This window comes from Stegastes partitus, unplaced genomic scaffold (assembly GCF_000690725.1).
Source record: "Stegastes partitus isolate 25-593 unplaced genomic scaffold, Stegastes_partitus-1.0.2 Scaffold425, whole genome shotgun sequence".
In the NCBI taxonomy this organism is placed as follows: Eukaryota; Metazoa; Chordata; class Actinopteri; family Pomacentridae; genus Stegastes; species Stegastes partitus.
This window is the reverse complement of record NW_007578156.1, coordinates 1-51,646: the sequence shown is the minus strand read 5'-3', so window position 1 is coordinate 51,646 and position 51,646 is coordinate 1. Positions and strand designations below refer to the sequence as shown.

At 41.7% G+C, this 51,646-nt stretch overlaps 3 protein-coding genes across 3 annotated transcripts; 2 read left to right on the top strand and 1 right to left on the bottom strand.

Moving 5' to 3' along the window:
• Positions 1-7,922: 7,922 nt before the first annotated feature.
• On the bottom strand, positions 7,923-16,555 carry xirp1 (xin actin binding repeat containing 1). Its single transcript, XM_008285978.1, has 5 exons — positions 16,461-16,555; positions 14,325-14,476; positions 14,071-14,112; positions 8,445-12,893; positions 7,923-8,011 (listed from the first exon to the last, which is right to left on the bottom strand). Exons 4-5 carry the CDS (start codon positions 12,891-12,893, stop codon positions 8,009-8,011), a joined length of 4,452 nt encoding a protein of 1,483 aa, XP_008284200.1. The 5' UTR covers positions 14,071-14,112; positions 14,325-14,476; positions 16,461-16,555; the 3' UTR covers positions 7,923-8,008.
• Positions 16,556-30,813: 14,258 nt separating this feature from the next.
• LOC103360282 (cysteine/serine-rich nuclear protein 2-like) lies at positions 30,814-41,347 on the top strand. Its single transcript, XM_008285977.1, has 5 exons — positions 30,814-31,151; positions 34,910-35,127; positions 37,919-38,181; positions 38,263-38,565; positions 39,777-41,347. Exons 2-5 carry the CDS (start codon positions 34,911-34,913, stop codon positions 40,746-40,748), a joined length of 1,755 nt encoding a protein of 584 aa, XP_008284199.1. The 5' UTR covers positions 30,814-31,151; position 34,910; the 3' UTR covers positions 40,749-41,347.
• Positions 41,348-42,896: 1,549 nt separating this feature from the next.
• gorasp1a (golgi reassembly stacking protein 1a) lies at positions 42,897-50,867 on the top strand. The gene is made up of 9 exons (XM_008285976.1): positions 42,897-43,035; positions 43,826-43,906; positions 44,062-44,265; positions 44,352-44,438; positions 44,789-44,919; positions 45,635-45,767; positions 46,950-47,058; positions 47,165-47,308; positions 48,098-50,867. Exons 1-9 carry the CDS (start codon positions 42,973-42,975, stop codon positions 48,559-48,561), a joined length of 1,416 nt encoding a protein of 471 aa, XP_008284198.1. The 5' UTR covers positions 42,897-42,972; the 3' UTR covers positions 48,562-50,867.
• Positions 50,868-51,646: the final 779 nt, after the last annotated feature.

Below are 51,646 nucleotides of genomic sequence, written 5' to 3'. Positions count from 1 at the left end.
CCAATTCAGGGACAATAAGATGATCTGTCACTCCAAGAATCACTTCATGCTCAGCTGATGTTGGCTGAGAGTCAACGAGGCTGAAAATGTCAGTATCAGCAGCTGTAGGCAAAGCTGTGTCACTGAGAGAAGATGAAAGTTCATCACTAGGGGTGTCAGACAGATCCAAACCAATAGAGGAATCCTGTGGACGTTCATGGTGGAGGTCAAAAAAGGCCTCGCTGTCCAGTTGTCTTCCTCCTTCGTCTGGTGCATTGAGCAGCTTCTGGGTAGAGTCATCTGTATTCATCTGAACTGGTAATGGGTCAACAAGGGCGGAACTAACACTTTCTCCAAAAATATCATTATTAAACGGATCACTTAAAATCTCATTGCTGCTTTTCTCAGGTGTCTGCTCACTGATTGATTCCTCGTGCACTGTGTCCACTGCCTGCACAGCAGAGGAAGGCTCTTCTCCCTGCTGTTCCAGGATCATGGTTCCAGGATCATGGAGAGACACATCTGTCGCTTCACTGCTCTGCAAATCTGATGCTTTACCATCAGTTGGGTTTATATCATTTTGTGCTGGAGCTGTGGGGTCATCATCTGGTTTACTAGCAGGTATCTGGGACAGGGTGGATGATTCTGTAGATCTGCAGTTACTCTCTAGTGTGCTAGGCTCAGAAGGCTGTGACTTCTCCTCTGTATTTGTCTGAACATCTGGAGATGAGATTTTAGACACGTCTTTATCTTTTTGCATCGCTTTAGTGTCTTTTTCCTTCCCTGTGTTCTTGTCATCAGCGGGTGTTTTGTTGCTTCTTTCATCTTGCGCAGCTGATTTCGTGACGTCCTCAACTTTCTCTGAAGAAGTCTGAAACAGTCTCCCTAAGAGTCCACTGCTAGTTTTAGCCTCAGGTTTCTTGACATCCTTCGGTTCAGCCTTGTTTGTTTTGTCCTTTCCACTGGATGTGAAGAGCTTTGACAAAGGACTCTTTCCTTTGGACCAGGATCCCAGTTTGGCTTTAGTCTTGTCAGCCTGGTTAGCAGAACCTTTTAGAGAATTTGTTCTTGCAAGAGGCTTCTTCTGATGACCACTGTTTTCTTGGTCACTGGTTGTATCAGTTTTTTCAAGCTGGTTTTCATTCTTTTCGAGACTGACGCCCTCCTCAGCAGTCACATGTTCTGCAGGACTTGGATTTTCTGACTTGCATGTATTGACCGAGTTTCTTGAAGGGACATCCGGATTCTCAGCTGGCTCCTGCTGTGTCATAATGTCTTGAGTTGAACTAAAAGTTTGAGTGTCAAGTGATCCGCCAACCGTCCCTTCGTTCAGAGTTGTAATTTCGGTCTGTAGAATCTCTGGACTGCTCTCCACTTTAACATTCTCGTGGTTTGATTTATTGGTTGTGTCTTCTTGGTGTTTATATTCAGGGATTTCGAGGTAGATCTCACTTTCTCGATGTTCTCTGCTGATCTCAGATGTCAACTGATCAACGTTAGCGTTATCACAAATTTTTGTTATTTCGCTTTGCTCAGGTGGATCTGAGAGCATTTTATTTTTGGCTCCTGTACTCGGTTGAGAGGATGGCTCATTGTGAGTCACGTCAACATCTGGAGCGAACCTTACGGATTTTCGACCTTTATTCGGATCAAGCCTGTTGGATGTCAAACTGTTTGTTTTTGAGGTGGGTGCAACACCTGACTGAAGTGTTTTTTGACTCTTGACAGAAATACCCTTTTCTGAGCTGGTGACTTGGAAATGGCCTGCTTTGGTTGGTTCACTCGGAGGGTTTACTTTCTTTGTAGGCAACTTCTCGGCTGAGAGAAAACCTGCTGATTGGGATTGTTCCTTCACTCCCTTAACTCTGATCTCTCCTTTGTGGTTGAGCCTGTCAGTTTTCCCATACTCAGAAAAGCTCCTAGTAACTGCAGCTGTATTGCCGATCTCTGATATCTTACTTTTCAGAGCTGATGCACTTGTTCGCTCTGTCAGGTTAACCCCAGTGCTCTTCTTTTCCGGTGGCCAGCTCATTTTCAGTTTCCCTTTAACTTCAGCACCACTTTTATATCCCGGCTCTCCTGCAGTTGATTTCATAGCATCAGCAGGAGCCTCTCTGGAGCTGTCAGAAATGTTTAGTTTAGTATTTGTCATTTTAGGAATAGACTTGGCATCTGGTTCATCTGGTCCTTTATTCTCCTGAAGCCAGGTGCTTAGTTTGGTTTTTGTCACTTTCGGAGTAGACTTGGCATCTGGTTCATCTATTTCTTTATTCTTGTGAAGCCAGGTGCTTCGTTTGGTTTTTGTCTCTTTCGGAGTAGACTTGGCATCCGGTTCATCTGTTTCTTGATTCTTCTGAAGCCACCGGTTTTTATGTTGCGTGTGGCCAAATCCCTCATCATAATTTCCTTTTCTTTTGAAGAGCTGTTGGTAGTGAGAAATGCAGTAGAACTCTCCATAAAGAGATGAATAGTTGGTGAGGCTGCAATGAAATGATACAAAATCAAAATATTAAATCTGACATTGAGTCATTTGTTATATACGAATTGTTTTCTGTGCTAAAAAAAAAATGCTGTGAATGATTTCAGTGCATTAGAAAGTGGAAATAATCACATTTACTTAATCCACCTGAAGATGATTTTACATATGAACGCGACTGTTCGATCTTTCAATCCTGGTACGTTGAAGTTAGTACATTTGTATTATATTAAAAAAATATCTCACCTGAGCTTCTTCCTACAGTGTTTGCAGCAGAAACAGTTGGAGTGCAGGATTAGCTTGTTGGCCACCATTTTTTCCATCGGATAGACGGGTGTCAAACAGGCAGAACACATCTCCTTGGCAGGCAGCAGGAACTGTGGCGATGAAAACAAATTCACTTTAAGGTAACATGATATTGTATGTTTGACATTACAAGAGCTTTCTGTTGGGTTTTTAATTTCTTAGACACCAAAGCATCAACATTGTGATAACCACTCTGAATCTGATGCTATGGCCACTGAGAACTTTTTATTCTTTTCAATTTAGTTCAATTCAGTCACTTATATACACTAAATAACAATACAGTCTTGACTTGATAATCTGACCCTTAACAATCCGAAAACCTTGCTATCCGACAGGTTTTTAGAAAACACTAATGAAATCCATAAAAAAAAGCCTTAACATAGCGACAGCCTTGGATTCTGACTCCGACATGACATTTTATGTCACAAATAATGATAACGGCGTATTATCTGACTGAACAATCCCACAGATTGGCTGCGTTCAGACTACAGGACTTAGTGCTCAAGTCAGATTTTTTTGTGAAGTCTGATTTTTTTTTGGCGAGTTCGTTCACATTTCCAATTAAATGCGACTTGTATGTGATGTTGTCCGACATAAAAGAAGGTTTTACATTCAGTGTCGGATTATCGAGTCACGACTGTATATGTTATCTCATAGCACTTAATATAGTGATTTTAAACAGAGAACCCAACAATCTGAAGTTTACTTTGGATTCCCTATGAGCCAGCAGTCAGCGGTCAGGTTCGTACCCAAACACTTGTGACAGTGCTGAACCCTCCAGTAAGGACAGCATCAGTGAAGCATAACTAAAGAGCCATTGAAGCCAGTGTTGGAGACACACATGATTTTAATTTCAAATCTATTTGATATTTGCATGTTCAAGGTGCTGAGCACAGTGGGAGGAGGGAAAGGAGAACTTTTGAAATAGCCATCAAGTTAGTGACGTGTAGGTCGAGGAGAAGGTGTGTGGTCGGTCTCAGTGAGGCCCGTGGTCAAGGCAAGGTCAGAGGGTACAGATGACATCCACTCCTGACTGTGGGTGACCCTTCAACTGGATCATGTACAACGAGTGGATGAGGGCTCCGGTTTGGAAAGTTTTGCCTCCCTGTCTGTAAAGCCTTATGGCTGCCTGGTCTCAGGTAAGAGTGTGATTTCTTTACAGACATTTATTACAATTGTGTAGCATATAACTTTATTTATTATCCTTCACGTGTCGTGAGAAATGCTCCCCGAGTGCAGGTGAATCTCGTATGTGTGGCTTTAATGAACGCGGATCCACTTCTGATGTGGTTGATTTATTCACCTGGGCCAGACTTTACCTGCAGGCCTCTGTTCATTGTTTTTTTTTTTTTTTATGGCCAGGCTGTTGGTTTGTTCTTACACAGCTGGAGTTAAATGCTGCTCTTTGTCTTGATGTGTTGGCTGACCCTGCTCACCATTACAACTGAGCCTGTGTTAAAGTCCCACAACAGACGTGATTCACGTGCTGCCGTTTTACCACCACTATTTAGTCCATTGTGTTGACTTTATAGGTAAGTGGTGATTCCTTCGTTGCTCAACTAACTGGGTGGCTTATTTGATGCTCTTCTTAGGAGGAATTTTATAAAAATTTCCTTGAGTAGGCTGCAATGTTGTACTGAGGCATCATTGAAGTGCATAAACAGGAACGTCCTGGATGCTGCTTTCTCTTGTTTAATCTTGGTTGTGTTGGATTCATTATTGTCAATATTCTAAAATATACTTGTGATTTTAGATGTTGTATTTAGTCATTTTAACTTCAGTAAAAAGAAAAAAAAACATTTTTTAGTTGAAATATTTGATTCATTGAGAACACGTCTACAGCCTATGTCAGTAACAAGTCGTATGTGCCTTGTTAGTAGTTTTTCTACACCATATTGAAGGTTCTTCAGGTAGTACTTCCTTGGGTGCCGTTCCCCAGGTGGCGCCATCGGTCGTAATGCCCATCTTCTTCCTTTTGCCCTTTTGCCACATATGTAGCCTTTAAAGAATAGTTTATTGTGATAATAATGTGAAGAACTGCATCAATTTGCTTGCAGGATAAGATGTAAATATTCATGTTGTCTCTGTGCATAATGTGCATGGAGCTGATTACAAAGGCAGAAAGTAGACGAAAACTTTGTGATTTATGGATACGTGAGTAAGCAGCTTGCTCACTAACACTATAAATGTGACTTGTAAATAAGACAGATGTGATTTTTTTTGTAGGGTAAGTTGATGGAGACTACTTCACATGCCTCCAGTGGTTTAGCTAAACAGTGCTAACCATGTCCTGAACAGACGAGTGACTGCTTGACAAATTGATGTGTTTATACTGAAGACACTGACATGACAGGATGTTATTTCAGTCTTGTGTTCAGAATTTTGCTTGCATGATGCAAACGGGGTTATTTCATTTCAAATCATCAAAGTCCGTCTTCTACTCAACCATTTCTGATTTGCTTGAAACTTTAGCATTAACTATGGTATCAGTGAAAATGTAGATTTATATAAGAAGTACTTTCTAAGATACATTTTCTTAAAACTTGCTTTCAGCACATTCTTTTTCCACATAGAAATCGAGGCTACGTTTGGACGACAATATATCAAGAAGTGTTACAGATAAAAACCTGAAGTTATTTTTCTTCAGGTTTTTTTCTATTTTGAGAACCATTTCGAAACTCCAGAACTCTTTTTAACTATCAGGTATTTAAGTAATTGGATTCTTGTTTCTGCTACCATCTGTCCCTTTATAGAAAACGGAACATAAGGTTTGCTAGAATAATTTTCAAAATAAGTGTATAAAGGTGACATTTTAGTAAATTCTGTGACTATGAGTTAAGCAGCCTGTAGCACACTTACAGGTTACCACAGCGGTTGTTGGTAAAGTTGCTCCATGGTCATTTTCATTATTAAATTCACTTCAGGTTTGCTTAAATAGGGTGAGTGCAGAGAATGAAAATCCCTTTATACCAACACGTCTCTTAAAATTTACTTTATTCGACAATTTACACAACAGAACATACAGTGTTAACTATATGCTTAGCCTTCATAAAAGAACTTAACACTTTATCGCGTGGTTACAGTATAAAATCTATAAGACAAATGTTTTGCAATTTAAAGTTAACATTTTCATTATTTCGTAAGATCAGTTTTATAACTAACAAAACCCTTTCATTAAAACATAATGGGATAAATACACAAATGGAATAACTGCTTTCCTAAAAGTAAAGTACACTGATAAGTGGCTTGCTTAGTGCTTCTCCTTTGGTTGGCTGAATGTCACAAATACCGTCCCCTCCTCCTTGGCCTTGCTCGGCACTTTGTCTTCAAAAGGGCGGCCAGATCTTCGCATTAATGGGGATGTCATGACTTCGTATCTGGTTGGACTCCCAACCACTTCGAACAGAGCAGATGTTTTGCTGTCAGACTGTTTGGTGACGAATGTTGAAGTCATGGAAGAAACAAAAACGTTGCCAAAGCCGTCGGTCTCTTCGTATGTTTCGCTGACGGTCTTCTTGCCGATTATTCCTGCCGGTTGCTCTGGAACAGTTTTCACCTCAAGCACGCTGACTTTACGTTGTGGACCATTTTTTGAAGACTCTGACGCAGCAGACACCAGATCACCGTTTGCATCATCTGTCTTTGGTTTAAAGGTTGACATGGTTGCCTTTGGTTGCTCTATAGGCTTTCTGGCAGCTGAGTGAATGGAGATGAATGATGGGGAAGACGGGGAGGAAGTCTGTCTAATAAGTGGCTTATTGTGCCCTTGTCTAGGTCCTTCTTTTCTGGAAACACTTGAATCAAAATCTGTTTGGAGATTTGCATCATTTGTCTCTTTGGTTTTGCCTGATTTGGCCTTGCTGGACACAATACTGATCTTCCTGATGTTGTTGGCTGGTTGAAGGTTTTGCTCAGATTTCAAAGACTCATCGAACAGCCCCGACAACCCTACGATGTCCGCCTCAGATTTCAGATTGGAGACGGAGTACAAAGCCTTTTTAATTGTCTCTTCAATTTCAAGCAGTTTTGCTAAAGTCTGTTCCTTTAGATTTATTATTTCCTTGCTTGCCTTTTCCAGATCTTCAAATGCGGTCTCCACTGAGGAGATGCTCTCAAGATCGTCATCCTGTGTTTCTACCTCAACCTTCTTTTCCTCCGTTTTGCTTTGCTTAGCATTTCGACTCGGTGGAGCCATCCAAGCAGGGACATTCTCATACAGCGTCTTCAAGCAGCAGGCGTCTACGCTGCTGGTCTCGCCCTCGATTTCTTGCACCTGAGACAGGATTCCTTTGAGTTCCTCTCGCTTCCTTAAATTTTCAAAGATTTCCATTGCTGCCTTCACATTTCCTTTCATGATCTCGTCCTTGTGGACAGAAAGTCTTTGTCGTCTTTCATCCTCCGTCTCTCTTACTTTCTTCTCTCTTAAAACGACTTTATCCTCCGGTTTGGGTTTCTTTTCATTGACGTTTGCATCAGTTGAGGTGTTACTCTCTGACGTTTGCACTTCGGTCTTGCTGTGCTGCTTTTTGGGAGATTTGACATGTGTTTGTTTTGGGTCATTCATATTACCATTTGTGACTTTTACTTTCTTGGACAGCGAAGCTCTTTTGTCTGAAGTCTCACTGTCCTTTCTTTCAAAGTTCTGCAGAGCTGCCCGCAAGCTCATGTTCATTTCATGTTTACCCTCTTCTGCATAGCTCTTCATGCACATCTGTATCTCCTCAGCTGCATTTATTTTCTTTATCTCATTTCTCTCTATTTCCACTTCATTGCTGGTAATCAGTTGGCAGTCTGATTTGCTCCCTGTGAGTGGTGCAGTTGTCTTTATTTTTTCCTGAGCTACTGGTAGATGTTCGTGGCTTTGATGTGAGGCTTGCGCTGCTTCATCAACAGATGTTTGTTGGTATGTTTCATGGAAGGTCTCTTTACAGATTTTGCCATGTGTTGTAGTTTCTTGTTGCTTATCTATCGAGTGTGAAGGAAATACTTTTGGAGGAATCACTGCACCTTTTATACTGTCTTTAATAGGGTGAGCAGGACTTGGCAACGTTTTTGGTTCCTCCACAACTACTGATTTTGTCCACTGTGGCTTTGGTGGTAAAGCTGGCTTCTGCTCCTGTGGTTTCTCAGTCTTTTGACGGACTGGGGGTGGAGTTCCACTTTCAGAGCTGGGCGATTTAGAGTTTCCATTTGCTACAGGGTTGGGAGTTGGATTCTGTGTTGTAATGGTGGGCTGTCCTTCACAGGTTACTGAAATTGAAGGAGATAATTTTGTGTCAGATGGAGGCACAGACACCACAACACACTGCTTGTGAACAGTCTTGCTCCTCTCTGAACAAGCTCTGCCTGAATTCCTGTATATCATTGCAGCTTTATAGTCTCCTTTGGATACATTTACGCTAGACTTCTCAAGAGATTCCAGAGCCAACTGCACATTTCCTCTTACAATATTCTCTTTATCTAGGAACTTCTGCTCTGTGGCTGCACTCTGCAGAGACCTAATGGCTGCCTTCACATCACCTCTGATAGCTTCTTCTGCCTCATCTTCAGTTGTATGACCGTTAAACTCACATCCCACAAAAGGTGGATGTGATTCAGAGGCACAATTACTGACTATAACTGCACTTTGTTGACAAGCTTCAAAGGAAACATGGCTTTCCTCATTTTTCTTTGCATCACTGACCTTTGGAAAAGTCCTGATTTGCTGGCTTCTGGAGGAGGATGAGCATGTAGACTGTGTCACTGTTGAAGAGCTTTCCTCGTGCGCTGACACATTCAGGTTGTATATTTTTCCAGGAACAACAACCTCCCGATCCACATGCATGCTTTGCATCTTTGCCATTTCCAGAGACTTTTTAGCTGCTTTCACATCTCCGGATATAATGACCTCTTTTTGTGCTTGGTTTCCTTCAATGTCAGGACCTTCAGCTGATAAGTCCATATCGTAGATAGTTCCAGGTGTAATGATTTCTCGCTCCACACACATGCTCTGCTGCTTTGCACGTTCTAATGACTGCATCATTGCCTTGATGTCTCCAGCCACGATCTCCTCTTTTTCCACCAAGACAGGCTGCTTCACTGCAAGTTGTTGCTTTGCTGATGAGACATCTCCAGGGATTATTTCCTCCTTTGCCATACAGTTGTCAATGTTGACAGAGCATTCTGATGAAAAAACTTTCTTGGTGTTCTTCACATCCCCTGGCAGAACATCAGAAATGGTTCGTTCCGCCTGCTCCTTTTGCTGGCAGAGGCTTCTCTTTGCTTCCTTCACACCACCATGAACTGTTTCAATCTGCTCTTTGGCCAAATAGCTGTGATCAACTTCATCTTCTGCCTCAGCATGAAGACTCTTCAGGTAATGAAGGTCTCCTTTCTCAATGCAGCTTTTGTACAAATTAACATTTCCCTTCTCATTTTCATCCACTCTACACGATGCTGCAGTCCTCTGACTGTTGGCAGTAGCTAACAGATTTCCAATCGTAGACTTTACGTCTCCTCTCTCTGTGAGGTGGCTCTCAGTTTTCACCTCATGACTACAGATCAGCGAATAAACTGACATCTGTGCTTGTCCTTCTGCAGTCTCTTGCATTAAGATTCCCTTTTTGAAATTCTTATCTTGAACAAGCAGCTCATCGATCATCCGGGCAATGTTTTGTATTCTTTGATCTCTCTCGATGTTGATGGTAGTGGAGGACTGGAAGACTGGAAGCTCCACTACTGTGGTGTTGACTTTACCTTTTTCAGTTTCTCTCAGAAGAGTAACTTGCGGGTTGAGGGTTGGTTTGAGCAAGAGTTGCAGCATGATGTTCCTGATGTTACCCCCGACAACCTCCTCTTTCTGAATCTGCACACCTTCACTGCTTTCAAGCAGATATTTTGCCATGTTGACATTCCTGCTCTCATTTGCTTCTATAATGATGCCACTTGAGTGAATAAAAGTCATTTGATGCAAATAGGAAAGTGTGTCAGCAACACTCATGGCAGTGATTTTGTCCAGTGGTGTGGTTTCGAAGAGCCAGGTGGTGCACTTGACGTCAGCTTTTGGTATCTCTTCAGCGCCTTGCACGGCGGTATCTTCTGGCTCCTTGATCTTGTCCAATGGCTGTGATTCAAAGAGCCAGGTGCAGCGTTTCACATCTCCCTTCTGGCTATCTTCCCTGTGGACTGTTGTTACTGGACTCTGCTCCTGAGGTTCCCCTTTCAGACGGTCAATGCTCTGATTCTCAAAGAGCCATGTGGAGGTCCTAACATCACCACGCTGGACATCAGTGACGCTAACCATTCTCACAAACTTCTTGCTTGACTCCTCAGATTCAAATATCTGTTTATTGAGCTGCACATTGGCGTTTCCAAAGTCTTCAGTGACCGTAACAGAGGCCTCATCTCGGCTGGTGAGGGAGTCCAGAGGTTGCGTCTCAAACTTCCATCTGGCTGACTTGACATCTCCTTTCTTAACATCTTCTTGGGTGACAGCTCGGATCACATAAACTTCATTCTCTGCCTTGATGGCATCTAGTGGTTTTGTTTCAAACATCCATCTTGCTCCTCTTACATCGCCACTTTTCACCTCTTCCTTCTTTACAGTTGTCACCTCGTGAAACTGGCCCTCTTTGTCTCTGATGGCGTACAGTGGCAGCGACTCAAACATCATCGTGCTTGACTTCACATCGACATTGCTCACAGGCTGCTCCACACAGACTGACTGCTGCTCAAGCGGTTCATCGTGGATTTTGTCCAGTGAGGACGTTTCAAAAATAAACTTTTTGTTTTGTACATCACCACTCTCAAGACCTCCAACTCTTTGCTCATTTGTAGCTTCGCTGTCCTTATTGATCAAGTTCATGGGACAGTTCTCGAACATCCAAGTAAATTTATTTACAGAACCTTGTTCGATCTGTTCATCTCGGTTCTGCTCATCTGAGGTTGCCATCATTTCTAATCCTATTTCATCAAGGGATTGGGATTCAAAGAGTTCTTTGACCCGTGAGACATCCCCTGACTGAAAGTTGACCTGACTGATACATCTCAAATCTTGTTCTGAATTTACGTCTTTACTTATTTTATCCAAGGTTTCTGTTTCAAAAAGATGCTTGACTGTTTGAACACCAACCTCTGATTTGACAGAATCCTGTGTGGTGCTGCACAGTTTCAGATTGTACTCATCGCCATCTTTGATGCTGTCAAGAGGCTGTGATTCAAAAAGCCAAGTCATGGACTTGACACTGGTATTGTCAATCGCTTCTTTTTCTTTCATCTTTTCAGATTTGTCATACAAAATATCCATTGGTTGTGTCTCAAATAACCATTTACAGGTCTTGACGTCACCTTTGCGATGCTCCTCCTCCAATGACGAGCTTTGCTCAGTCTGATTGAACTTTGAATGGATCCCATCAATTGTCTGGGTTTCAAAAAGCCACTTTGCCATCTTGACATCGCCCGCAGTGTCCTCCTGTCTGGTGATGCCTTTGATTACTTCAACATTTCCTTTTTCTTCTGCCAGCTGGTCTAAAGGCTTGGTCTCAAACATCCACTTATAGTTTTTGACTTTCCCTTTGATGAATTCTTCTCGGCTGACTGTTGTGACCTTATGGAGGTTTCCAGAGCTGTCCTTTATTGCGTATAGAGGAGTTGTCTCAAACATTGCTTTGTTACCTTTTACATCTCCAGCTGTAATGGCATTTTCCTTTTCAATAATCTCCTCATCAGAGTGAGCAATTTTGCTCAAAGGAATTGTCTCAAAAAGTTGTTTGAATCCTTTAACATCACCTTTTTCAATTTCTTGCTCTTTCAATGAGGTGCTCTTTTGAATACTGCAACTCTCAAATATTTGTTTTTTGCCTTTTACTTCTCCTTGCTCTTCAGCTGAAAGGGTAATTTTCTGCAGGCGCCCAACTTCATAGCTGTCACTAAGAGCCTCCACTGGCTGAGTTTCAAACAGCCACAGAGAAGTTTTGACATCTCCTCCAATTATTTCCTCCTTTTCCAAAGACTGTTCTCCAGAGTCTCCTTTTAGTTTTGCCAGTGGTTGCGTCTCAAAGAGCTTCCTTTTGTTGTCGACATCAGCCTCCCCTGAAGTTCCCTCAAACTTGTTCACTCCCACGACCTCTTGTATCGTGTCAAACGACTGCGTTTCAAACATCCACCTCTTTCGGTCAACACCACCAGTGTGCCCCTCCTCCAGAGATATTCCCCGAATTATTTTCACCCCATCAGTTCCCTTATTAATCAGGTCCAGAGGCTTGGTTTCAAAAAGCCACCGGGCTGTGCTGATGCTGCTGCTGTTGATCTCCTCTCTGCAGATGGATTTAATCTCATGGATATTACCGCTTTTGTCTCTGATGGCACATCCAGGTTCTGTCTGGAAGAGTTTCACGGTCTTCTGGACATCTCCTTTCTGCTCCTGGAGCTCAGATCTCAGTTTCAGAAAGCTGTAGTCTTCGATGGAGTTGCAGCGTCCCAAGTCACTCAGTGTTTTAGACTCAAAAAGCAGCCGAGTCCCTCTTACATCTCCAGGGTGGATGGGTTCTTTCAGCACTGCCTCAACCAGTTCGCCTTCTTCTCTTTTTGATTTATTTAAGGAATCTAAAGGCAGGGTCTCAAACAACCACGTTGATGTTCTCACATCCCCTCTGACAGAAGTCTGTCTTTGAGCAGACATTTGTTGGGTGCTGTCGATGTGCTCAAACATCGAGGAGGTGCTTCGGACGTCACCACCTTGTAACGCCTCCTCATCCAGCAGCTTTTTAGTTGCATGAGGATCTCCAATATTGTCCAGAGTCCAGTTCTCAAAGATCCACCTCATGGACTGCACTTCCCCCTGATATGCTGCGTCTCCTGCTTGAGTGTTTTCTGACTGCACTGCTTTCAGTATCTCATCGTCCACTGCATCATCGAGATTCGCCCGGAGGTCTGGGTGGATGTGTTTGAAAAGCCTTTTCAGCTCACTCTTCTGCCGTTGCTGATAGAACATGGAGAAGGTTTCTTTAGGTGGAGGCAGAGGGAGGCTACTTTGAGCTAAGGGCCCTTCATAGTCAAGGGGTCTTGGTGGTACAGGAGGAGGTGGGGGGAGAGGCAGGTCATCTTCATCATGAGGTGACTGTGAAACTGTGATTTTTCTGGTGGCGTCAGCCATCTTGGGAAAAAAAAAGCAGACAGAAGTAACATTATCAGGATCTAGTCATCAATAACACATTAGTAAAAAAGATACATGCAAATATTAGAATGGCATGCATTTAACAAGAGAAGCTATACTTTACCTTCCTCTGTGAGCGCTTGATGTGTTTCACAGCAAACCATCTTCTGTCACACCAGAGTTAGCAAAACACTGCACAGCTGTTAGTAGGCAGACGTCACGCAGACACGTTCTCGGCACTGTGAGTACAGCTAGTCGCTGTTATGATTATATTTTGGCATATTTTCTTTCAACAGAAACGCCTGGAAATATGAATTGTTGAATACATAGAGTGCAGATCGAAGCACTTGATTGGGAAACGTGCTTTTGTTTTGGCTTTTATCTTGAAAAATGACACCAGTAGGACACAATGTTGATTTTTGACTATAATTCAAGCCCACATTGAAGCTTCAGTAGGCAGAAATCAGGCAGAAATCTTGAAAACGTAAAAGAAAAAGACCACAATTTCCTAAATACAACCCTCCTTCTGCAGCTCTTCGCCCTCCACTCTTTGTCCTCCACCTCTCAAACCAGCGATGAGTGAAGTATTTTTCAAACATGAATAAAACGTCTGGTTATCCCATTGTACCTTCACATTTTATCCCTATAACCCGAATACAGAGTCAGGATGAGGCTGCTCTCTCTCAGACTACTTAAATTACAACATGCTGAAAGGTTAATGTGAAATTTATGCCCAATGACACCATAAAAATATTGCCTATCTCAGCTTTAACTCATTTTCTGGCCACACAGGGGCAGTAAAAACAAAGGTTAACACAACGTTGACATATTATTACATTTGCTCATTAAATTCACGGACACTTTAAGGTTTTACAACAGTAACAACAGTAGTCTGAGAAACTGTCACAGCAACATCACTGCTCCTGTTCTCTTTATTACACTGTACCTCACTATTTATGAGAATGCTGCTGCCTGTCTATATAGGAATCTTGAACCTAAAATTAAAGACTGCTAACTGGATTGTTTGTGGCTGTACTGAGTTTCTTCTGTCTAAAGTTTCTTAACTTTTGAGGTTTTAGTGTGTCGTTGGTTATGCAAGCAAAGACTGAATTACACAGCACACAACAAGACGAAACCACATTCTGCTGTAAATGGAGCCAAATGGTCTTTACAGTACCTTACTGTTTTTCGCTCTTGTCACTGGTGTACCAACGAATTCCTGTTAAACAATAGAAAAGGGTTGATTTCAGTCAGTTTGGATCAGAGGCAACATTGCTTTCTGTAAATATTGGCATTGTGTTGCACGTATTTAAGGCATGCAAGAGATTTATTGTACATTTGCTGCTATTGTGAAAGAGCACAGTGGTGGTTCACTATTGAAGCGCTTGACCTCAGAGTGAGGGAGGAATGAGAAGCATTTCAGGAACTCACTGGCTGTGTTGAGCCTCCTGTGGAGTCGATAGCTGCTGCTCTGGACAGATAGAGAGCTGATCTGTCTCTGACTGAGGAGGACGTGGATGTCCTGTCTCTGGCTGGTCTCGTTGGGGAGCCCCCCTTGGTCAGTGATGGACTATATTTGTCATCTGCAACAGAAAATAAAAAAAAAATCAATCAAAATGGTTCCATATCTGTATAAAATCTGCAGACGAGGACGAACAGTGTTGGGATGGGTTCACTTTTACGAGTTAAAACCTGTTGGCACATTTAAAAGTAGGTCTGAGATAAGCACGGCAGAGTGTGTCTCGTGTCAGCAACGAGTTTAATGATAACACTGTGTCTGTATTTTTAGTTGTGCTTATAGTGTGTGTATTTATAGTGAAGATGGAATCTTTCTAATCACTGCTGCGGTTTCCTGTGGAACCCATTTCATTCACATCAAGGCGTGAAACTACATTTAATACATTTTACTGAGGAGAAACAAACAAACCGATAAATTTAGGCTTTGATCCGGATAAGACAGGACAAGACGAACAGGCCCGCACAGCCTGTCACCAAACCGCATGCCACGAACCGACCATGACGCCCAAGAAAAAAAAAAAAAAAAACAGCAACTGCTAGCTCAGCTGGAGTGTCACAGATTGTTTGCACATTGTTTGCATGAGCTGTCCACCATCAAACCATCAACACCTGACCAGAGGAATGCGACTGCCTGACCCTTTAAAAAACATGGAAATGATCTCCGCTGCGTTATTTCACCAGACGTTGTTTTTTTTTCCGGCAATATTACAGTTTGGGGTTTTTTTTTGGACCAATTTAAACAAATGCCCTCAGTTTGTCAGGTAATAATAGTTGTTAATGTAGGTAAAATTGCATATGATAAATTCAGGGAAATATTTCAACAACAACAGCAGGGTGGACAATATGTTCAGAGGTCAACAGCCCAGTTTGCTGCACAGGCCATCCAGCTGTAACTAATGGCCAGATTTAAACACACCTCCTCTTTTCACGCACTAAGCCCTCGCGGGACAAAAGGACGGACCAGCGAGCTGGCGCCTCTCACGAGTCTGGACTTAAAGCATTTTCATAGATGGGTGAGCAGACAGAATGAAGCAAGCCAGCGCCATGCGTGTCCCGCTGAAGTCCTCACCCACTGAACCCAGAGGTCACTTGTCATCACCTGTATGCTCACACTCGTATGACGAGCTGGTGAAATACTGATATATCTGTAAAAGGGACTTTTCATTGACTTCGGGTATCTCTTTCGGTGATTCCCACAGCGTCAAAGTAGCTTCTGCTGCCGTGTCTTTGATCTGGCTTCATTCTCCAGGAATGAAAAAGGAGCTATTAGCGGCACGGTAATGGGAGGGCGTTTTTGGCCGCTGGCAGCTGTACAAATGACGGTGAAATGCAGTTGGTATTTGTTCTTCACCACCACCACCACCACCACCTTCAGCACCTTCAGCTGTTGGTGATTGTAGCCACATTCACAGACTGTAATGAAAACCAGCATTCCAGCAGAGCGTTCATACTAGAGGGCCTCAGACCCCCCAAACAGCAATGAGCGTTACAGCAGATAAAAAAAAAGTTGATTTTCCTATTCGTTGTTATGACAGATGTACTGATTCTGATAGTTAATCGTCATAGCACTGATGACAGAAAGAAGGAAACCATCTGAGCATCTGATTGATGGCGATCTCTGACCTCCCATTCCAGACATTTCTAAGGATAAGGGGACTGAAAATCGATATCCGCTTAAGACTTAATGAAGATTCCAACAAAATAGTCACGACACTTCAGATTGTGACCTTTATAGCTCATAAAGAGATAGAAGCCAAATGGATCGACACACTTCAGGGGAAAGTCGGCAATCAAAAACTCAACAGCATACATTCATCTCTTTAAATAAAGGCGACAAACAGCATGATACAACATGTAAAACTTAATGTTTTGAATCCTGTTTGGATGATATAAAGTAAATCCATTTTGCTTTTTTTTTCACATATTAGAATCACATCAAGCCAGAAATTAAGTACTGTATTATAAAACAGCTTCATTACTACACAGCAGGATTGTAATTCCACATCGGCCACACATCCTCATCAGTGAATAAAGTTGACATCCACTTACTAAAGTAGCATCCAGCGTTGCTCTCCCTGCCACTTCCCTGTGTGTCTCTGCTGTGCTGGACTCTGGAGGCCTCTGTGATGTGAGCTGCAGCTCGTCTCCTCTCTTACTGTGACTCTCTAGTCCTGTGGCCTTGGTGACAGCTGATTTTTATCAGGGAGCCGCGGTCCCAGTGGAAGACTTTAGGCTATTTTGGGACGCTGACTGCCGCTACTCGACTGAGTCAAACACCTCTGTCAGTCACTGGAGGACTGGGGCTCCCCTCCACCTCCCATTCCCATAGCTACATTGTCACCCACTATAACGGGCGCTGGGTGGGACCAATAGTATGTGTGTCAATGGGAGTACTGTCGGCAGCATAATAAAAAAAACACACACGGGAAGGTCCTATTTTGGTAACGTTGTGCTCTAATAACACTCCTATAGATACTGCTTCATATTAGTATGTCACATCAATTCTTCTATTTGACCACAAATCGATTTTATAACTGAAAATTTTAAAATATTTTGGATACTATGCTCTCACATTTCTGTTCTTCTCTTACTCACACCAGAAAATAAAAACGTCACTCCGCTGAAGCAATATCAGTTCTTGGACTCGGAGACGGCTCACCTCACAGGGCCAAGGTCTGCGTCACGGTCAAAGCCGGCCTCACTCCTATCTTGAGCATGTGTGCCGAACACATAGTTATGCATTTACACCACTACATCCTTGTCTTTATTTAGCTTTTTTGCCTCCCACCACCAAACAGCACCATGAGTTACTGCTTCCCAAACTCTGTCAGGATCTACATGGCGACGCTTGAAGCACCAGAGGCCTTGATCCCGACATGTTTGCTCCGTGGAAACTTAATTTAGACTCATCTGATGTGCTGGATTTGTGGCATGTGCCTGTATTCAGATTTCATTAGTTCAATACTTCAAGTGAGGACAGCTCATTGTGAAATGCGCCTCTTGACTCTGAAGGAACCCTGGCACTGATCCCATCTGCCATCTTGGACGTCAGCGACTATAAACATGAAATTAAATGCGTCTGCTTACCGTGTGTGCGCCTGGACGCTCTGTCGTAACGCTCCGGGAGTCCATTCATTGGCTTTCCTCCATCCGTCTGGGTGGATCTCTGTGAATCAGCAACATATAGAGTCACTGAGGAGGGTTACAGCAACGTTTTTGATGATTCTAGTGTCGCAGTACACTGTGTCCCATTTCACTGAGTAAGTTAAACTAAAGAGAGCACGGACAAATAGTTTGACATTTTGGAAGATGCTTTGATTTATTTAAATGAGATGCATGAGATATTTGATACTACTTTCTTGTCTGTACCTGACAGAGAAAATAAGATCTATTAGTGAGTGTTTGATGTACTAGTAGGCAGATTTTTAACAACAACAACAATAATAATAATATCATTTGTGTAGAATCTTTCAAAAGCATAGTTACAAAGTGCAAATATGAAATAGAACAAAAAATGAGAACAAATTCAAGCAAATAAGCCGTATAAGAATGTAAAATAGTTCAGTCAAGTTGTGTGTGTGTGTGTGTGTGTGTGTGTGTGTTTTATCAGGTGATAGTTTGAGTGTTGTGTTCTTGTCTGCTGCTGCTGTTCTGTACGTTGTCAAATGAACCGTTAACCTCGTCAGGTGTCAGAACCACCACGTCAAGCCAAGTGCCAGAACACACTTTGGACTCTGCGGCAGACTCATGGTGACTAAATGTTTGCAAGCATCTGGATGACCAGTGTTGTAGCAGTTTTTAGGGTTTGTTAGATTCCTTCTACTGCGGTTTCCTTTTCTCTGTGCCTCCTGTTGGCGTCAACCTTCCTGTTGCCTTTCTGGTTCTCCTTGCATTCCAGTTCTGGTGATCTTAGTTTTTTTTTTTATCCTGTTTCTCTGTTCACTTGCCTCCCAGCCCCTCGTGTCTTTGTGTTTTCTGGATTATATAGTTTTTGTTGGATTAGTTCTTCACTTATGGACTTTTTTTATTTCTTTCTTCTCCAGCCACCTTTTGTTTGTCCAACTGTTTACCACCCAGCAAGTTTCTTTATTAAAGTTTATCTGTTTTGCCACAACATGTGTTTTACTGTAATCACATTACATTTGTCTGTAACACATTCCCAAATGAGATCAAATTACAGCTACTAATCATTTGCAGTCACCACTATTTTGTAGTACAGCCTACTGTTAGTGCCACACTGATTCAACTAATCCTTCTTCTCACCCTGAGAGTTCTCTGTGAGCTCCTCTTTGAGTTATTCTCATAGATTAATGGTAGCAACTGGACTTGCTGGAGTTTCTTGAAGACGCTTCACCTCTCATCCAAGAGGCTTCATCAGTTCTGACTGACTAGTTGGGAGTTCCAGATGCTTACATCCTTATGGAGCCACTAACACCTGAGTCTTGGATTCAGTCGGGGGTTTGTTGCTCCTCCCCCTCGTTTACCGCTTGTACCCAGGGGAAGCCATTCGTTGCATTTATGGACTCCCAAAGATACCCACTTAGACCCATCATCAGCAGCATTAACCCTGTCACCTAAAGATTGCAAAACACCTCGCCTCTATTTTAGCTCTGCTGGTTTCTCATCACATAAGAAACTCACAGGACTTTGCCAAGTAATGAAGGGGAGGAGCAACAAACCCCGAGTTGGAACCGAAACTCAGGTGTTAATTGCTCCATAAGGATATCAGTATCTGGATCTCCCAACTAGTCAGTCAGAACTGATGAAGCGTCTTGGATGAGAGGTGAAACGTCTTCAAGGAACTCAAGCAAGTCCAGTTGCTACGATTAAACTACAAGAATAAGCATGACCTGGATGACTGAGAGTCTTCACAGACATGCTCTCTGAGTTAACTTTGTTTGTATGTTAAGGAGCATTAAACAAAGCTATGGTTATGTCCTCCTTTTCAGGGGAGAGATTTCTGCAGATATGTTGACAAATGTAAGGTTTAACATCATATTGTTTACTGGCAGTTATGTGAAACGCTGAGGAGCAACACAAGAGCAATGTGATAAGTGGTGTGACTGATAATGTTCTGCAAAGTAAGAATGATTTATGTGAAATGAATCTTGTTTTTGGAGCTATCACAACATGTTACTTGTATGTAAAGCAGTGGTAGTGTCGGCACAGTGACTCACACACCTGAGTGTCCTTCAGAGGAGAGTTGTGACCTCTCCCGTCCTGCAGAGGGCAGTCTCTCCCCGTGTTGTCGGACTGGAGCTGAGAGCTGCTCTGCTGCAGGGAGGCCTTGGACTCAAACAGGGCACACAGAGCTCTGGTGCTGGAGGTCTCCCGCTGAGGGAGGAATTCCATGGAGCGGCTCCTGGACAGGTTAGAGCTTCTTCTCGACCCCCAGGAGGCCACGTTGTCCCTGCTGTCCGTCCCCCTCCACCGGCCGTCCACACAGCTCTCTGGCAGCTGAGGAGAGCGGTTGATTTTTTTTCAGATTTATTCATCCTTTTTCAGATTAATTTGGTAAAACAGTTGTACTACCTCATGTTTTTGCTCGGCTTTTTCATAACTCCTCAGGTCCGCACAGCTTTGGTAACTGTTGGAACACATTTATAGACAGATTAGTTAGAAATGGCTCCTGTGACCAGCTGGTTTGTAGTGACAAGAGTGTAAATGTGGCAGGAAAAGACGAAGGACGCTCAAACCATAAATGTGCACAATATAAACTTTATATACGTACGTGACCTATGTGTTGTGTAAAACTTACTGTTGCACCAGTTCAGCGACAGATCTTCTGTCCCAGCGGGTCGAAGCCGGCCGGAACCAGGACTTTTCCTGAACATCAGAAAGACTCTTCAGGGATTGAGTCCTCCTCAGGCCAAATTTCTCCATCACAGTCCCTCTAACAACGGCTGCAATAAAGAACAATGATTTGTGGAACTAAAAGTCAAGCGTGGAAGAAGTATTTACATCCTGAACTTCAGTAAAAGTGGCAGCACTGTCAAAATACCCCATTACAAGTAAAAATCCTACAAAAAAAATCCTACATAAGTGAAAATATGTAGGTATTGGCAGCAAGAAATACTTAAAGTATGAAAGTAAAAGTCCTCTCTTGGTTACTCTGCCTGATTATTATTATTATTTCATTAGATAATTAACAGTGATCATCAGGGTTAATGAAGCTGCTGCAGGTTGAGTTAGTTTGAACTGCTTTACATACAGTTTATATGCAGTTATAGCAGATAAATATAAAGGTTTAAGAGATAAGTAAAGAGGCAGTTTGGTCTTCTTTTTAAATCTTTGAATGATTATGGAAATTGAATTATGTGATGAGTTTAGAGGGAAAAATTACGATTTGGTGGAGCTGTTAGCAACTCATAGACATCTGAAATGTGACTTCAACAGTACGCTGTTTTTTTTTTAAACTTCAAAAAAGGTTTGAAACCAGTGGTTTATAGCAATATTTTGTATTTTAAAAGCTGGTTATTTTATCCATTGAGCAAAATCTTTATCTCAAAAGTACCTAAAGCTGTCAGAAAAATGCAGTTGAGCAGATCGTACAATGTTTTCTTCTTAAATGTAAAAGGAGCAGAAAAATAAAGGAGCAGAAAGCAGAAATGCTAAAGTACAAGTATCACAGAATACAACTCAACTATAGTACTTAAGTAAATATACTTAGTTACTTCCCACCACTGTTAAAATTGCATCATTACTAATGTTTCTCTCTTCAACCAAACACAACAGACAAAATCAAATCCAATTATTCAGCTCATCATTAAAACCTAAAATGATTAAAATCTAAAATCATCAAACATCCAAGTATACAGCTTCAGCTTCATCTGAGTTATTATGTAACAGACGGGGACACTGGCAGTCATATGACTCTGTTAATGTTTATGAACTCCTGCACCCAGACAGCAAACCCAAATTTAAGCCTCCAGGTGACTGTGTGTAAATGTCCATTCAGCAAATGATTAGAATGTCGCTAAAAGTCATGCACGACTCAAAAAAGAGAGGAAATACATCTTAATTTTAAGTAGAAAAGTTTCTATTCACATTAATGTTGTATAAAACTTACATATAAGCCATGCAACTCTGTAAACTGCAAAGTGTAACGCAGCTTAATAGTGTGAATGATGTTCTCTCTGCAAAAGCAAACGAATATTCAGCTCTTTACCTGAAGAGAAGAAGAAGAAGAAGAAGAAGAAGTCACCTGTGCATCTCTGTCTTCCTGCCTGATTTGTGGTTTAGGAGCATCTCTCACAAGACACAGCAATTTCCAGCGGCCAAAGTCCTCAAACACCTTGTGATTCAAGGCTTCCGGCTGTGAGATTTACCACCATAACTTCCCCTGATAAATGTGTCTGATATCTCAAAACACTGGACTGCATTTTCTGAAAGCAACTACAAACGAATAGCTCCATTTTCCCAACTTTATTTGTCTTTATTATGCAGATCATATCACCAAAAACACATCCTCCACATCTCTCTTCCTCCATAACTTGATGGAAATAGTTGTTTTCAGTAAATACTAACGACAGCACTGACAGTGTGAGGCATGATAAACCACCGAGGAACCAGACCTGTGTGCACTCTGACAGCTGGTCCAGTCAGATGTCGGTGCTGAAATGCCTGGCATAGCTGCTCTGTTACTGTATCTCATGCCAGAACCCAGAGCAGCAGCATTTTATCTGCACCTCGCATGTGTACCCCTGTCACTTTATTACTGCATTCATTCCTCGCGCATGCCGTCATTCCTCAGTGCGCTTAAACAGATGATAATGTGATAAGTTGCTACCGCTATTCTGCTGATACAAGAGCACAAGCAGAGCACCGGAAGAGCTGACAGTGCATGTAAATCGATGTGGTGCTCGTTCCTGTTGGTGATTGCAGTCTGTGGGGCGGGGTTACAAAACTGCCACACTGTTAGAAAACATATTTTAACATGCTAATTAGTTGAAGGGAACTTGTCATAAAGTTTAAAATTGTATTTTGTACACATTAGAAGAGTAGAGCAGAAAAGCTGTTGTGTACTGTGTTTGCAGGAGAGAACAGAAAAACCATACTTATCTGTTAATGTGGCTTTTCAAATGTTAAAAAAAAATGAATATGGAAAACTTTCATAACCACTTTTTAGGGCAAATTTACCACATCAGCTTCATCGCTTGTAGCTGTACTTTATGTATGTAGTAACATTAAAGCTGCTAAAATACTTTTAAAAAAATAACTTCTGTGATCACTTTTAATTTACTAATAAGTCTCAAGTTAAAGTTGCGAAAATAAATTATTTTAGTAAAAAGTCTAAAGTTAAAGCAGCTTCGATCTCTGTTTTAATTAAGAAGTCTAATTTTAAGCTGGTGTATTTTATTTGTTACAAACAAGTCTAACGTTAATCAGAATCAGAAGCTTTTTTATTGCCAAGCAAGCTCGCACACACAATGAATTTGGCGTGGTGAATGAAACTGATACACAACAGTAACAAGACAAGAATGAATATAGACATCTAGATCTGAGAAATTCTAAATAAAATATGTAAAAGAAAGTATACAAGTACTACGTAAATAAAAAGTACTATGAAAAGAAACCAAGAAATAAAGTAGGAAACAGCTGCTATAGTCACTTTTTTGTTCTCATGTCTAATGTTTAAGCTGCTGTAATCTCTTTTATAATAACAAGTGTAGTGTTAAACCCATTCTTTTTTTTCCACAAGTCTAACATTAAAGCTGGTATATTTTTTTATTAACAAATTTTATGTTGAAACTATTAGAGTCATTTTCAATTAGTGAGTGGTCAATTTGGAACTTTTTAGAACTGGGGGTGACAATCGAAGGTTGACTTTGTTGTACATTTTACTCTAAGCGGCTCCATAATTTACAAAATTAACATCATGCTGCATTGAAGGAAACTTGAAACGACAGATTTGGGCAATAAACTCATTAGATAAACTATTACTGGTGAAACAGATCGAGTGAGAAGTGACGTTATTATCTTACAGACTTCTATACAATCAGATAAACAGAGAAGTCGCCCCCTGCTGGCTGTTAGATAGAATGCAGGTTTGAGGCACTTCTGCATTGGCTTCACTTTTCAGACCCAGAAGCTACGTCCATCTTTTATATGCAGTTATGCGGTAAAGAGGCAACTGTTTGCTAACAAGTCTGCAATAATCAAACTGGAAGAAGTTATAAACAGCAGTTGATATCAGGTGTGTTTCGTTCATACTTTGACTGACTGCCAGGAAATCAACCTGTCAAGTAGCATCCTGATTTAAATGTTGCTCATTTCTGATTGGTTTTAAGCTTCTTTTTTTTTCAAGCAAGACCTTCTTTCTACAGTCCAGAAAACCAGAAATGAGATACACAGAGAAAAAAAAGTGAATTTACCAAAACTGTTCTGATGATAGAAAATACTGTTTTCATGTAGGATCCATTTATTACTGCAGATTGTCAAAGTAAACATTCAGTATCAACACGCTGCATACTGTGAGATGAAGTTCCAGTTTAAGTACATGCACAGGAGCAGCGTACACCAGTCTGAGTGTAGTCCAGTCACAATGACGGGGAGTTATTTGGCCTGTGGTCGACCTCCAGTGGAGAAAGTGGCTCATTCATCGCTTCATGGAGAAAAACACCATCAATGTCTGGCACTATCACGTAGACACCAGGAGATGGAGCCAGAGCAACATGACTCCTCCCAGTTACACTGACTGTGGTTAAAGGGCATCATGACTGCTTGTTTGTTGACAGAACATTGTTGTCACGCTTTACAGTTTGCCATGTGCACATGTTTACATCCCACCTACTTGCAAAACCAGTGGACTGCTGGACGGCATGTGATGCATCACACACACACACACACACATCTCATGTACCTTTAAAATACAACACTGTACAAACAAATTTAACAAAAAGCAGAGGGTCAGAAATCACTGAGAGAAGTGAGAAGCCCGACATTTGTGTTGCCAGCCTTTGCTGCATGTGTTTTGCCAGCTGCAATGGAGGAAAAGCAAGGCAATCAGTGAGGGATTGAGAACGTTGGGGGAGGGAGGGAGGCAGACAGTCTCACCCTCACAGTTCCACAGAACAGTCAGTACTGGCCTGAACAGCTGAGAACAGAACAGGTCTCCTTCCTCCTGCTGCTGCATGCTCCTGCGAAAGCCTCACATGGAGCCACATGTGACAGCCAACAACAACAGCAGAGCACACTGTGGCGGAGCTCGGAGAGCACAGGAGCTCCCACTGCAGGGCCGACAGCCAGGCGCAATCAGCTGAGGCAACACGACAACAGGAACACACACACTGCAGGCACTCGCACTACTTCGATGGGCCTGTATTCGTGAATGCATAATGAAAGTGCCACAGCAGAGACGCGGAGACATCCATCTCTGCCATGTGATGCGTTTTACTGTTCTCTGAGTTTGTGAGATGGTAAGAAAGGTCAGCACAGCTCTCTTGTTGACAAGAAGCTCATTTGTTGAAGAGGGGGGAAATGTCAAATCACACAGCTGCTTTATAGCGTTACAGCTTGAGCCACAGATAAGATCTTTTCTGTTGAACATTGTAGTTTTATAGCCTACTTTGCACTCGGGGCTGCAGCTTGACTTGGTTTTGCAACAACACTGTAGTGCATGGATTGTGCAATTACAAGAATACAATGAGGGAAAAGCTGCCTTTGAAAATTATAGAAATAAAGCTTAAAAAAATGTACTTGGTTCCTGTTACCCTCAAACATTACAACTGCTGTACTAATGTAACGTAAATGAAGGTGCTTGAATTATGCGTCGCAGTTCATTTCGGGACGAGTGTGGATCTGTTTCATATCAGCTTTTCGGACTACGTGTTGCACTGGGAGCACCCATGGACTCAGAGATGTTGGAGCCCCCCTAGCTCTGAGATAATATATCACCCCTGGACCAGCCCCAACTTTAGGCCGTCGCACGCCTGGCACAAGGCCTGGAGCTGCCATTAGAGAGTCACAGGAAGCTCTCTGGTGTCGCCCCCTGAACTGACACCACGGCAAAAGACAAAAGGAGAGCGCTTGACGCATCACTTAAGGTGTCACGACGGTGAAATTTTACCCAAAGTCTTTATGTGATGGCATTTGTACAGTGAGGACAGTGAGATTTTTCTGTCCATTGCTAGAAGTTTGTTGAGTTTGTGGCTACCAGAAATCTCATTTCTGTGTGAGCTCTTAACCATGAACAAGATTGTCTGCCCACGCTGGAGCAGTTTCGGTTATTTTACGTCAGATTTTGTCTGTGCGGTGCGTGTGCCCATACAATACAGCTAAAAATACCAAATTGATAAAGACATCCAGTCACTCAGCATCATTACAGCCCATGTTTTCTATTGTTTGCCTGTCAGGAGACATCATTCTCTCTGGGCCATTTGTGAATCACTATTTGTAGTAAAACAAGGAAATAATTGATTAATAATGTGCCACACTTTCTTTTTTCTTTTTTTTACCACGTAAGAAAAAACTGAGTCAAATCAGCTTTAAACTGTTACACTTATTTTTATTGATTGTGCATCAGATTTCAGACTGTCTGTCCAGATACACCAGAGATCCTCCAAGAAGGAGCGATACATGTTCCTGTCGTTGGTGTTTGTGCTTATTTTATCATCTGATAAATCACACCCGTAAAAGACTATCTAGCAACGGGATTTTTTAAACTTTAGCTTGTTGCTTATTGAATCTTGACAATTAAGGTTATTGAGAATGGCTGAGGGCTGCAGGGTGGTTCAGTGGTTAGCATCGTTGCCTCGCAGCTACAAGGTCGCTGGTTAGCATCCCAGTGAGGACACACAGGAATCTTTCAGTGTGGAGTCTCTGTGTTCTCCCCGTGCAGCGTTGGTTCTCTCCAGGTTCTCCGGCTTCCTCCCACAGTCCAAAAACATGTTGAGGTTAATTGGTGATTCTAATTTGTCTGTAGGTGTGAATGTGAGTGTGCTTGGTTGTCTGTCTCTAAGATAGACTGGCAATCTGTCCAGGGTGTCCCCTGTCTTCACCCTGAGTCAGCTGGGATAGACTCCAGCCCCCTACGACCCTAGTGAGGATTAAGCGGTGTATAGATAATGGATGGATGGAGAAAGGCTGAAGAATTTAACGTTGTCAGGCAGCAGTGGAAAAACTATATAGCTCCTTTGTGTAAAAACTCCCTGCAGTAAAAATCTTTTTCTTTTTTTTTTTTACCTTGCTGACATGTCCTTATGGCGTTTTGTGTGTTTGTTTTTTTTACTGTAGAAGACATATCATGAGCAAAATAAGCAGCCAAAGCCACAGCTGAACATTTCCATCTTGAAACTGCAGTGTACTGGTGGCAGTCTCAAAAACACAGATTCAGACTTCGAGGGTTTCACATGTCACAAAACTAAAGAACCAATCCTGTCAACCTGCAGGGTGGGATTCTCTGTATCTTTATTCTTGAGAAGCTGTTTCCGGTTTGCACATGTACGGCTGAATTACTCCAATATAACAACTTGAAATTGTGTAGTGTAGAGCAGCTTTACAGTGTTTGAGCAGAATCATAGGTGAGCTGGTGTGCTTGAGTGTTGATGGGTGAAAGAGGAGGCAGAGATCCTCACAATCTAGACGTAACAATGGTTTAGAGTCACATCTAAGCCAAATCTAAATACGTAACTTTGATACACTTTGCTTGAGCAGAATTATAGGTGAGCTGGTGTGCTTGAGCTGCAGAAAGTGGGGAGAAGGAAGTAGAAAAAGAGGCAGGGTATTCATAGATCTGCATATTTAAAGGAAGCAATGGTTTAGAATTGCATATAAACCAATCTAAGGCAGGAGAGGATTCAGTAAATGAAAAAAGCAGCTTTGATACACTGAGAAGAGCTTATAGTCTTATTATTCTACATTATTTTAATTTCTTTAAATGTGTTGTGCACATTTTCATTACAATATAGATTGATTTAGTATTACATGTATTGCTTTAATTTTTCATTTTGAAAGTCGAGCAACATCAGGCAAAGGGACTGCTGATGAAAATCTTGCAACTCAGGTACTTTTACATTTATTTGAATTTTACTTAATGTCCATCGTCCCTTTTCAAATAAATATAAGAAATATATTGTTAAATAGAAAAAGAATAATCCATAAATTGTACTATACTTTCGATAATAAAACAAATCTACAAGATAACAAGTAGCTGAAACTGTAAAATAAATGTAGTCAAAGAACAACATTTGCCTCCGAAACGTAGCGACACAGTGGCTGACAGTAGATGTACAGCAGAGTAACACGTACATTAAAACTGCACTCGAGTAAATGCACTCAGTTACATTCCACTGCTGTTTTCAGGAGCCTTGAAACGAATCTCTGAACACTCACTGAAAGCCTATCACAAACCTTTAAAAAGCTAGAAGCCTGATAAGTAACTGCCTGAGACATAAATACCAATATTTGCTCATTTGGATGAGTAAACCTGCAGTCAGAAAGAGAGAGAGAGAGAAAAAAAAGACCCACCACCGCTGACGTCAATAAAAAACTACGACAATAATGATGACTAAAAGATGCTGACAATACTGCTGCAGATGAAGGCGAGCGTAATGATTCACTGCCTTTCCTCTAAAATAGAAGCAGTCGGGCTATATTTGCCCTTGCGACCATGGTGACCACTGTCAAAATATGACATCAGAGGCTATGTACAAAGGAGCCAAGTCATGTGTACATGTGACATTTCCAGAGGCGCTGTGGAGTAAGACATCAAAGATTCAGAGAGAGGGAGGCAAATCCATCCATCTATCTATCCATCTATCTATCTATCTATCCATCTATCTATCTATCTATCTATCTATCTATCTATCTATCTATCTATCCATCTATCTATCTATCTATCTATCTATCTATCTATCTATCTATCTATTATCCATCTATCCATCTATCTATCTATCTATCTATCTATCTATCTATCTAGTATCCATCTATCCATCTATCTATGCAGCATGTGGCTCCAGCTGGCACCTGACAGGTAGCTCCACCTGATACCTCCTGTTATATCCAGGAAAACCGAACACGGCCTTTAAAAGAGGGTAAATCCCTGCGATAGTATCCACAGGAAGGAAGGAGGAAGTGGGGCAGAGTTTCACATGCCCGAAGCTTTGTCAAACTTTGTCAGTATATTGCTGTATGTGGGACATCGCTGGCACAGCTTGACTGAGAAAATGGGGCCACAAGAGCCGGTGGCAGCAACCTGAGAGGCAGCCAGAATGTAGGTTAACTATAAGTTATGTAACGTGGACTGTGGACTGCCAAACAGTTTGCTCTCGCTGTTGTCTGACTGCAGATAGGAGACAGGATCATTTGTCAGACACAGAATATGACAATGATAAAGAAAGCAGCTGTGATATAATCAATCTGCACTGGGGTGCAATTTGTCATTCCTTTACATGACATGTGAATGGCACTAAAAGAGAGAGGAAAAAGAAAAAAGGTGCAGAAATCAGGTCGTGAGTCTGGGTCAGTTTGATGGCTGCAGTGATACAGTGAATAAATACATTACATTGTGATTGCATGGCTGTGTATTTACCACTAAAAATAAACACTGCAGTGCCACTCTGCTCAAGTGAAGTATTAATTTTCCTCCGTGACTCGCCTCTTTCTCTGTCAGCGCTGCACTTAGTGTGTCCTGAAAAAGGCTGACACATTTAAGGCACCGCATGCAACCAAGTCACACTGTGCTCGGTAAGAGCCTGCAAAAGGAACAGGAAACTCCAACTGTATTGCACAAATGTATTTTTGTCCAGGCAGTGTGATTGTACTATAAATAGCCGCGAAGCCTCACGTAGCACTTTGATCATGCGTTATGAGTAAGTCACAGCAAGATCTGGACACGGGAGGATACACAGACTGGATGCACCTTCAGGCTGTAAAATCCACCGTATATCACACATACAGGCTCAGATCCGTTTTTAATAAAAGGTCAATCCTTGTTATTTATGTGCTGTTTCACTGTTTTAATCCACACTTGTCATCCCTGGTGTTTACTCCCCACGCAGGTCAGCAGAGGAGAAGCACACATGCAATGCGCTACAGTGACCCCAGTAAAAGTGGGTCACATTCTCGCAACACACTTCCAGTGAGGTCGAAACGAGCCGTCCCTCCTCTGGCCGCAGAATCTGGACCAAACAGATATTTAGGCATTAGTTTTTCTTTGACTTCTCTAACCGTTGCGTGGAAAGGGTCAAAGTATTTTGGGCTTGTCCGTCTTTCCGTTCATCTGTCTGTCCATCTGTTAATCTGACGCTCTGTTTGTCTGCCTCCCTGAGCCGTGAGCTTCATTTTCCTCCCAGTCGGGGACGCAGAGTAGCCTGTGATTATCTTTAAAAGCAGAGACACTGGAATGTTAATCCAGTCAGTTTACTTTTTCCTCACTCACTAGTTTCTTACTGATAAAAAAAATTAAATCAGTCTGGAGGGTTCAAGTTGAGTATGTGTGTAGATAGACTTTAATGTAAGGCAACATCTGTTTATAAGAAGCATAGCATGGAAGCAAGGAGGAGGATTTCTTCTTTACAGCTGGGGGCTTTACGACCAAATCCATAATCCTGTGCATCTTTCAGCCCCTCTGCACTGCAGGGAGTTTCCTGGAGTTTAGGAGTGTCTCAGTACGATCACCACTACCGAGAAATGACAAAAGAACAGGAGTCATATTACAGTAAAATAACATGAATTCCAAGGAGCATGTGTCACCTTTAATAGGTGTCTGATCACCTTTTTTTTTTCTTTTTTTACAAGAGGCCTGAAGGTAATTTACACAGACACAAAAGAGCAAACAGACAGGATTTCAGTGACAGAATTAATTTTAATTTTCTATAGGGTTCTCCACTGAGATTCCTTTGTTTAATTGGTTATAAATTACACGGGGGGGAGGAAGGCCCAGTTTACATTCTCCAAGACTGCACACGTGTCCCAACTCGTTCATAAATGTGTCTGATTGCTTTTTCTGACAACAATCACCAGCTGGAGGGTTTAAAGGTCATTCATTTAGCAGCACATCACTGGTGGTAACAGCGCAGTGTGAAGGCAGCAGACAGGAATCTGTGGGCAGCAGTGAGAGTCATGAGCGTCTCCCGCCTCTGCGTGTGTCACCGTCTGCGTCAGGACAGACAGGGGAGCCCAGAGAGGACCGAAGCGACGCAAGAGCGATCCCTGCAACGTGCGTACAGCTTTGTTGGGCATTTCTCTGCGATTAAAATGCTAAAAATGGCATTAAACTTGGTGCTTGAGCGCCGGTGAATGCTTTGAGAGGCTTCAGTTGAGGGTAAAAGTTGAAAATGGCTTCATTCTTATGCTGGCGTGTTTCAATTTTGTTGTTTTTTTCCTCTTACGGCAGGCTCCTCTAATTATAAAACGGTTAAAAGAGATGTAAAAGCGTCATAGTTGTTTAAATCGCTTACATAAACACATTGTCGATGTTTCACGAAGCTAAGTATTACACAGCTATGATAATGTTAGTTTATATCAGACTTTTTCGAAGATTAGCTAGCTAGCAGGACCAGTGTGCGCATGTGCAGTAAAACGGCTCAGTTCCGGGTTGTGAACTATCTTGTCGCTCGGCTTCGTGTCTTCGGCAGCTCCCAGCCAGTCCTCTCATGTTCACACTGGTACTACTGTGTAGCTGCACATAAACACAGGCGGACACACAATGCTCAGCTGGCTGGAGAGACGACAAGACCCGTAACTTCGTGTCAATTTCAGCCCCATTTTTGTCGTCAGCATGCTGCCTTTTACTTCTTGGTGAGTAACTCATTAAAACAACCACTGTCTGGGTCACTGTCAGTCATGTTTAGCGCGTTTTACTTGTATCACTTCGCTTTACGTTGAATTACGTACGTGTCGGTGAAATGGGGCTAATTACGGAGATGCTAATGTGTGAAATTCACACTGACACGCAGCTTAAAAGTAGTTTAACGTTTGAGAAAACTTGGACGACTCCGCGGTGTGAGCAGCAGGGGAAGTTTGCTCCGGTTTTAACTGTGTCTGTGCTGTAAAGAAAGCGGGGAACAGTGTTGTCATTGTGGCTGACATGACCGTCGTGAGTGTGTGTGTGTCTCCCTCCGCCAGAGGTGAAGAGGTCAGCTGCCTAATGACTGTTATTATGGCAAACAGGAAAGCAGTGCCGCACTGCTCCAATGAAAAGCCCGTGTGACATCCGCGTAACATTCCTGCAGGGATTTAAAGTGTGACTGCACACAATAGTGAAATTATTACTAACTTATAGTAGTTTGTTTCTGCTGTTTGACCACCCCAGAATAATATAAAACTACTAGAAAATGAAAATAATAATACAAAAAATATTGGCAAATATTTGCAAAATAATTGTATGTTTAAATGAATTATTATTAAAAAAAATTAAAGGGTGCAATTTTACAGTCACACACTGTAAAAGAAAAAGAGTACTATTTGTCAAAAGGGTTTTTTCATGTGGACATTATTTACACTTCAAAAAAAAATTAATTTACTGTCAGCATATATATCACTATTATTTTCTAGACTTTATCTGTAGTTTACTAGAACGGGGGAAATCTGTAAAATACCAGCTAATTTTTCCTTTTTAATTAAAAAATATATACATTTTTTTTAAATTAAAATAATGCTAAATATGTGGGAAAATAAATTTTTTTTAAAAGCCAATTATAATACAGTGAAAGTTGTGTAGTTTTATGGTCACACATTGTAAAAGAGCAACTCACTATTTGTACTTTTTTTCTTTTTTTTTTAATGTGGACATTATTTACAGTTTTGACCTTTGTTTTTATAGTTTTTCTTTTTTGACTGTCAGCATGAAAATTAGATTTTTCAAATGATTTTAGTAGATATTGTGTAATTTAACAAAATGGGGAAAAAATCTGTAAAATACTAGGTAATTTTTGTTTTTTTACGCAATTTTTCAGTTCCTGATATACATTTTTTTCTGGCAAATGTCTGCAAAATATTGACATTTTTTAGTATATTTAAAATTTATTAATGATTTAAATACAGATTTTTTAATGTGGATATAATTTACAGGAATTAACTCTGTTCTTACAGTTAGCCGGTAAATTAATAGTTTTTCTCTGTGATTTTTCTAATAATTTTACAAAACCGGGAATGCCTATAAAATAGCACTACATTTTTCAAAAAAATACTTTTAAATACCACCATTTTCTACAGTGTATTCCTAATTACTGCTGTGCATTAATACAGTATAGTCCCCCTCTTGCTTCACGTGAACGCGCACGTGCACTGTGCTGCTGCTGCTGCTGCTGCTGCTGCTTTGAACCTTTAAATTATTGATGTGGTCTCAGCGGATACCTCGATGTACAGTGAAGTCTTTCTACCCTGTCAGATATTAAATGTAATACATGTGATGTAATTGGGACAAGAGGCAGCTATAATAATACTGCACTGCAGTATTAATTAGAAATACTCTCTTTTTTTATTTTAGGAAACAGGCATGCAGATGTTTTTCAGAGGAGAGGCATTCTTTTACTTATTCCTGTGTGGCAGAGGGCTGTACTGTGTAAACAGTGTAATAGCACTAGAAGCTGAGCTGTCTCTTGTTTCACCTCTTATTTGCTGATGGATCCAGGAAGTTGCTCTCTCCGGCTGCACACACACACACTCAGCCTCACTGGTTTAAGGTATTTGCTTACCGCAGACAATCAGAAGCCCCTTGTGTTGTGGACTCTGATTGACTGCGTGTTAGTGCAGGCCAGTGGCAGAGTCCAGCCAGTCAGTGTGCACAGAGCTGCTCAGCGCTTTATATCTGCTTCTTTTCCGACAAGAAGATATGTCAATGTTTTACTTGGTGCATGCAAATGCTGAACTGTTTCAGTGGCTCGTGTTTGTTAAACGTTTCCTCCCCTTCTCTCTCTGGGGACTGGACAGAAAGTTCAGTCAGGTGCTGCTGGATCATAATGGTGTTTACACAAGGCTGTCACGATCGTGGCATTTCAGTTGATGATTAATTGTCTCACAAATAATTGTGTTTAGTGATTTAAGTGTCTCTTTCTGTTGATTTTACGCATCTGTTCGTCTTGGATTTCTGCTGAAAATCTGACAAGTTATTGGACTCTCCTTTCCATTTGGTTTAAATGTCTAATTATGTAAATATTAGAAGTTGATCAGCTTCTCAGGATAAACAATTGATGCAGTTAAACCACAGCAGAAGAAGAATGGAGCACAAATGTTGGAAAACAAAACCTGACATATTTGTTAGTTTCATTCAGCTGTGCTTTTTTAAAACAGGTGAATGGTTATGTAAAGTGGTCCGCTGAACGTCCTGCTATCAGCCAGTTATGTAATAATTGTGACAAGCCTATGTTTACAGCATGCTCAGGTTTAAGGCTTCCAAGTGTTGGAAATGAAGAACACAAGATGTTTTCAGATTGCAAATGAATGAGTTCTGTCATGATTACTCCTCATAAAACACCCAAACGAAACTGGAGATAAAACAAATGCATACAAAACTGATTGGCCACAGTCCTGATAATTCAATAATCTGAATTTATTTAAGCAAAAATTAAAAAAAAAAACTGTTCAACTCTTGCTTCAGTTGGGAAGATTTCCTGGTTTAGCTTGACTTCTGTGATATAAAACTGAATATTTTTGGGTTTGGGATTGTTGTTAAACATTACAACTTTGGTTTTAAGGAAATCATTCTGCGTGTTTTCACAGTTTTAGGGCATCAGTGGTCCAAGCCTATAAATCAAATAACTGATAAAATATTTAGTGAACATAAAGTAACCCCTAATTAAGCAATAAATCGGACGTTCCCGCTGTATAACTTCATTTTTGGAACATGCTGTGCTTAGCAGCTTGTATTTTAACCACAACTTGACACCACACTCCTTTTCAGCATTCCTCAGGAGTTTTGTAAACTCTTGCCAAGGTTTGTAACCCTCGAATTATTCATGTTGGGATTTATTTTCCATGTTCATATCCAGAAATAGCTCCCACTTGAACCACTACACCCCCGGCCCTTAGCCTACACCCATTGGACGGCCCGTTTCCACGTATTCTTCACAAAAAAACTCAAGGAATCATTGGAATGTTAATTACTCTGCGGGGAAAAGAAGAAGAAGAGCTGTTGATTTTTTTTTTTTTTTCTTTTAAACTCTCTCAAGTTCTCAGCTGGTTGTAAGCGAGAGCAGGATTTCAGTTCACATTCGTACACTTGTGGAACATCAGTTTGTTGGATAATCGCTATCAAGATGTAATTAGCCTAAACAAATTTGTGGCTTGAAACCGGCTCGACCAGCAGCGGGAGCAGCTTTCCACAGTAAAGAACTCTCAGCTGTCATTTTCAAAAGGTGCAGCGTACATTTGTTGTCTTTAACAGATGTGGGGACACTTCATACAGTATTAATTATCATCTTATGTTCTTGGGTTAGAAGTTCTGCTCTTTAGATAAAGCCATACATCCCATGACTTTCCCCTTTCAGGTTATCGATCTGAGAATTTATAGTGTCTTAGTTAATTAAACTGGTGTTCTTTCCTTTCTTTTCACACAGAATGTATCTCAGCCACCACAGCCAAACAATGAGGGGCATCCTTAAGAGAAAGTTCGCAGAGGTAGATGAAAATCCCGGCTACTCCTCCTCCTCCCCCTCCCCTCCGTCCTCCCTCTCCTCCCCTGCCTCCTCCGAGTGGGAGTCCGACGGGGAGGGCAGCTCGTCCGAGAACCAAGATTTCACACCTCACAGCCCTTCTTCACCCACCAGTTTGCCCAGTAAGTCACTCAAACCACCGTTTTATCCCCCTGCTTCTTTCACATAATGCAGACCTCTTCCTTATCTGCCCGTTTTCCCATCAGTGTTTTATAGGAGTGTCTCTTATCACTGTGCAGCAGCAGCAGCAGCAGCAGCACAGTTATGACCAACTGATATGAAAACGCTAACCTCAGGCTAGTTCCAGATAATATAAACACAAAGAATGACTTGCCTGTGTGTTCAGTTGTGCAGAAGATCATTTGCCTAAGCAATAGGAAGTTGTCGAATCAGTTTAAAATAGCAGGGGCTCCTTAAACAGGTCGTGTTGAATGTGTTTATTTCAATATCACAAAGTTGCACATCCCATCACAAGATATACATTCTGAGCTGTAAGGAAAACAACCCCCAAATAATCTTAAAAGGGTAAAAAAGGAACCCCAGGAGGAGCACCAGAATAGAAAACCTTGTCATCCATCTGTCTGTCCATCCATCCATTATCTATACACTACACTTAGAGACAGACAACCAAGCACACTCACATTCACACCTACGGACAATTTAGAATCACCAATTAACCTCAACATGTTTTTGGACCTTGTGGGAGGAAGCCGGAGAACCCAGAGAGAACCCATGCTGCACGGGGAGACTCCACGCAGAAACATCCCGGGTCTCCTCACTGGGACGCGAACCGGCGACCCTCTAGCTGCGAGGCAACGGTGCTAACCACCGCTCCAGAAAACATTGTCATTGTATCGTGTAAAATACAGCGAAAAACTAAAATAATAAATAGAGTAAATAAATGAAAAATGTTTAAATGTAACACTAGAGGTCACAGCTGCATCAGTACGAATGCTGATTATTACAGTGTAGTTATTGCGCTAGAAACCCATAAATTTATTACATAAGCAATACGCTGGCAGAGCGATTGAACTGTTGTATAAATAAATGAGGAGCAGATCTGCAGGATGTTGAGATACCTGGAAAGAGAACCGAACTACACCACCACACAAGAAGGCAAAACTGAAGTGCACCATATATGTGTGTAAAGGAAGCATAAGGAGAGAGAGAAAAACATGCACATGAGAGAATGTGAGAGAAGAGGAGAAGCAGAATGTCCCAGAGGGTAAAGATCCAGAATATCTGGAATGAGGCTCTGACAGCCAGAGCAGAGTGAAAGGTCCCAGGACAGCCAAAAGTCCAGCAGCAGCGGAGGGGGGAAAAAAAAAAAAAGGCTGAAAGAGAGACAGACACACAGTTTTAGACTCTCGTATGCAAACAAACAGAGAGTTAGAGGGATGTTTTCAGAAACTTTACAGTAATCTCGTCAGCAGGACAAACACGGTCTCTACTATAAGCACCAGGCTTAATAGAGTCACTGTGGAAGAGTTCAGACAAACAAAGCAGCTGAGACGAGCTTAGTCAGCTGGTCGCACTTGTTTACTGACTTTTGCAACCAGAGCTCAGCCTCAGTTATTTGTGAAGGTCAGACAATTTGTTGAAGCCAAACTGTTACAACCAAACGGTAATTTGATGGATATTCCAAACTAAACAGTCTAATTACAGTCTGGTGAACCTCGAAGTGACAGCAGGCAGACGCTGGTTTACTTCTCTCTCCCTCTCTGTGCTGCTGATCTGTCCATTGTTGCAGGAGACCCCCTTTCTTGGTATTTCCTTTGCACATGTATGTTCAACTATTGACCCTAGCAACTGTAGTGCGGCACCTGTGGTGTGTCCTCTAGTGGCCATGCAGAGACCTGCAAAGCCTGCGGCAGAGGTCAGGCACCAGGAATGACTTCTAGGAAATGTGCTTCAGGTTAAAGTAGGACTAAAGCACTCCCTGTGTACATCAAAATAGCCCTTTGTGTGTATTTGTGAAACTTCAAACTCAGACTTTCAGCGAGGAGGAGCACTTCTGGGAAAGTGTGAACATTTCTGTTTGAACCCTTTGAACTCCAAACAGTTTCTGGTTGCATATTTTGTTCCTGTCACGCTTTTATTTACTGTGGGCTCATTTTTCACTGCAAGCTAAAGTCCTGCTCTTCTATGGAAACAGAGGAACAATGGCTCGAAGTAAAGAGTACTCAGAAATGTCTTTAGTGCAGTATGACATACTTATAATGACATAAATCATAAAAAAAAAAGATTGTTGATTACTTATAAATAAAACAGAATAAACTAAAGTCAACATGTACAACAAAATCCCCAGAGGTTACCAGGACTGAAAGTTGAGATCTGATGATTCTTCCTGTTTTTACAGTTTGTGCCACTAATAAATGGTTCAATTTTGGACATTAAAAAAAAAAAAGAAAACATGCCTTTCAAACTTACCTGTAACATGAAGGGTTCAGATTTAAGACATTTAGGAGTGCAAACAAGACATTGCCATGACATAATGTCACTTTTCTGGTAGTTGCAATTTGAAAATGTTGAAAATAGCACTTCAGGATGTTTGTTTATACCTGAGTGACGAATTTAATGTTGAGAAATAAACCTTAAAGTTACAAAAACATCTCGTAAACATTAAGGCCCAGAATAACTTGAAATGAAAAGATTAAATACTGGAACCTTTTGTTAGATTTCTACTGTTTAAATAAGGAAATTTAAATGTTTTAGTCTGCTCGTTTGAAGCATTCTTTCAATTAGTAAAAAGGTTATTGTCATGTGGAATTCTTCTTTATAAATACACATCTAGAACCCAACTGCTCTGACCCACATGCTTATGTTTTACAGTATGTTGTTGTTGTCTTAAAGCACCTGATGCTCACTTTACAACTGGACTTATGTTTTTTCGTGTTTCTTTTTCACAACCAGTCCAGTCCATCCTCAAGAGGCCAAAGCTTGCAAGTGTGCAGAGCAACGTGCGCTTCGACCAGGTGACTGTGTTCAGCTTCCAGCGCTGCCAAGGCTTCACCAGCGTGCCCAGCCGTGGAGGTGCCACGCTGGGCATGGTGAGGAGGCACAGCGCCCTCCACAGGTACACGGTGGCAGAGCATGCGCTGGAACAACGGCACAGACGCAGAGAGAAGCTCAGAGAAAGGCTGAGAGAGGAACGGCTGGAGGCGCTGAAACACAAAGTAAGTGCGCTTGGTTTATTCTGCTTCTCACTGCTCCTCTGCGTGTCAGTCCTCTTACTTCAGCTGTTGTGTTGATTCCAGTTGCTCATCAGTGGGGCCATCGACCAGCGAGAGGCGGACAGGCTCACTGTGGATCAAGTCCCAGATAGCGACGCTGACATCCATGTTGGTGACGCTGAGCTGGACGATCGAGGTTTCCTGCAGCCGTTCTCCTCCAAACAGCGACAAGCTCTCCTGCAGGCAGCAGGGGTGAAGCACGTGGACAGGGAGGAGAAGAGGCAGCTTCACGACTTGAGACTCTCCAGAGAGGCCTGTGGATGTGACTGTCAGGGCTTCTGTGAACCAGAGACCTGCGCATGTAGTCTGGCAGGCATCAAGTGCCAGGTACCACACTTGTATAAAGTTAATCTGGCCATGATACCGTCGTCCTCAGATGTATTCATCCCCCTCCACTAAAGAAAAGGCAAAATTCACAATAGTCACTCAAATAACTAGAAACTGGAAAAAGTAATAATAAATAAAAAATTTGCTAAATTATAATTTTGTGAAATAAGACGATGCTTTTGAATTGTGTTTGAAAAGAATAATTTAAAAAATACATGAAAAAAAACAGTCCCGGACAAATTAGAGCACTTTGCTGATGAGCAGTGAAATCAGAACACCTGTCAACAGGTGCAGAAGTCTGACTGAGAGTTACAGAAAGCACCTGATGGCAGTGATTGGCTCAAAGGGTTGTTCAACTAAATATTAGTTTATGGGTCCCATCATGCTTGTTTTTAAAAAATATATATATTTCCGTTGAACCACAATTCAAAAGCAATGTCATGATTGTCATAAAAGTTTTATTTATTATTACTTTTGTCAATTTCAGCTGATTTCAGTGACAGCTGTTCTTTTCCTTTTTTAACGGGAGGGTATGAACACATTTGAACATGGCTTTAAGTTACTCTAGCACACCTTTCAGGGATTTAATGTTTTATTTTCAACATCTAAAATTTGGACATTTTTAAATGTGAAACTGTAGTTCGAGGTGATTTACATCTTATATGCATCAGTCACATGTTGAGGGAGGGAAGTAACATTTACATTTGATGCTTTGTGGTTTGCAGCATGACCCAGTTTGTACTGTGGGAAACTTTCTCCAACAATTGAGACGTGACTATACAGTTTATTTACTGTAACACACAGATATCCACATTACTATTATTACTTTTAGCTAATCTTTTCAGTTTGCCAAAAAGTGACATTCCTGTCTGCTTATTTGAACAATTTCTCGACTTATTGTCCTGAATATTTTAACAGGCTGTCATGAGGTAGAATTCGATGCTCTATAATTAAAGGTTCTTTCTGTATAACCTACATGAATGTGCATCCCCATTTCCATGTGTATTGCTGTAACAAGCAGCTAATCAAGAGCCTGTTTGGTGGAACTGGTGAACATTCACTGGTATTTTGTGGAGTTCCTTTTTATTTATCAACCAGAAACACATTTCAGTTGTCTTTCAGTAATTCTTAAATTCAGACCCTGTTGTCGGCACTCGTACCTGTTTCTGTGTAGATTCTCATTTTCTCCCCTGACTCTCTTTGCCACACAGGTGGACCGCTTCAACTTCCCATGCGGCTGCACCAAGGACAGCTGTGGAAACACTCAGGGACGCATCGAGTTCGACTCTAGGCGTGTTCAGACACATTACATCCACACGGTCATGAGACTCGAACTGGAGAGGCGACTGCAAGATGAAACGCTCAGCACGGAGGAGCAGACGGGACTTCCAGAGGAGCTTCAGGAGTATGAGGAGCAGGATGAGATGCACCTGGAGCAGAGTGCACAGGACAAGAGCTGTCCATTTGGGTTTACCTTGGAGGAGGACGGCCTTCCTGTCACCATGCCCACCACTCCCTCATTCCATTTCATCCCAGAGCGGTTGGTGGTCGAGGAGAACAGCTGCAGCAGCGACATGACTGAATCCTCCTGTTCCTCCTCTGACTCTGAGTCTGGAGGATGCCTCAGCGGGAGTCCAAATCTCCCTGAAGTTGATGGAGGCTTGACCTGTGCTCTTAGTCTCTGTGAAAATGATAACTGCTCTTCTTCGTGCAGCCAGCTGAGGCACACAGAACCACTGACGCTTCACAGCAACAGCTCGGCAACTCACAGCACAACTACTGACAGTGTGGGACCACGTACAGCCAACACACTCACTGACAATATCAGCAGGACCTCAGTCACAGATTACCTTGATGAAAATGCAAATCAAGCCAGAGACATCTTCGAAGATGGCTCTCTTGAGGGCTTCCCCAACACCCCCTCCCCCACCGTGGACTATTCTTTAGGCGGATACATGGACCTGAGTCTCTCCTCCGACTCCGACCTGGAGTTCTTCGACAGCGACTACCCGTCTGGACCACTGCACAGCTCTTTCAAAGGACACAGACACCCAGACAGTTTCCGCCACTTGCAGCTGTGCAGCTCTGTTAATCTGCCACAGTACGAGTCGAGCACCCACCTCCTGGAGTCCCTGATCGGCCTGACTGACCCGAGCACAGAGCAGATATCCAGCTTTTTATAGCTGATTTAAGGAATCCTTGTGATATAAAGAGAAGCTGTGTGAGAGAATACGATGTAAAGAGCACTGCTTTTATGTATTTGTAATAATAATTCAGTGTACAATGAATGATTGATAACATATTTTTGTCTAGCTGGATATTTTTTCTATTGCCTAAAAATGATTTGCCTTTCTTTCAGAGAAACCACACTTGAGTAATTAATATATGTCTTGTTTTTTATTTACTAAACCTAAACAATGATCTCTGACGTGCTATTTAATTCTTTTTTTCCTCATGACAATGTTTTAATCTGATGGATGGAGGGTATAAAATGTCATGTCGGTTTTAAATGTCATGTTATCCAAAGTCAAGTAAAGGAAGAGCCAATGCAGAGTTACCATTTCTAGAGCATATTGTTGAAAGATATCAATAAAAACACCTGTATTCTGCTGGAAGGTAACGACATGTAAGCAGGTTAATCCACTTTAACTCCAGCCTCCAGGTTGTGAAGGATTTATATTGACTGCCAGGTTCGCTGTGGATTATCTCTTATGTGCTTAACAGTATGTTTAGAATATCTCTGTGTTGGAGTAACAAAATAAAACTTTTTTTATTTATTTAATCACTGGTTTCATATTCGTTTGGTAATTGGGCTGCAAGGTGGAACGATGGCTAGCACCGTCGCCTCGCAGCAAGATCGCCGGTTCGCGTCCCAGTGAGGACACCCGGGATCTTTCTGCGTGGAGTTTGCATGTTCTCCCCTTGCAGCGTGGGTTCTCTCCGGGTTCTCCGACTTCCTCCCACAGTCCAAAAGCATGTTGAGGTTAATTGGTGATTGTAAATTGTCCGTAGGTGTAAATGTGAGTGTTCTTGGTTGTCTGTCTCTAAGTGTAGCCCTGTGATAGACTGGTTACCTGTCCAGGTGAACCTGCCTTCACCCTGAGTCAGCTGGGATAGACTCTAGCCCCCCATGACCCTAGTGAGGATTAAGCGGTGTATAGATAATGGATGGATGAATATCAAATATTGATTCTTAGAGAGACTGGGAAGACATGAAGTAGTTGGAACATGAGTAAAGCTTTATTTGCTTTACATTCAGTGGCTGTATGATAATAATTTCATGAAAGTGGCTCATGATCCTCTGATGGCTGAGCTGGGAAGTAGATCTCAAAGTTTTCTTTTGGCTTCTGTTATTATACACAAGTATTATTCGTTTCAATCTCTAGTATCTGACTTGTTCTAGTGTAGGTATGTCTGATGATGTGATTTCATTAGAATTGAAAGACTGGCCCAAAACAAACATAGTGTGTTTGACAGGTAAGTGTTAATAGCTGGAATGTGTACATTTGAAAAGCTTTTTACTTTTTTTGTTTTTTCACCAGTGAGCCATCACAATAATAATATATTAGAATATTTCTGGGTCCTGCTACCCCTCTATGACAGTAATCTTAACATGTTTGCAGTGTGAACAAATAAGACATTTGTTTTGCAGTTTCCCCCTTTTTCTGACATTTAATAGGCCAACCAATCGATTAGAAAATAATCAACAGATTAATTGAGAATGGAAGTAATTGTTACTTGCAGTCCTAAGTTATAATAATATGTTAATTGCACTGTATGAGGAACTTGATGTTCTAGCAAAAATTCAATATAACAGTGCAGCAGATTGTTTTTATTTTTCATTATGGATAAAGTACTAGAGTACTTTATCACAATAATGATGACTTAAAGTATGACAGCTAGTCTGCATTAGCAATAGCAAGACCCAAGAGCTGGATCACATAAATAGATGCAGTTGTTTTTGATAAAGGGCAGGCTTTCTTTGTCAGGGCAAGTCAAAATTATCTGCTATGAAAAAGCTTTTTTTCAGTACACGAAATAGCGCATATTTCTGCATAGATGTCATGGATGTTGTTAGCAGTAGCCTCATTAGCGCAGCTTCTTTATATAATACTGGCAGAAAAACACGAAGCAGCTCTTAAACCATTTAAAAATAACAACAAAATAATTATTAAAATATTTCACATTTAAAATATTCAATAGTTGTGCAAATATTATAGATTATAAAATGATTATTAATATAAATTTTGCTAGCAAAGAGGTGTGCGCATGCGTCCGTGTCCCTGCTCGACGGCAGCGATGCTCGATTGTTTTGGGCTTCAGACAAGATGGCTGCGATGTGTCAACCGTGATAATTCTGAGCGGTTATTTTGTTATAACAATAATATTTAAGTGTTCCCGGCAGAAATGGGTTTATCTCAGAGCTCAGAGGCATCCGAGGGAGGGACGTATGGATACCATGTCCACGGGGTAAGACTTCTGAATTTAGTCCGCTTGTTTTGAAAGTGGAACAGCGTGTTCAGCAGCTTATCATGACATGTTAGTGAATGCTAACCGACGGCTAGCTCAGTGGTCACGGCAGACCCGCCGGTAAGACCTGATGAGGTGGCACTGTGTACCCGCTGTCTCTACTGGACAGTGGTATGCGACAGAGAAATGAGTTTATTCACTGAATTCGTGAGAAATTCGCTTGAATTGCAGCTTGTAAGTTGCCTGGAGGAAAGTCTTGCAGCAGCACCGAGTCCACTAAGCTTCTGCAGTTCTAAACGTGAATCTGTAGTCATATCGAGACTAAATAATTCTCGGAAAGAGGACTATTTTAAAGAGATGAAGGTTCACTAAACGTCGATGAATCACTTCACTTCAACGTTGTCATGCTGTAGCAAGATTTCGAACAAGTGTGTGCTTGATTAAATTGGATTGGTGCTGAAATGATTAGTCAATTGCCTGATAAATCGATCATGAGAGATCAAACATTCAGTGGTTCAAGATTTCCTGCTTCTCTCTGCTTTGAGTTTTGGACTTTTTGTCAGTCAAAATGGTTAATTTTTAAGTTACACAGCCCCTGGAGACTAAACTATTAAGCAAATATGTGGAAGTGAATTCATAATAACAACTGGTAGTAAGTGCAAAGAGCTGTGATTTAGATCCTCTACAGATGTGCTGGCAATTATTTTATTTTTCCAGATAATGTAGCATAACTGTATGCAAAGATGGTGCTTCATAAGTTATATCATGTTTCTTGTGTTGTTTTTGACAGGTGCAGCCAAATTCTCCTGCAGAAGGTGCCGGACTGCAGCCCTTCTTTGACTTCATTCTGTCTCTTGACTACAAAAGACTCGTAAGTTTACTGATAATCACATAATGAGAATTTACTAGTCATCAACCATCAATTGGTCATAAGTAAACTGTGAAGGAATGTGAAAACAGAAAGTTAACACATGAGTTATTACTAGATTTAAAACATTTTAAGCTCTTTTCGTTACTGTTTGCCAGAATGAGGAAAACGACCTGTTAAAGGAGCTCCTGAAAGCTAACATGGAGAAACCGGTGAAGATGGAGGTGTACAGCACCAAGACCACAAGGGTCCGCGAGCTGGAGGTGGTGCCCAGCAACATGTGGGGAGGTCAGGGTCTGCTGGGGGCCAGTGTTCGCTTCTGCAGCTACCAAGGAGCCAATGAGAACGTTTGGCACGTGCTGGTGAGTAGCATCGTGGAGGAACGATGAAAACCGATTGGCTTGTGCGTGATATCAGACTTGTTTCATGAAGCCTCTCTCTCTCGTAGGACGTGGAGCCCAGTTCGCCGGCTGCTCTGGCAGGACTTCAGCCTCACAGTGACTACATTGTTGGAGCAGACCAGGTGTTGCAAGATGTAAGACTTGTTTTAAAATCCCCGAGTTCATTACATGTTTTGTTCAATACTTGATCATATTTAGTGTATTACTCGTGCATGAGGGAATAACTATTTAAAAGTCTGTAGTTAATTTAGGGCGCCACCATAGCTCACCTGGTTGAGCTGGCGTCCCATGTATGGGGCTATAGTCCCCAATGCAGTGGTCATGGGTTCAAGTCCTGCTCACGACCCTTTGCTGCAGGTCCTTCCTCCATTGTTGTACCCCACTTTCCTGTCTCTCTCTCTGTCCTATCTAATAAAGCCGAAAGAGGCCAAAAAATATCTTAGAAAAAAAAGGCTGTAGTTAATTCAAAGTTTCTTATTTGCAGTCTGAAGACTTCTTCTCGCTGATTGAAGCCCATGAAGGGAAACCCCTGAAGCTGCTGGTGTACAACACACAAACAGATGTCTGCAGAGAGGTGGTGGTGACACCCAACGGAGCGTGGGGAGGAGAGGGCAGGTACAGAACAACACAAACACTGTTCATACCAATACATTTAACCTCCAATGGGTTCATACCTGTCCTTCATTTTACTTTGCATTTGGAACATTCTTCCTCCACTGGTGTTAACATTTTATTATTAGACAACTAACGCCACTCTTTTGGCTTGAGTTAAAAGCCACATAAAGAGAAAGGTACATGCAGATGGATTCTTTTCTATCAAACTAATCCTGTTAAACCTGCTAGTGGTAGACAAACTCCTTACTGGACGTCTGTGCTGTTACAAGTTGTACAGCATGAATTAATGTCTTATAATGTGCAAACTGTCAATCATTAGTCTCCAAACCTACACTGGCTCCCCATCAAAGAGCCTTTTTAAAATCCTCCTCCTCACCCACAAAGCCCTCCACAACCAGCCTGCTCCTACTTCACCAGCCCGCTCCACCACTACACCCCCTCTCGTAACCTCCGATCTTCTGATGCCCACCTCTCCACACCACCTGACACCAAGCACTGAACCAGGGGGGACAGAGCTTTCTCTGACGCTGCCCCCCACCCTCTGGAACTCCTTGCTTTTAAATGCACTCAATGCTTTTTGCTTCCTGCTGTTGTTTTTTTTTTGCATGTTGTTTTTATTCACTGTGCAGCGTCTTTGGAAAAGCGCTTTATAAATAAAATGTATTATTATTATTATTATAACTGAACTCACACCGACTGAAATGTTTGTTCTTAGTTTGGGTTGCGGCATCGGTTATGGCTACCTGCACCGAATCCCTGCAAACCTGGAAGTATCGCCCGTGAAGCCTCCCACCCCGGTCCCAGAGGAGGAACCTTCTCCAGAGCTGCCCACACATGGATACACGGAGGTAAAGGTTTCAATTAGTAGCTGTGTTCCCGTATCGTGTATTATACGCACATTACAAAGTATCGCTGTAGATAAAGGTAACAGAAATGGCATTGACGTCCTCAGGTTTGCCAAGAAGTTTTTACACTTGGTGGTTTTTGACTTCTTTTAGAGGAGTTAATACACATCACAGGAGACGGAAACATCTTTTCTGAATGAGTTCTGATTTACCCAACATTTAACTCAATCAGCTGTTTCTGCTTCTTGCGTTTTTTGGGGGGGTTTTTTAGACTCTGCACACTTTTTTATTCACGTTTCTGTGCTGAACCTTCACCGAACAAATATTTTCGTACCAAGAGAAGCAATGTGGGTCATTCCTTCTTGAATGATCCAAATCTGGTAAAAGTTTCCCCCTCTGAAAGCATTCAGACTGTGAATATTTCCAGAGTTCCAGGCCCTTGAAGTCCATATTTGATCTGTAGGTTGTGACACCTGGATGGATGTAGAACTGATCTGGTGTCAGTTTCTACCAGAACTCAGATGTGTTCTTCCTCATGTGTCTATCTGGTGTACTGATGAAGTTCTGAGGCTCAGAAATGATGGAAAAAGTCCATTAAAGTGATAAATCTGGAGCCTCCTCTCTGGACTTCACGGGCCTGGAACTCCTCAAACAAGTTAAATTAGCCGCATGTTAGCCCAAACAAGTAACATTAGCAGCTCTGTTAGCCCAAATACAACGTTAATTTCTTCTTTTCTGCTTCTTTCGCTGACGTCATGTCCAGACAGCGTGATACATGTCCAGTACCAGCTGACATGAAAGAATGATTACAACTGTCTGGAATGAAAACAACTCCTGAAGACTTGTCGCTATTTTTCTGTCATCAGTGGCCAAAGTTTTGTTTGTTTCTTCTTCTTTTTTTTTTTTTTAGCCATTTACAAACATCAGTTTTGGGTATTTTTGGGCTTCTACTACTTTGTTTGTTCCAACTATTTGTAATGTAGCCTGTCGTGCAGACACTATGCAGCCTCGTGTTTTCCCTCCAAAGCATCTCAAACAAGTCACATCTGCATTTCTTTTATTTCTTGCAACATTTTCAAAAGTTCACTTCAAATTGACAGTTACATGGAAAACAAACAAAACAAAGCAAATTCTATCATTTGAGAAGCTGGAGATGTTCACCATCTATCTTGTGTTTGCTTCCAGACCCCTCTGATGGCAGCTTCAAGCCAGAGTGAAGACTTGTTAGACCTGGAGCAGGTCACCCTGGAGGAGGCTCCGTTACCTCCACCCATCCAGAGAGTCATGGACCCCGGTCAGTTCAGACACTGTTTCCAGTAGTTTTATAGGACGAAGGCCGTGGTCTCCTCAGTGTCTCACTGTGTTCATGAAAATCTTGTGTTTTTTTTATTTTTTTTTAGGGTTTTCTGATTCTGAAGTGGCAGCGATGAGCCCCGATCCTGCAGATTTGGTGGACAGGCTGGATCTGTCCATGTCCTCCATCGACATGACCAACACGTCACTGGCTATGCACGAAGAGAAGGACAGCGAATTATCTGGTGTTGGTGAGTTGACGTGGTAGCACTTCCCAGCAGGGTCCAGGGTCCTGCCTTAACTGATAATCTGCCCTGTTATTAGTTATCAATTAATTGATCAAATGAATGAAATCCAGTTGATGTTTTTAGTATCCTGATGAAACCGGTTATTATCTCCTGATTGTGTTCACTGAATAACTAAAAGAAGAAAAAAAGTGAACACTAGGTTCCTAATTTAAAAATGAATTGCCGAAAAGAACAATTTAAAATCTCTTCACAGCGGTTTGATATCAAATAATTGTTGTACCTGATCTACACAACAAAGCTACTTGTTCCCTTTGCTGCTGATGTCCACAAATACTGTCGCAGTGACTCCATTAGTCCAGTTAATGTGTCACTGTTTACTGCCACCACTAACTTGTATTTATACTCATGCATTTTAACTGAAAACATGATCTTTTCCTAAAATTCAGAAAGTAGTTTTGGTGCCGAAACTGAACCGAACAGGGAGTGAAAACTAGGCTCACATTTAAAGACAAAAAACACATCTGACATGAAACCCAGGCCTCAGTCTCTTGAGTGAAGGTCCTCCGACTTACACTCCTCCACCCCAACCAATCTCCTTATGTCAGCGTCCAGTATCGACACAGGTAGCATAAACGTCAAAGGACGCATCATCTGGCAGCTTTGGCAAACTGCAGTACTTGACACCTGAGGAATACGAACGAGTTCATTGATCAGGCAAAAAGAAATAAGTTGTGTGTTCATGCAGTTCTCTCTGCCGTTAATCCTGACTGTATCTGATGTCCTGTTGTGCAGAGGAGCTGGAGGACAGCGTCCTGCTCTCATCATCAGACCAGACTGAGCCACAAGAGCTGAGCTCCCTGGCAGCCCTGGACCTCACCTCGACCCTCGCTCCCACTGAGACTCTGTCTGATTCAGGCGACCCACCAGCCGAACCATCCGACCTGCTCGCCGAGTCCTCAGACCTGCAAAGCTTCCACATTGAGTCTAGCAATAGCCAAAGTCCACCTCCGGGTGACACGTCACTTCCTGTAGAGTCTCTTGACCCTCCAGCTGAAGACCTCCCCGACCCATCTCCCATTGATCTCATCCCATCCCCAGCTGCTGACGAGTCGGCTGCAGAATATTCTCTCCCTCAAGCCGTCGAGGAGGCTCAGGGGTCGGCGGAGGAGTCGGCAGAGCCTGTAGAGGAGGCTCACCAGTGTGACCACGATGAAGAAGATCCAGAGGAGGAAGTGCAGGATTCACATTTTGAGTAAGCTTGCATCAGGCCATTCAGGAAGTACAACAAGTGAAGCTGACAATCACTACATAGGCGAGACGGGAGGGAAGACGTGCTCCGTCTCACGTTATCTTGCATTATCAGACTAGTTACACTACAGGGACTAGTTACAGCGTTGACATGGAAGAAGAAAAACACTTCCAGGCGGCGCTGTAGTAACATCTGGTTCACTTTACATGCGAGAATTCACAGTTACTGATTAATCGTGAGCCAAAAAGGTCATCATGTTCTTGCTAAATTAGATTTTACGGGTAATTACAGGTTGTTTCTGGTACACTAATGTGATACATACTTGAACACTTCCAAAGATAAATACTTTAATTTGCACCTTCGTACCCAGAACACTACCAGAGGTTTTGAAACTACTCGGCTGTTGGCAGTTTAAAGCTGTCACGGTCGTCGCAGCGGTGCAGTTTTACGTCATTATTTAAACGATAATTACTCCATTAATTATGAAACGCAGGGCACTTTTACAGTCGTTTATATCCCCTGCATTGGATTTTTAAAGGGCTTTTTTTTTGTGGAATGAGGGAAACGTTTGTCCACTTGTGCTGAGTTTAAAAGGTCTTTTTACACCAGATTTGTCGAGCATGTTTTAAACACTGTTTTTATTTAGACCGTGATCCTTTTACTGCTGTATGGTTAGATTTACATCCCCGTGTCTCCTCACCATGATCTTCCCCTTTGTAATTTCTGTGATCTATGCAACACTAGCCGCTCGCGAGCCGATAGTGATGTGAATCCAATAGAGGAGAAGCGTTGGGTAACATAGCGAGACTCTGGCTGAGTAGCGGTCGTTCTTTCTAGGGGGTGTCTTTAATGTTTTTTTTATCGTCAACGTAGGTGCTCGTGTGTAAAAAATAATGAAAAGTATTTTTGCAGATATTTTATCAATGGATTGTATGTTTTATTAGGAATGAGTGCAGAGTCTTTTGATGAATGTGAAATGGGTGAATCTTCGATGGTTAAACAATCACTTGACTTTAAAAAAAAAAACCAAAAAAAAGACTCGTCCCTTGTTTTTCTTATTCCACACTCATCAGCTGAACACGTTTACAACATCCACGTATGATCCCCGTAAATCTGTCTCTGTTAAACCATTCCAATTTATTTCTTTTAATGCCTAAAATATACATATTTCACAAATTATTACAACAAGGGATATTGCAGAGTTATGGCCTAATTATCCTGCTTTTGGCCAATTAGTGCTCACTCGATGCCTCCCCTCCCCCTCCCCCTCCCCACTATGGCGTTACACACACTCGGCATGGCAAAAAAAATAAAAAAATCAACTCCAGAGAATTTACAATGAAAAGATGTTTTGTTCTGCTGCTTGGTGGCACACCAAGAGAGAAATAGATGTTAGCGTTTATTTCACTTTGGTGAGTTTCCCACAGTGGTTGAATGTTCATATATTCTCCCCTTCAAGTTATACTGAACTTCCTATTGAATCTAAATGAAATATACATTAGGAACAGCCCTCACTGTCATCAAAGTCACTGCTCATGAGCCAAACACAGAGCATGTAAGCATGAGTTATTGTTAAAGATATATACCTTATATATAATTTTCCCCCGATTGCTAAGATGACTTGGACGACTACTAACATTTTTCAGACTAAACTGCGACTTCTGGGTTGCAGTGAATACGACAAAATGCAAATTTTTATAACATCCGAGTCAAATAACCTCCATGGACCATGAATGTGCTCTAGGTAGGGATTTGGAAAAATAACTGTTGGTTGTTGTTTTTTTTAAGTAAACTGTACAAGAACAAAATAAAACTGCTGCAAAGTCATTTAAATCAAAAAAAAATGAAAAAAAAGTTGTACACGTATTTACAAAAAAAATTTAAACATTCATTCCATTGAGAACAGCACAGCTAAAAAATGAAAGACAAATACAAGTGCTTCTGTCGACGAGGTTCAAGCTCTGCGATAATTAGATGTTCAAGTTAAGATGTGGACAACAGAACGGACGAGGGTTTCGATTTGAGGGGCCTGTGACGCTACCCGGAAGAGACCAAGTGTGCTCCTACGAGACAGGTGCAGAGTGTTTGTAGAGCGAGGACAGTTTCTGGAATGTACTAGAACAAACAGTCTACTACATCCATGTGCACACACACACACTCAGACACAAACACGAACTTCAGTCGCTTCAAAATAAAATGCCAATCAAGAGGGGAGGGAAGAAAAAATAAACAGCAGTCAAAGATCTTTAAAAAAAAAAAAAAAAAAGTGGAGACCTGGAGGAAACAGAGTCCGTTCTTGAAACTGTAAAAAAAGAAAAAAAAGAAGAAGACAACAGTATGGACCACTGATCTCCCAGGTGTCTGCTGTTGGCTGCGCCGCCGGCCTGTTCTGCTCAGTTCCCTATGATACACCACGAGCCACCTCCTCACAAAAATTTTCACTGGGTTCTCATTGATTCTGCGACTCTCGACCACACGACGGGGTTTTAGGGGACTACATGTCAGAGGTGGGTGGTGGTGATTGGCAAATGACAAAGAGTTCTGGTTTTTTAAAAAGTAGGACTTTCACGTGGACTTCTGCCTATAGTGAAGCGTCAAGTCCCCGCCGCTCTTCCAGATAAAATGTTTAACTGTTCGCAGGTCCATGTTGGGATCTAGAACCTGGATGGAGAGAAGAAACAAACGGGTCAGCAAAATGAAGGACGAAGCTGTGCTACTGACAGGACGGATCCATAAAGGTTTGACATGTTTAAAGGGGAATAGACAGTATTGTGAACAGTTTATAAAAAGGAAAAGTTTTGCTCAAATGTTTAAATCTGCAAGTTTGGTGCATTGAAGTGAGGAGGAGACGTCTCGCTCAAAACTGATTTTGACAAACAGTCTTTACAGATGTGCATTCTAAAACTGCATCCATTACTTTAGTTGGAAATGATGACGTACAGGAAACATTTAAACTGACAGATATCAACATAAAACTTGGCGAGCTCATTACCTATGTTGAAACAATTATTTTCTATATTTCAAGTTGAAATTGTAGTTTTTAAAATGCAAATGAGAGATCATCATTATCATCCAGCAGCAGGTTTGAAAGG

Coding starts and splice junctions, on each gene's coding strand:
- xirp1 (XM_008285978.1), bottom strand. CDS start 12,893: ATGGCTGACGCCACCAGAAAAATCACAGTTTCACAGTCACCTCATGAT.
- gorasp1a (XM_008285976.1), top strand. CDS start 42,973: ATGGGTTTATCTCAGAGCTCAGAGGCATCCGAGGGAGGGACGTATGGA. Junction 47,059..47,164: donor CCAGAGAGTCATGGACCCCG/GTCAGTTCAGAC, acceptor ATTTTTTTTTAG/GGTTTTCTGATTCTGAAGTG. Junction 47,309..48,097: donor CAGCGAATTATCTGGTGTTG/GTGAGTTGACGT, acceptor CCTGTTGTGCAG/AGGAGCTGGAGGACAGCGTC.
- LOC103360282 (XM_008285977.1), top strand. CDS start 34,911: ATGTATCTCAGCCACCACAGCCAAACAATGAGGGGCATCCTTAAGAGA. Junction 35,128..37,918: donor TTCACCCACCAGTTTGCCCA/GTAAGTCACTCA, acceptor TTTCACAACCAG/TCCAGTCCATCCTCAAGAGG. Junction 38,566..39,776: donor TGGCAGGCATCAAGTGCCAG/GTACCACACTTG, acceptor TTTGCCACACAG/GTGGACCGCTTCAACTTCCC.